At 50.2% G+C, this 71074-nt stretch overlaps 2 protein-coding genes across 7 annotated transcripts; one reads left to right on the forward strand and one right to left on the reverse strand.

The window, feature by feature from the left end:
* The first annotated feature begins 7961 nt into the window (after positions 1 to 7961).
* Positions 7962 to 20051, forward strand: LOC311530733 (uncharacterized protein). 6 transcript variants are annotated; one of them, XM_084647573.1, is made up of 7 exons: positions 7963 to 8310; positions 11268 to 11468; positions 11665 to 11755; positions 12319 to 12399; positions 12872 to 12973; positions 14742 to 14843; positions 17990 to 20051. In XM_084647573.1, the coding sequence occupies exons 4-7, from the start codon at positions 12348 to 12350 to the stop codon at positions 19531 to 19533; spliced, it is 1800 nt and encodes a 599-aa protein (XP_084503699.1). In that variant the 5' UTR covers positions 7963 to 8310; positions 11268 to 11468; positions 11665 to 11755; positions 12319 to 12347; the 3' UTR covers positions 19534 to 20051. The 6 variants fall into 6 exon arrangements, with proteins under 6 accessions (XP_084503702.1, XP_084503699.1, XP_084503698.1 ...); XM_084647572.1 differs by lacking the exon at positions 11268 to 11468; XM_084647574.1 differs by lacking the exons at positions 7963 to 8310; positions 11268 to 11468 and adding an exon at positions 10044 to 10594.
* A 35369-nt stretch (positions 20052 to 55420) lies between these two features.
* LOC311530790 (olfactory receptor 52N4-like) lies at positions 55421 to 56347 on the reverse strand (the record flags this gene model as incomplete). The annotated part of the gene is made up of 1 exon (XM_084647693.1): positions 55421 to 56347. One exon carries the CDS (start codon positions 56345 to 56347, stop codon positions 55421 to 55423), a length of 927 nt encoding a protein of 308 aa, XP_084503819.1.
* Between the last annotated feature and the right edge of the window lie 14727 nt (positions 56348 to 71074).

The following is a 71074-nucleotide window of genomic DNA, read 5'->3' on the forward strand; positions in this document are numbered from 1 at the left end:
GCCTCTCTGGCCTGCTGAAGCCCCATCTAGCATAGGAGTGGGGCAGCCACCCCACTACAGTCATATATACATTCATAAGCATATTCCCGTAAAGCATTATGGGGTGCAACATCACAATGGTGTTTGATCAGTACATTAACATCTGCAACTCCTTGAGATATGCAGCTGTATTAACGCATTCGGTAGTATGGAGAATAAAGCTGGCAGCTGTAATTAGAAGTCTCTATATAGTTCTCCCATTCATCTTGCTGCTTCAAAGACTGACGTACTGCGTTATCCATCACTCTTCCTGTGAGCACATGGGCATAAGCAGCCTGGCCAGTGCCAATATAAAAGTCAACATTGCGTATGGTTTAACAGTTGCCCTGTTGTCAACAGGGCTAGATGTCACCTTTATCGCTGTGTCTTATGCTCTGATCCTCAGGGCCGTCTTCCGGCTGCCATCCAAGGACACCTGGCTCATGGTTCTCAGCACCTGTGGCTCCCACATTTGTTTCATGCTATTATTCTACAACATCCTGCTGGCCAACCTCTGTGTAGTTGTTCCCCCCATGCTAAATACTTACAGGGGTGAAAAACAAGCCGATTCATAAAAGGGTAACAGACACGTTTGTTTGGAGTACTTTGGGGGTTGGGAACAGGGTACACTGCCTTTCACGGCTTGGTCAGGGTGTTTGGATCCAACTGCTGTCACTCTCGGATGGCTGTCTTGCGGCTCACGTGAAAACAAGTGGAGATCACAGTCCATACCACCAAACTGACCACTTCCCCGTCTCTATTTCCCAGGCTCTGAAGAGAGAACAAAGAGACTGGCCAGCCATGCAGACTCTCTGAGCACGGGACGGGGTCCGTCTCTCCAGGTCTGGGTTGTGGCACACTGACTGGTCAGTGTGATGGGAACTTGCATGGTTCCTGCCTGTGCTCTACCTCTGCGAATAACTACAGAATAGGAGCTGCACCAGGCCTCTTTGCCTGGCCAAGGAAACCTCCCAGGCAGTTCCCTGGAGCAGCGAGCTGCCCCTTGGCATGGGGATTCAGAGGCCAGAACTGCACAGCGACAGACGACTGGCCAGAGTCCCGCTGCTCACCAAGACAAAGCAGCAAACAGCCACCCTGCCATTGCCAGCACATTTCCCACTCCGGGTGCGTTTCAGGGGGAAGGAGCGGCCCGAGGGCTAGCACCACTCCTGTCCCATCCCCCACAGACCAGAAGTCTGTTTTTCATGTGGGCGCCCTGGTCACGTGTACTGAGCCTGCCCTTACGTTTGCTAGAGGCAGGCTTGGACAGCGGGAAGCTGGGCTTGCAGGCTGAGCCTGTCACAAGGAAAGGGATGGAGGGGATAGGCCTAGCTGGCTGCGGGGACGGCCAAACCCTTGTCGGGAACCACTTAGCAGGGGCCGGGGAATGTACAGGGGGAGTAGGGAGATAGCATTGTGTCTGTCTTTGGCAACAGTGAAACCATTACCGGATACCATGTCCAGTCCAACGAAGAGAGGGAAGAGCATCTTCGCAAGCAGGCTGGCTAACCTAGTGAGGAGGGCTTTAAACTAGGTTCACTGGGGGAAGGAGACCAAAGCCCTGAGGTAAGTGGGGAAGTGGGATACTTGGAGGAAGCACGAGCAGGAGCATGTGAGAGGGCAGGGCTCCTGCCTCATACTGAGAATGAGGAGCGATCAGCGGGTTATCTCAAATGCCTATATATAAATGCACAAAGCCTGGGAAACAAGCAGGGAGAACTGGAGGTCCTGGCAAAATCAGGGAATTAGGATGTGATTGGAATAACAGAGACTTGGTGGGATAACTCACATGACTGGAGTACTGTCATGGATGGATATAAACTGTTCAGGAAGGACAGGCAGAGCAGAAAAGGTGGGGGAGTTGCACTGTATGTAAGGAAGCAGTATGACTGCTCTGAGCTCCAGTATGAAACTGCAGAAAAACCTGAGAGTCTCTGGATAAAGTTTAGAAGTGTGAGCAACAAGGGCGATGTCGTGGTGGGAGTCCGCTATAGACCACCGGACCAGGGGGATGAGGTGGATGAGGCTTTCTTCCGGCAACTCGCAGAAGCTACTAGATTGCAGGCCCTGGTTCTCATGGGAGACTTCAATCACCCTGATGTCTGGTGGGAGAGCAATACAGCGATGCACAGACAATCCAGGAAGTTTTTGGAAACTGTAGGGGACAATTTCCTGGTGCAAGTGCTGGAGGAACCAACTAGGGGCAGAGCTCTTCTTGACCTGCTGCTTGCAAACCGGGAAGAATTAGTAGGGGAAGCAAAAGTGGATGGGAACCTGGGAGGCAGTGACCATGAGATGGTCAAGTTCGGGATCCTGACACAAGGAAGAAAGGAAAGCAGCAGAATACAGACCCTGGACTTCAGAAAAGCAGACTTTGACTCCCTCAGGGAACTGATGGGCAGGATCCTCTGGGAGAATAACATGAGGGGGAAAGGAGTCCAGGAGAGCTGGCTGTATTTTAAAGAATCCTTTTTGTGGTTACAGGGACAAACCATCCCAATGTGTAGAAAGAATTGTAAACATGACAGGTGACCAGCTTGGCTTAACAGTGAAATCCTTGCTGACCTTAAACACAAAAAAGAGGCTTACAAGAAGTAGAAGACTGGACAAATGACCAGGGATGAGTATAAAAATATTACTCGGGCATGTAGGAGTGAAATCAGGAAGGCTAAATCACACCTGGAGTTGCAGCTAGTGAGAGATGTTAAGAGGAACAAGAAGGGTTTCTTCAGGTATCTTGGCAACAAGAAGAAAGCCAAGGAAAGTGTGGGCCCCTTACTGAATGAGGGAGGCAACCTAGTGACAGAGGATGTGGAAAAAGCTAATGTACTCAATGCTTTTTTTGCCTCTGTCTTCACGAACAAGGTCAGCTCCCAGACTACTGCACTGGACAGCACAGCATGGGGAGGAGGTAACCAGCCCTCTGTGGAGAAAGAAGTGGTTCGGGACTGTTTAGAAAAGCTGGACGAGCACAAGTCCATGGGGCCGGATGTGTTGCATCCGAGAGTGCTAAAGGAGCTGGCGGATATGATTGCAGAGCCATTGGCCATTATCTTTGAAAACTCATGGCCATCGGGAGAGGTCCCTGACGACTAGAAAAAGGCTAATGTAGTGCCCATCTTTAAAAAAGGGAAGAAGGAGGATCCTGGGAACTACAGGCCAGTCAGCCTCACCTCAGTCCCCGGAAAAATCATGGAGCAGGTCCTCAAGGAATCAATTCTGAAGCACTTAGAGGAGAGGAAAGTGATCAGGAACAGTCAGCAAGGATTCACCAAGGGCAAGTCATGCTTGATTGATCTAATTGCCTTCTATGATGAGATAACTGCTTCTGTGGATGAAGGGAAAGCAGTGGACATGTTATTCCTTGACTATAGCAAAGCTTTTGACACGGTCTCCCACAGCATTCTTGTCAGCAAGTTAAAGAAATATGGGCTGAAGGAATGCACTACAAGGTGGGTAGAAAGTTGGCTAGATTGTCGGGCTCAACGGGTAGTGATCAATGGCTCCATGTCTAGTTGGCAGCCGGTATCTAGCGGAGTGTCCCAAGGGTCAGTCCTGGGGCCGGTTTTGTTCAATATCTTCATAAATGATCTGGAGGATGGTGTGGATTGCTCTCTCAGCAAGTTTGCGGATGACACTCAACTGGGAGGAGTGGTAGATACGCTGGAGGGTAGGGATAGGATACAGAGGGACCTAGAGAAATTGGAGGATTGGGCCAAAAGAAATCTGATCAGGTTCAACAAGGACAAGTGCAGAGTCCTGCACTTAGGATGGAAGAATCCCATGCACCGCTACAGACTAGGGACCGAATGGCTTGGCAGCAGTTCTGCAGAAAAGGACCTAGGGGTGACAGTGGACGAGAAGCTGGATATGAGTCAACAGTGTGTCCTTGTTGCCAAGAAGGCCAATGACATTTTGGGCTGTATAAGTAGGGGCATTGCCAGCAGATGGAGGGACATGATCCTTCCCCTCTATTTGACATTGGTGAGGCCTCATCTGGAGTACTGTGTCCAGTTTTGGGCCCCACACTACAAGATGGATGTGGATAAATTGGAGAGAGTCCAACGAAGGGCAACAAAAATGATTAGGGGTCTGGAACACATGAGTTATGAGGAGAGGATGAGGGAACTGGGATTGTTTAGTCTGCAGAAGAGAAGAATGAGGGGGGATTTGATAGCTGCTTTTAACTACCTGAAAGATGGATCCAAAGAGGATGGATCTAGACTATTCTCGGTGGTAGAAGAGGACAGGATAAGGAGTAATGGTCTCAAGTTGCAGTGGGGGAGGTTTAGGTTGGATATTAGGAAAAACTTTTTCACTAGGAGGGTGGTGAAACACTGGAATGCGTTACCTAGGGAGGTGGGGGAATCCCCTTCCTTAGAAGTTTTTAAGGTCAGGCTTGACAAAGCCCTGGCTGGGATGACTTAGTCGGAGATCGGTCCTGCTTTGAGCAGGGGGTTGGAGTAGATGACCTCCAGAGGTCCCTTCCAACCTGGATATTCTATGATTCTATGATTCAGTCTGGTGTCCACACTTCCAAAAATATGTTGAAAAATTTGAAACTGTTCAGAAAAGAGCTGCAAGAATGATTCAAGGTCTGAAAAACCTGCCAGATAGCAACAAACTTAAGAAGCTCAATCTACGGAGTTGAACCAGGAGAAGTTCATGAGGTGACTTGATCATGGTCTACGGGGAAGAGATTTCTGCCAGCAGAAGGCTCTTTAATCTAGCAGACACAGGCATAACTAGCCCAAATTTTAACAATGGGGGTAATTAACCATAGGAGCAATTTACCAAGGGAGCGTTGGATTTTCCCTCACCTCAGGTCTTTAAATCAAAACTGGATCCCTTTCTGAGAGATCAGCTCTGGCTCAGAAGTTACAGACTAGATGCAGAAATTACTGGGTGAAATTCTGTTTTATGCTATGCCAGAGGCCATGGTGGATCATCATAATGGTCCCTGGCCCTCATTACAATACAGCCTGAGCTTCTTACACTCAGGGACAGACTGTGTCCTCCGCCCCACTGGGAGGCAGGGAAGTAGATCACTAGAGAGGCTGCACAGCCTGAAAGGAAAAGGCCAGATACAGATTCCAAGTCAGGCTGTTGCTTCGGTTACAGATTTGGCAGACGATAAAGTGTATCGCTGCCTCCTGGGGGATGGGATAGGTCAGACCCGACCCCACATCTATGATCGAGCCAATCTCTGCAGTGTTGTTGTAGCCCTGTCTGTCCCAGGACATTACAGACAAGGTGGGGGATGGGATATTTTTTTGTTGGACAACTTCTGCTGATGGAAGACACAAGCTTTTGAGCTACTTGTTAGGGGGTTTATTCCTTCACCCACTTACTTCCCTGGTCCTTCTTGCATGAACAGAGAGCAACAATACCCAAAGTCCAAAGGTCCAAACAATTCAATGTTTATTGGGTTGAACTTCCAGCAAGCATGATTCCAGTTTCCTTCCTTGGTGTCCCCCTTCCCAGCTCTGACACCACAGAGCCTTACACCTATGTCCCTGTTCCCATTCCTGCCCTTAGCCAAACATGATTCCAATTTCCCCACCCCCATTCCCTGTTCCCATTTCCCACCCCCCCTTACTTCCTGATTGACTATACAGTAAAACTTGAGTTCTGCTTAGCTATATCTTAACCAATCATTTTCCTGAAATTTCACTAACCAATCCTAACATATTGTAACATGGTTATGTAACCAATTATATCCCACCACCTTAATTAGTTTACACCCAGCAAAATTAATTATACAGCAGACAGGAACAATCACAGAACCAGACAGAGATTATACAGACAAACAATAGCAAAGTGGGAACTATAATGACAAGACAATACAGAAGTGAGGATTTCACATCCCAGCTATTGATAAGTGAGTTCTTGCCAGACAGGATGCTATCAAACTAAGTTTCCTTTTACATTTTCTAGGCACTTCCCTTTCTCTGGAGGCGATAGGCACTATCAGGACAGGATTGTATCCTAACAGCCCCATAGCACCTTCTTTCAATGTGACTAGTTTGGGATGTGAGGAGGTGACCGGTCGCCTTCCAGTTTATGGATGCCTCTGTCGCCTAGCCAAAGGCCTTAGCCTAAGAACAGGGCCTCAGATGGTCACAGGGAGAGAAGGCCCTTACACCGGCAGACAGTGATTTTGATTCTTTCTTTTATACCTCTGGAACTAGCCAAGTGATAAGAATACACCTACATTCTTAGAGTCTAGGCCTTTACAGACAGGCCTGAATATCTATATCCTAACCCTACTCAGACCAGATTAAGAGTTCTGTGTAACCTTGAAAGCTTGTCTCTCTCACCTACAGCGGATGGTTCAGTAAAAGATATTACCTCCTTCACCTTGCATCTCTGCTGTCCGCTCTCCGGCATTTCGCAAGAGCATCCAGTGTCTGATCCTTAGGGGTGCTGAGCTTCTGCAGCTCCCCCGGAATTAGGCGGGAACTCAGGGTCTCTGGAAATCAGACTGCTCGTTGAGGAGCTGAAATACGAATGTCGGTGCCTAACTTTAGCCACTCAGCTTTGAATGCTTTGGGCTCGGTGAGTTGTTCAAAGCCTCAGGGCGAGTCAGTGTCAAAGGCTCTCCCCCCTGAGTGCTGCTCCCCAGAGCTGGCACCCAGAAGGCAGTACTGCCCAGTCTCAAGATACCGCACATCTCTTCTAACGCCCCCGCCCCACAAGTCAAGTGCTAACTAACACACAAATCTCAGCTTTCATTTTTTCTCGAGTAGATTTGGTGGCAGAGGGAATAACCTGTGAAGCGAGAACCTGAATGTGATTTGGGGAAGGGTCTCGTCTGACTCATGATTTTTGAACAGCTGTGGCTGGCGATGCTTAAGACCCAGCTCTGCATCCTCTGCTACCACAGCGGGGTTCAGTCTGAGGTTCTTTAATACCCCGTCTTCAGAAACCACCACACACAAAGCAGTGGGACGGGGTCCACACTCAGTACCTCATAGGAAACAGACACCTAAGGGAACAGAGTGAACAACTCCAGATTCTGAGCATGGGACCGAGAGCCAGGAACTCCTGCTGTGCTTGGGCGAGTCACTGTGCATAGTGAGGCTGTTCAGAAAATGCCCCTCACCCTAGCATCTGGGCAGATAAGTGGGGAGGTGCAGAGTTATGTAAAACACCTTGAAAATAATGCTTTGCCCTTCTCCACCCAAGGCTGTCAGCCTAGAATACAAACACTGGTGAATTAAGCCTCACCAACCCATCGCCATGTGGGCCTAAGCCCCATTTTACAGATGGGGAAACTGAGGCACAACACAGTTAGTCGTCGTCTTCAAAAGTCTTTGGCTCCTGGAGATCCTCAGCAACCTCTGAAAATTAAGTCACACAAGTCTCCAATTGGCCTCCCCCTCCCTACCCCCAAATCTCAGGGAACCAAAATTAGTGGGGAAGACTGGAAAAGGTGGCGTAACAGACCTGGTCATACAGCAAGGCTCTAGCAAAGATCAGAACAGAACCCAGGAGTCCAGGCTACCAGCCTCAACGCTCACCCCTAGACACCCCCCTCCCCTAGGGCAGAAACCAGGAGTCTGGGCTGTAACAGCCCTGCTCCCACCCAGCTAACCCCTAGACCCCGCCTCCCCTGCCAGAGCTAAGGGCAGAAGCCAGGAGTCAGACTCCGAGCCCCCCCCCCGGTAACCCACAGACCACCCCCTCTTTCCCCCCGCCCGGGACAGAACCCAGGAGTCCGGGATCCCAGACCCGCCCCCCTCTAATCCCTAAACCCCTCCCTTTCCTCCTCCCCCCCGCCAGGGAGAGAACCCAGGAGTCTGGGATCCCAGACCCCCTCCCCCCCCCAAACCCTAAACCCCTCCCTTTCCTCCTCCTCCCCGCCAGGGACAGAACCCAGGAGTCCGGGATCCCAGACCCGCCCCCCTCTAATCCCTAAACCCCTCCCTTTCCTCCTCCCCCCCCGCCCGGGACAGAACCCAGGAGTCCGGGATCCCAGACCCGCCCCCCCTCTAATCCCTAAACCCCTCCCTTTCCTCCTCCTCCCCCCCGCCAGGGAGAGAACCCAGGAGTCCGGGATCCCAGACCCCCTCCCCCCCCCAAACCCTAAACCCCTCCCTTTCCTCCTCCCCCCCGCCGGGGACAGAACCCAGGAGTCCGGGCCCGCGCTCTCCCCGGGCCAGCAGCGCCGGGCTGGGCGGAGGCAGCCGCCGCTTCTCTCCGGCACGGAGCCCTGCCTGGCCGAGCGCGGCCCGCCCCGGCCTCCTGCCCGGCCGCCGCGAGCCCGGGGCCCGCCGAGCCCGGCTGCAGGTAACGCGCCCGCCCCGGGGCCCCGCAGCCAGTCCGGGGGGAGCCACCCCGGCTCCGGGCTGCAGCGAGACCGGCCAGGGCCCCCCCCGCCAGCAGCTGGGCCGCCCCCCCCCGCCAGCAGCTGGGCCGCCCCCCCCCGCCAGCAGCTGGGCCGCCCCCCCCCCGCCGGGCAACCCCCCCCGCCAGCAGCTGGGCCGCCCCCCCCCGCCAGCAGCTGGGCCGCCCCCCCCCGCCAGCAGCTGGGCCGCCCCCCCACGGCCCCCGCTGGGCCGCCCCCCCACGGCCCCCGCTGGGCCGCCCCCCCCCCGCCAGCAGCTGGGCCGCCCCCCCCCCGCCAGCAGCTGGGCCGCCCCCCCCCCGCCGGGCAACCCCCCCCGCCAGCAGCTGGGCAGCCCCCCCCCCCCGCCGGGCAACCCCCCCCCGCCAGCAGCTGGGCAGCCCCCCCCCCCCCGCCGGGCAACCCCCCCCCCCGCCGGGCAGCCCCCCCCCGCCGGGCAACCCCCCCCGCCAGGCAGCCCCCCCCGCCAGCAGCTGGGTAGCCCCCCAGCAGCTGGGCAGCCCCCCCCGCCGGGCAGCCCCCCCCCGCCAGCAGCTGGGCGCTTTGCACCCAGGGAGGCGCTGCTCGCCCTGCCGCAGGGGGGGGCTTTGCCCTCGTGCCCGCAGGAGAGGGGAGTTGTGCAAGGCTGGGGAGCAGAGCCAGGGCTCGAGATAATTCTTAGCACTTGTCTACGGGGGGGGCGGGGGGGAGAGTTTATTGGGCCTGCTGGGCTGGCATCGCTGCTCGCGGGTGAAGGAACTAGGGGTGCTCCCGCACCCCCTGTTTTAAAGGGGTTTCCATCATCTGCAGGGTTTACAGTAACTGGCCGTCAGCACCCCCACCGTGCAAACTGTCGCAGCACCCCCGTGGGGAGCCCCGGCAGGGCCGCACTGGCGGGGGGAGCCCCGGCACCGCCCTGCGGGTAGTGCTGTATGTCGCTAGGTTGGTGTAACTCCCCCTGCGGACACCTGCCCCCCAGGAAGAATGGCTCTTTCTGATCTACGTGGTGTAGCTGTAGCCGTGTGGGTCTCAGGCTATGGGAGAGCCCAGGGGGTGAGGGGAGATCTGCTAGACCGGTGGTCTCCAAAGCAGGGTGCGCGCACAACCATCCCGGGGGTGCGCGGCCGGAGGAGCACCGCCATCACGGTGGCAGCAGCGCTCCTGGACCTTTGATTCGTCGGCAGCGGCTCGGCTCTCCCCCGGCTCGGCTCTCCCCGCTCCGTCTTTGGCAGCAGCTCGGCTCTCCCCCAGCTCGGCTCTCCCCGCTCCGTCTTTGGCAGCAGCTCGGCTCTCCCCCAGCTCGGCTCTCCCCGCTCCGTCTTCGGCGGCTCGGCTCTCCCCCGGCTCGGCTCTCCCCGCTCCGTCTTCGGCGGCAGCGGCTCGGCTCTCCCCCGGCTCGGCTCTCCCCGCTCCGTCTTCGGCGGCAGCGGCTCGGCTCTCCCCCAGCTCGGCTCTCCCCGCTCCGTCTTCAGCGGCAGCGGCTCGGCTCTCCCCTAGCTCGGCTCTCCCCGCTCCGTCTTCGGCGGCAGCGGCTCGGCTCTCCCCTAGCTCGGCTCTCCCCGCTCCGTCTTTGGCAGCAGCTCGGCTCTCCCCCAGCTCGGCTCTCCCCGCTCCGTCTTCGGCGGCAGCGGCTCGGCTCGGCTCTCCCCTAGCTCGGCTCTCCCCGCTCCGTCTTTGGCAGCAGCTCGGCTCTCCCCCAGCTCGGCTCTCCCCGCTCCGTCTTTGGCAGCAGCTCGGCTCTCCCCCAGCTCGGCTCTCCCCGCTCCGTCTTCGGCGGCTCGGCTCTCCCCCAGCTCGGCTCTCCCCGCTCCGTCTTCGGCGGCAGCGGCTCGGCTCTCCCCTAGCTCGGCTCTCCCCGCTCCGTCTTTGGCAGCAGCTCGGCTCTCCCCGCTCCGTCTTCGGCACTAGGCCGGTGGCAGCTCGGCTCTCCCCCGGCTCAGCTCTCCCCGCTCCGTCTTCGGCGCCAGGCCGGCGGCGGCTCGGCTCTCCCCGCTCCATCTTTGGAGACCCCTGTGCTAGACAAAAAGTCATGTCCTGAACATAGACACTGGATTTATGGCATATTACAACGATCTGTAACCCCCTCTTTTTGTCCTGTGACTGCTTGAATGGGCCTTCAACTTGAGTGGGCCCTTACAAGAACGTAAGAATGGCCATACTGGGTGAGACAAAAGGTCCATCCAGCCCAGTATCCTGTCTACCGACAGTGGCCAGTGCCAGGTGCCCCAGAGGGAGTGAACCTAACAGGTAATGATCAATGATTCCATCCTTCCCACCTTGCTAGGATGCTGGCAGCCCTGTGGATCCAGAGTTTGTCTCTGACCCCAGTGGAAGTTGGTCCAATAATTACCTCCCCCACCTTGTTTGTCTGATTTAGCTTCTGTTGCCTTCAAAGTGCCGGAAGCTAACAGGTGGAAGCCGTCTTATTCTGGGGTAAGAATGTCCATGCGGGGACTTATCACTGCAAAATGATGCCAGGAAACTTCCCCATGTAGACTAGTTCTTAGCCTCCTGGGCTACCCACTGGGCAGGAAAACATAGAGCAGCTTTATCCCTAGGACACATTTCAGAGAAGAACGCACCCCCACACACACACCGGGCTTAGCACTGTGAAAACAGTGCCGTCTGGTCCAGCACTTTGCTCCCTTCTCTGAAAGGTGTGAGGGCGCATGATTGCAGGTGGGGTGGACAAGGGGGCGTGTGGGTTTGTGTGAGACATATCCTGGCCTTGTTCATACAGACAACAGGGCTCAAAATGGAGGGCATCCCAAACAGGGAAACAAAAGCTCTCATTTGGCCTTTGACAGGGTCCAAATAAAAGCCCTCCCACTTTCTGGGCCCCAAGTAGCGGGGTCAGGCCTGGTCTCCCCACACACCCGGCCAGCTGCCCCTTTCGTATTTCTCCTTTTTATGCCTGCAGATTACCAAGCCCCCCACTGAACTGGCTCCCCAGCCTGGTAATCATTCCCGGTCTGATTTCCAGCCCCCCAACCTAGGGGGAGCAATGGGCCTTGAGCTACAAGGGGCTAAGACCAAATCAGCTGCCAAGAGATTTCTGTGGGACCAAGCTGATCCGCTCGTCTGACCCCCTGGGCAGCACAGGCCAGCGAACCCCCGCAAAGTAATTCCCAGAGCTGATTTATTTATTTTTTTTTTAGAAAAACAGTTACTCGGGCGCAGGGGTCGGTTGCTAGCCGAAAGCATGATCACACATGTGATTGTGTGTGTGTGTGTCACTTGGATCCAGGCCTCTCCTGCCCATGCAGGGATCGTTTGGAGTGCACGGTGCTGAGCTCATCACATGATTTGTCTTTCAGGTGCACGCCTTGCTCCCTGGTGTCCCCGCTGCTTGCCCCTCCAGGGAGGAGCTGGGAGAATGGCCGGTGCAGTCTGGGGTCGTGCCTAAGGGTGAGTTCAGGGAGGCTGATTTCTGCCGGGTGAGGGTCCCGTTTGGCTCTTTCAGTGGGCTCTGGATAGTCTGTGCAAGGCCCAGGCTGGCTTCAGCGCTCGGGAGTCCCCAAATGGTCCAGACTCCTAGTGGATTCATGGCCTTACAAAGAGAATGACAAGACCACTCACCTTCCTCATGGCGTGCTGGCTGGCTGTGGAGTCACGGCCCCTGGCTGCTGGGCCGCCTGCTGGATAGTGACTGGTCAGTGGGGTGTATGGAAAGAACTGGCAGGTCCCAGCGGCCCAGCATCTACATGACAACTCCCAGAGAATAGCCCCTACAGTTAGCTCTAACTACCCGCCTCATGGCAGCCTGAGAGGAGACACGGACTGGCCCTTGCACCAGGGACCCCCACTTGCTCCATTTCCTCTGCTCTCGCTGCCCTTGCCAAGCAGATGTCGCAGCGGTTGGAAACATGCATGGTTCTGCCGAGACGGGCGAAACCTTACGTTATAACGCGGCGCATCCCTCTGCCGTGCTCGGGCTTTGTGCCGCTTCTAATCCCTGCCTCTTTCCCCAGGGTGAAAGGGGACGGGTTGAGCAGGACTCATGGATTCTCAGGACGTGGAAGGGGAGGAAACTCCAGCCAGCGTCTGCTCCGGTGAGCAACGGGAATTCAGACTGGAATGGAAATTAAGTTGGTTTGGCTTGATTTGTTCTTGACAAATGGATGCCGACTGTTCCTTATAACCCTCCAGGTGCTTACAAATTGATTGTTTAATCATTTGCTTCAGTATCTTTCCAGGTACTAAAATTAGACTGACTGGTCTAAAATTCCTGTGACCTCTTGTTCCCCTTTTTAAAGATAGGTACTGTTGGCCCTTCTCCAGTCTTCTCAGACCTCTTCTGCCCTCCATGGGTTCTCAAAGATCATTGCGAACGGCTCCGAGACTGCTTCAGCTAGTTCCCCAAGTGCTCTAGAATGAATTTCAGCAGGCCCTGCTGACCGAATACATCCAACTTATCTAAATAATCTTTAACCTGCATTTTGAGAGTATGGAACTGCCAGCCTTTGAGAATTCAGGGAAAAGATGGATGTGATGGCAAAACTTTTTCTGCTCTCCCTTGCTCAGGGTATCCTCCTCCCCGACTGGACATCTCAATAAAGGTTGAAAGGGAGGATGAACCCCAGTTCCCAGATGCCCTGGACTTCACTACGGGAGTGGTCCCCCAGGGTGAGTGATCCCATTGTAAAGGGACTGGCCGCTTGCTGGAAAACATCCCTCGCTTGACGCATTGCACTGTTCATTAATCATCACCTGCAAATACTTACTGCTGCTTGGCAGAGGCAGCAACATTTTTGAAAATTTTCCTGGATGTTTTTGCGTTGAAATATTCCGACCGCTCTGTAAAACGGGTCAAAACACAATTTGCTGGCGGAGCGGGGGGAAATCCTCAAATATTTGCAAAACATTTTTCATCTAAAAATGTCAACCAGCTCTTCATACAGTCCAGACCAAACAGAGGACAAACCTGGACCAGTTGTTCCTTGGAATGGCTGGAACTGTTCTGACTGTGAAAATGCTCGGAGAAATGGGTGAAAGTGAATTGCGTTGAAAGAATTTCATGGAGCGCCAACCCGGTTTCCTTCTAGCTTCTGAACTCTCCTCTCTCAAAGAGGATGTTTGGGGGTGGAAGGGGGTTGCTTTTTAGGATGCACCCCAAGAAGTAGAAGAGTCTCAAAAAACTTGGATGTAATTTTAGGAGGAAGAGGTAGTCCAACTCCGGTCCCTTCCCCAACCCCAAACTTTTAGCCCCCAGCTCTCTCCCTCCCCCACTACAATATAACCCCTATTTTATGAACATTGAGCTTACGAGTGGCTGGTTATATGATCCATTTTTCTGCCGCCAACTGTGACTTCAGTCCTTCGGCCAGCGTTCCAACAGCTGGACAGCTTTGGAAAAAAACGAGTTTTGGAGGCAAAGGAGAAGTGCACGTCTCTCAGACAAAGAAAAAATGGGTGCACTGTACACAGTTACCGTTTGTTATGAACACTGTCATTGAATGATCAATCAATCAAGTTATGCACCAGACCCCTGTAACTGAGGTGTTCAGTGATTAACTCCTCAATCGCCAATTGGTTCATCCGATTGGGGTTCTGCTGTATTTGGCTGGGCGGGCAGGAGTCCACTGTGTTGGCAGCATCCAGCTGCTTGGGGTTGCTCTGTCCTCCTGCTGGACAAGCACACGGCTGCGGCCTGAAGCTGCTGCTCCCTCCCGGGGGCTACAGCTCCGAAATCCCAGACCCCCTGTTGCTGACTTGCCCAGGGAGCATCCTGAAGGCGGGTCTCTGCTGCTCTTCAGTCAGAGATCCCCGGAACCTGCTCCTGGTCCCCACCTCAGGCCTGTTATGGAGGGAGGCAGCAACTTCTGGGCGAATCTGAGCAGATGCATGTACCCCCTTTCTCTGCTTGAGCCCCGAGCAGCCCAGAGACTAGTCTGAACGCCCCAACCCACCCAGGAGCTGGAACCGGACCTCAAAAGCTACTTTCCGGGCCTCAGGCCCCACTCCCAAGCATGCTAGGTCTCTCGGGATGCCCTGCCACCGGGGGTGATGCCAGGGGAGGTCAGTGGTGGCTCACTGGGCAGGGCACCAGGCCCCATGTGCTCAGCCAGGTACCTGGGGCTTCAGACAGGGCGTGTGTGATGAGCGTCCCTCTAACCCCTTGTATGTTAATGGAGCTGCCACCCCGAGCTCCCTCTAGCCTGGAATCTGGAGCTGGCCTGCAGCTCGAGCTGCGTGCCCTCCGGAGCGCTGGCTGGCGCAGTCTGGGCTCCGGGCTGGGGGCTGTTAACCCACGAGCTGCTGGGTCAGCCCAACCCTGCAGGCTGATGGTCGGTATGGATATCCTGGCTTAAGCCTGGCTGTCCCACCTGTTGGTGAGCCCATGGGAGGCAGGGGGAAATTTTCACAGTGATGATTCTCTCTCTTCTGCTTGTAGGGTATCCTGGCACCAAACGTGATTTGGTAAAGATGGAAAGAAGTGAGCACATGGATGTCCTGGACTCTGCAAAGAGACAAAGTACCTGCAAGAACTCCACAGGTGAGGGAATAGTGTCCCATTTCCTGGGAGATGCCCATAGTGCATCACAAGCCCTGCAAACATAGATCACTCGCCCATTGTCTGAAATGCAACCGCTTCTGGGGTGGAACGCAGCCACCAGTGTGTAACAGTGATACTACACAGCTCTGCCTAGGAGGGCAGGAACATAGGACTGGAAGAGACCTCCTGGGTCATGGAATCCAGCCCCTGTCATCACAGGCAGCCCCTCATATCATCCCATTCACACAGCTCCACTTGGAAGCTCGTTCAGCTGTTTGCCCAGGTGGCCCATTCTGTCCCTGCGGTTCTGACTACACAGGTCAGGAAGCAAGATCATGTTGGGGCCCACACAAAGCCTAGTCATCCCTTAACTGGGAGATAAGTGGTGCACATAGACTCTGTGGGCCCCTCACACAGAGCTATTCTCATCCATCGGGAATACGTCGTCTCCCTTTTTATTTATTCACTCTGTCACCTCTTAGTCATAGGTGTCAATCATGGATTTTCCCTCACTCCCAATAGCCTGCCAGTGGGTGTCCCTCCTTTTGACTCTCCTGTCTCCTCTGGCATATAACTCTTCAGAAGTCTGGGTCAGATTCTACCCTGATTTACTCCTTTGCCACCCAGCTGAAGTTAATAGGATGTAAGTCAGACCTCTTGGGCCGAATCCATCACTGGTGTACGTCCATTGACTTCAGTGGGGTTACTGCAGAGACCAGCCTGGTCAGGCCTGGAAGTTTATTGGGTATCTTTCGGATAGTTGCCCAGATTGGTTAGACAAAATAAATCCAATGAATTGAGGTTTTGCTACGAGGAAGGCGGCATAGTCGAGCGGACAGGGTGCTGGTCTGGGGGCAGGAGCCCTGCTTTATTGTGAGAACACCGTATTGTGGGATCATCCTGTGACTTCCCGTTTCTGTTTGATTTTGAAAAAAAATCACTCCAAGGGAATTCAGTCAATTCAAACTCGGCTTTCTCTGTTCATCTCTGATCTGCACCAAATTCCAGGGGAGGGCTCAGCTGTGTATTTCATTTGTTGTGTGTGATTTAAAAAAATAAATCGAACCCTGAGGCGCAATTCTAGTCTGAAAACAACTGGATTTTTTTTCTGCCTTTGCCTCAATCCTTTTCTGCTGAAATCTCACTTTGCATTTTCTCCTCCAGAGCGGTGAAGAGCAAACAGGATTATTATTTTTTTTTGCTTGCTCACACAGCATTGTAAATTCCTTTGCCTAAGTACTAACATGGCACCAATTGCCCTGCTGTCTGAGCATCTCACAGGCTTTAATGCAGCTATCCTGGGCAACCAAAGCACAGAAAGTCTTTGTGGGAGATTTGGAAAGACACAAATGGCAGTTAGATGCTGTGGCAGGGAATTGAACCTGCAGTTTCTGGGTCCTAGGGAAGCAACCTAACTGTTGGACCATCCTTCCCTCTAGCATGAAACGGGCAAACGAGTCCCATTCAATTACATCACATGGAGGCAGACGACTAAATCCCCAGGGATCTGTACGAGGCCCAGTCCTATTCAACATGTTCAGAAATTATCTGGAAAAAGGGGAAAACAGGGAGGGGGCAAAATTTGCAGATGATACAAAATTATTCAGGATAGTTAAATCCAAAGCAGACTGGGAAGAGTTCCAAGAGGATCTCACAAAACTGGGTGACTGGGCAACACAATGGCAGGTGACGTTTAATGTAAATAAATGCAAAGTGATGCACCTGGGAAAATATAATCCTAACTATACAGACGAACTGATGGTGTCCAAATTAGCTGTTATCACTCAAAAAAGAGATCTTGGAGTCGTTGTGGAGAGTTCTTTGAAATCAATGTGCAGCAGCCATCACACAAGCTAACAGAATGTTAGGAACCGTTAAGAAAAGAATCGGTAAGACAGAAGATATGATAATATCGCAATATAAATCCATAGCACTCCCACACCGTGAATACTGTGTATAGTTCTGGTTGCCCCGTCTCAAAAAAGATGTACTGGAATTGGAAAAGGGACAGAGAAGGGTGACAGAAATGATGAGGGCATGGAACAGCTTCCGTATGAGGAACAGTTCAGCTTAGAAAAGTGATGACTAAGCAGGAATATGATTGAGGCCTATAAAATCATGAGTGCTGTGGAGAAAGTGAACAAGGGAGGATTATTTGTCTCTTCACATCGCAGAACCACCATGGGTCACCCAATGAAATTAACAGGCAGCAGGTTTAAAATAAACACGAGGAAGTAGTTCTTCACCCCACGCACACTCCACCTGTGGAACTCCGTGCCAGGGGATGTTGTGAAGGCCAAAAGGATAACTGGGTTCAAAAAAGGATTACATAAGTTCACGGAGGACACCTCCATCAATGGCTATTAGCTAAATAGTCAGGACACAACCCCATGCTCTGGGTGTCCCTAAAGCTCTGACTGCCAGAAGCTGGGACTGGAGGGCAGGGGATGGATCACTCCATAATTTCCCAGTTCTGTTCATTCCTTCAGAAGCACCTGGCACTAGCCCCTGTCGGAAGACAGGATACTGGGCTAGATGGTCCATTGCTCTGACCCAGGGTAGCGGTTCTCATGTTCTTGTGACTAGAAGGATTCTGCAGGCTTGTTTGCCCCAGGGGACCTTACTGATTTCAGAGGAGCTGCACAGATGCAAGTCGGGGTAGCAGCCGGGCCCACAAGTGGCACTTCGCTAGCATCCCTGTTGAAGATGCCCAAACCAGAAGAGAATCCCACTCTTCCCTCCGGCAGAGGGCCTGATTCTGACACCACTGTAGCTCCGTTAGCTTTCCTGGAGTCATTCCTGGTGCCAAGTGAGAATCGGCCCTGAACTGCCATGACCTTGCACTGTGCATGGTCACGCACACCTGTGCAAACTCACTCCGAATGGCAGCCGCTCCCATACCCTCTGCGGAGATGCCCTGGCTAGACAAGGGGCACGGCGGGGAGAACTGAGACCCGAGTCTCTGCACCACATAACGGGGGAAAGCGGTAAAAACGCACCCAAGCAGAGCAGTGTGAGGAGCTGTCTGTGTACACAGACCCTCTGGTAACTGCACTCTAGGGGGAAGTGGCATGGCCCTGGTGCTGTTCCCTGCCTTAGCAGCCTCTAACAGTGTCTCTGGCTTCTCTTTCCCCTGCTCTGCACAGGTGACTGGCCTGCGAAAGCCGTTAAGGAAGAAGGGCCACGAAAGGACCATACTGAGGAGCTGGAGGCCCCCTGCGTGCTGGCAGGGAAGCCCTATGAGAGCCCTCTGGCCCCTGGCCGCCAGCCAGGGAGCGGGCAGGACGCTCCTGCGGAGTGGACCAGGGCCCTTGGGAAGCGCAGCACCAGGGCCTCCCAGCCGAGGAGCCCCGTGGGGGAGCTGGCGTTGGCCTGCAGCGACTGCGGGTGGCGGTTTGGAGACGTGGCGTCCCTGGGCGAGCACGAGCAAAGCCACGCGGCGGAGCGCACCTTCATCTGCACCGACTGCGGCAAGAGCTTTGGGCGGCACGCCACCCTGGTGGAGCACCAGCTCGGCCACACGGCGGAGAGCGTCTTCGTCTGCTCCGACTGCGGCAAGAGCTTCACCCACAAGGCGGCGCTCACCGTGCACCAGCGCACCCACGTCCGCCAGCGCCCCTCCCGCTGCGCCCGGTGCGACGGGGCCTACGGCTCCCACGCCGAGCTGGTGACCCACCAGCAGGCCCCCGCCGGGCCGGCCGCGGCCCTGGAGGACGGTGCTGAGCCGGCTGCGCCCCTGCGGGCCCCTGAGGCGGAGAAGCCCTTCCCCTGCATCGACTGCGGCGACAGCTTCCGCTCGCACCCCGCCCTGCTGAGCCACCAGCGCATCCACGCCGAGGAGCGGCCCTACAAGTGCACCAAGTGCGGCAAGAGCTTCGGCTTCCACGCCGAGCTGGCATCGCACCTGCTGTGCCACCCCAAGGAGCGCTGGTTCCCGTGCGGCAGCTGCGAGCGGCGCTTCAGCTCCAAGACCGACCTGATCCTGCACGAGCGCACCCACCCCGAGTCCACGTGGTGCCTGTGCACAGACTGCGGCAAGGTCTTCGCCGGCCGGGCCGACCTCGGCCGGCACCAGGCCAGCCACGCCGCCAGCGTGCACGCCTGCCCCGAGTGCGGCAAGGCCTTCAGTTACCTGACCGACCTCATCGCGCACCAGCGCTCGCATGCCGAGCGGCTCGTCTCCTGCAACAAGTGCGGCAAGAGCTTCGGCTCCCGCGCCGAGCTCCTGGTTCACCAGCGCGTGCACGGCGAGAGCCAGTCCTTCACCTGCACCCAGTGCGGCAAGGCCTTCGGCTCCCGCACCGACCTCATCACGCACCAGCGCTCGCACGCCGAGCGGCTCGTCTACTGCAACAAGTGCGGCAAGAGCTTCGGCTCCCGCGCCGAGCTCCTGGTTCACCAGCGCGCGCACGGCGAGAGCCGCTCCTTCACCTGCACCCAGTGCGGCAAGGCCTTCGGCTCCCGCACCGACCTCATCATGCACCAGCGCACCCACCGCGACCGCCAGTCCTACTCGTGCGCCGAGTGCGGCCGCGTCTACAGCAACCAGTCCTACCTGGTGGCCCACCGCCGCGTCCACACCGGGGAGAAGCCGTACACGTGTGCCGAGTGCGGGCGTAGCTTCAGCCACAAGTACCACCTGGGCAGGCACCAGCGGACACATGCAGGGGCCACCCCGCCCGTGTACTGAGCCCCAGGGCCCATGCCACCTGCACCCGGGGGGCACGGGGAGGAGGAGGGAAGGGGAGTTGCGCAGCATTTCAAGAGAGGCTGGTCTCAAATCCACAAGAACGCTCGTTGCACCAGTGAAACGCCTGTGACACAGGGCTGGGTGGCACTAAGGGGGAGGGGCTTCTCAGACATGCCACTGCTGGCCACCCCCACGCCTCTCCCCCTGCAAGAACCCCAGTGTCACCTGAAATGTCCTTGCAGGGAGGGAAATCTCACCCCGGAATGACACCTGCTTCCTGACAGGTTATCACGAGCACGACAGAATCGGAGTAAGAGCTAGAGAGAACTGGACATGCTACAAAGCCATAGGAAATTGGGCAAACGCTGTTAAACTACGTGTGGTGGGGGTCAAGGGGCAAAAACTGACGGAGCTGGTTCTTGTTACCCTTCAGCAGCGAGATTTCTCTCCTGTGTCCCCTTTTCGCCTTCCCCTCTTTCCCCTGCCGATGAGGAATTAAACGAACATAAGAAAAGCCACCGCCATCACTAGTCTCACTAAATTCATGCACATGCTACGTGAAGGGGCTAGCTAATCCCATACCCAGAACTGTGAGACCATGCTAGGGTGAGGTCCTTTAGCTTGGCGGATCAGTTCTGCAAAACTGCTGCAAAGTCATCCCCTGCCCTAGCGTTTAGGGGACCAAAACAAGTACAAATGGCACTGAGCCAGCTGGTTTGAGCCCTTCGCACCCTGAAGGAACGAGCAGCCGAGTTAGCTACGGACAATGGGCTGTATCCTCAACTGTTGTTAATGGTACCGCTCGGCTGAAGCCAAGAGAGCTGGGCCAGCAGCCAGTAGCCAAGTGTCTGGCCCAAAGTTAAGGGGGATGTGATATATTCCAGTGTCTAAGGGAAAGCCTTCACAACAATATGCGGGTGCTGTCATAGAATCATAGAATATCAGGGTTGGAAGAGACCTCAGGAGGTCATCTAGTCCAACCCCCTGCTCAAAGCAGGACCAACTCCACCTAAATCATCCCAGCCAGGGCTTTGTCAAGCCAGGCCTTAAAAACCTCAAAGGAAGGAGATTCCACCACCGCCCTAGGGAACCCATTCCAGTGCTTCACCACCCTCCTTGTGAAAAAGTTTTCCTAATATCCAACCTAAACCTCCCCCACTGCAACTTGAGACCATTGCTCTTCTTTCTGTCATCTGCTACCACTGAGAACAGTGGAGCTCCAGCCTCTTTGGAGCCCCTCCTCAGGTAGTTGAAAGCAGCTATCAAATCCCCCCTCGCTCTTCTCTTCTGCAGACTAAACAATCCCAGTTCCCTCAGCCTCTCCTCGTAAGTCATGTGCCCCAGCCCCCTGATCATTTTTGTTGCCCTCTGCTGGACTCTCTCCAATTTGTCCACATCCCTTCTGTAGTAAGAGCCCCAGAACTGGATGCAATACTCCAGGTTTGGCCCCACCAGTGCCGAATGGAGGGGAATGATCACGTCCCTCAGTCTGCTGGCAATGCTCCTACTAATGCAGCCCGATATGCTGTTAGCCACCTTCTTTAAGGCCTCCCCCCGTTGTCTCAGCTGGGGCCTGTTTCAAATCCATGTCTGTGTCCTGGTTTCCGCACCACTGAGCCTGCCTGGAGGGGAAAGGAGAGGTGCCCCCTCCTTCCATAAGGCTGGGGGTAGCACGCAGGCTCTGGCCCTGGGGTGTTCCCTGTATGATAGACGCACGTGTCCAGGCAAGTGTGCAAAGCAGTGAAACCCGCCTCTAGGAACCAGCCAATGAAAGCAAAGCAAGAGCATCCCAGGAAGCCGGTCACCAGCCCATGGCATGGAGGCGATGCAGCTGCCCTCGTCTCTGACACACGTTTGATCCCTGGAGACAAGCAAGCCCAGCAGGCCCTTCTCTAGCTTGACGTGTGTACGAAGGCTAAACAGAGTGTTGCGTGCTGGGACCTCTCTCCATGGGCTGAACCCCTCCATAGGCATGATGAGGCTGGCTGAGGGCTGCACTGTAGAACTCTGCAGCTGGCTACTTGGCCGTGTTTTGGCCACCCCTTTCCACTGAAATCCAGTCGGCTGAACTGGGTGGAAATATGCCAAAATTTAGCACATTGGGAAGGAACCATAATGATACTTGATAAGAGGTGAGAGTGCTTCAGAGTTGCCACTTCCATGTAGGAGAGGGCCTGTCTGCAATGTGGGAGAGACTCTCTCTCTCTGTCTCCATGTGTCCTATGATATAGGCCTGGCTGTTTGTTTAATTCAAAGCATTAGAACATCACAGGCGACCAGTTCAATGAAGCTCAGAGCTCCCATCCTCTCCACGCTGTTGGATTTCCTTTGTTCACCTCAGTCTGCCAAGAGCTGGCATTTTCACTAGCTCCGGGCTGATGTGCACACTTTAAACCACATATTTCGGGGGGAAATTGCTCTGTAAATATGTGATCCTAGCGGAGAATGCCAGCTCTCCTCGGTCATTTCTGTGTCTGAAGCACTTTGGATTCTCCGTGGCGCCCAACAGACGTGGCACTTGCTCTTGCTTCGTTTCTAAATTTACTTCCTGTCCCAGGGGCTCCTCCTGCCTTAGGTCAGAGACCAGGTCAGCGCACTAGTTGTTCCTTGGCGGTGTGGAGCTTCCTTTGGAGGGTTTGGCCCTGGTAGGCAGAGGATGAAGACGGTTGAGAGGGGTTGTGTATTTATTCACAAGCATTTTAAAGAAACAAAATCTAAACTGTCGTAGTTCAGTAGTACATAGAAGTTCCATGTCCAGTACGTCCGGTAAGAATGATCTGTGTTCGTGTGCGTGAACGTATCACCTGGGGAGCATTGGGTCAAAATCCACTGCTTTGTGATTGTAGAGGGAATTCCCCAGAAAGCAGAACTTGGTGCCCAGTGACCCGGTTCAAAGCCACTCCTTGGTGTTCAAACTTCCACGCTCTGTTTCAACCCCATAGATCAGCTGGGGGGGGGAGGAGGAATCACAAAAGGCTTTGGTTCCTACCTGTGTGTTTCTCTCCCTTAAGACTTTTAATAAAGTTAGTTGGTTTAATCCCACGTTGTTCTTGTTGGTGTGCTCCGAGGCTCCAGCAGGCTGGCGGAGCTGCAGGGCCCAAATCCTCCTTCATGGGCCGCGTGTTTGAGCATTGCAATCGTCGCGAGCTCTCCGGGGCCGGCCACGCTAGGTGTTGTACAGAGCGCTGCCCTCGCTGGGGAACTCACAGCTCCCCCACGGTTTGCAGGTCCCTTCGTGCCGGTGAATGGTGCTGAGCTGGCAGCCTGCGAGAGGAGTGGAGGATTTCTCTGCGGAACCAGGGCAGTGGTGCTGCAAGATTTCTCTGCGCCTGGCCCCTTGTTCCCTAAGCTGCAGGGCCCCCGGGGTTCAGAGGCTGACGGCCAGAGGTGACGGGCTCAGGGCAGCGCCCGAGTGTCTGCTGCTGCTCTCGCAGCGGGGGCCTTTCAGACAGGGGAAGGGGAATGGAGGCTCTGGGAGTCGCCCCTCATTTACCCCTTCTTCCCCCCCGCCCCCAAGCTCCATTGACAGGGACTGGGCCGCACTCTGTGGAGCTGAATGTCCTGCTTCTCCGTGCGTGGGAGATTCGCGCAGTCATCGTGGCAGATGCTGAACTGCGGAGTTGCCTCCTTCAGACCCCAGCTGCCCTGGCCTCACCTCACACAAGCGTCCTGCATTGGGCTGGGGCAGTATTTCTAACTGTGTTTGTACAGTGCCTAGCGCAGTGGGCTCGGGATCCCTGGGAGGGGGCAGCATGGCTGAGATGTGTGGGCTCCCTGTGTCTGCCCAGAGGGTAGAAGGGGGAGGGGCCTTGTTTCGCTGAGCTGGGGGCATGGTGTGGGGCGCAGAGATTCCTGTGCGTCCCCAGGGTAGATGGCTGGGGTGTTTGGCTGAGTCAGGGCTCCCTGTGTCTGCCCTGCAAGTAGATGTGGGGGCTTGGGTCCAGCTGTGTCTGGGGCTGTATCTGGGGGGGGGGGGCAGGACATCCTATGTCTGCAAGATAGGTGCAGGGGGTACACCTTGGTTGGCCCCCCATGGAGGTGGGGAAGAGGCCAGAGGAGGTGGCTAGGAGTGGTATGTCCCCCAGGGTAGGTGGGGGATGTCGTGTCCGCCCCTTAGGGTAAGTGCGGGGTGCACCCTGCCTGCCCCTCAGGGTAGATTGGCTCTGAGACCAACTCACTCCTGGGCTTCCTGCCCGGCCCCCCAGTGACCTGGAGACAGGGGCTAGAGCAACCTCGGCAGGCACCAGTGAGCTTGGGGGATGCTGGAGCCTGGTGCATGGGAGTCGCCGAGCTCGGCGCAAGGGCGGGCTAGGAGACCCTCTGTGCAGTGCCCAGCAGAGCGCGACAGCCACAGGCCGGAGCCGGGGGTGGCTTGGCAGGCAGGCCCGGCCCTGGCGCTGCGGCAGGTTTCTGGAAGCACGGCACGCTGCCGGGGCCTGCCAGCCCCCCCGTGCAGGGACGGGCCCTGGGCCGCACCGAGCGCAGGGCTGGAGCATAACCACGAGCTACGGTGCCGCAGCAGGAAAGGGCTCGCCCCCTGGCGCGAGGTCCTGGCGCAACGCTGGCATGAGAGGCGAATTCGGCCCGAAGGCCCTGCCCTGAGATGCTGCAAACCAAGTTCTACCTAGTTCTCAAAATGTTTCCCCCCACCCCGAGCCAGAGCGGGTTCGTAGATGAAGAGATGGCACATGCCAGTAATCCCCAAACTTTTCAGACATGCTCCTCCTTACCCCTGTCCGCGCCCCTCCAGGAGCCAGGCCAGGGGTGGGGCCGTGGCTTGGAGGGGGGTCACGGACAGGGGTAAGGGTGCTGAGGCAGGACACAGAGTCACCCCCACCCCTCAGACATTCCTCTGTGCTCCCGAGGGAGGGATGGTGCCACACAATTTGGGGACCACTGGCATGTGGCAATGTAACAATGTAAAATAGGAGGCCATGGCTAGCAGCACCGTCGACTCCATGAAGGAGTGAATGAAAAACATCTGGACCAAGCAGGCACAGAAATGAATTTCCCCAGCTCTGAACCACAGTACACACAGCATTTTGGGCAAGGTGGAGCTGGACAGAACTAGACCAATCACAGCCAGCATGCGCAGGAAAATATCCAGAGGCTTGACTCTGTCTGTGTAGCAATTCGGATGGTGCAGTGCCCCCAGAGAGTCACAATGTACGTTGAGGATAGAGGGATGGGGAGCCAGGAACGTGCAGCTTCCAGGCCTGGGCCACCCAGCAGGATGAATGAGGAGGGGCTGACGTGACTGCTGTTAAATTCTGACATGGTTCATGGTCAGCAGCAGACAGGACTTCAGGAACTACCATCAGCAGCCAGGTTAGGACAGAAAAAGCGAATGCATCGAAGCTGCCTGGAAACCAAACTTGAATTGCTACAGAGCCTGGGTGCAGAAGGGCCCAAGATGCTTATCCTTGCTCAGCACTGTCAAAACCAGGTTATCAAAAATTACAAGTCAGCCGGCCCCTAAATCGCGAGATTTTAAAAAGGAATCCATTTGGAGCTCCGTCTCCTGGCTTTTGTACCTTTAAGGGTCATGTTGGAAGCTCATCTCTGTAATTATAAGGGCCCCTTTTTTAAAAAAATGAAAGCTGAGACTCTGGTGTATTCAGCTGGCTTCAGGGGCTGGGGCTTTAAGATAAACACTTCAAATCATACGATGTCACTCACCACTGGGATGCGGCTAACTCTGGTGCAGGACAGCTAGATGATGGGGCCAGGCATCAAGGAGATGTGATGAGAGACAAGTGGGGACTCTGAAGGCCAGGGAGGAGATGTTTACATGTGGCGGTGTGGAGAAAGGGGAGCCGGTAAAGATGCTCAAAGGTAAAGGATGGGGTCAGATTGACTGGACAGGAAGATAATTTGTGGCCACCTTTTGGATGGATTTTGCGTGGGTATTGAAGAGGCATTGTCTTTACCAATGCTGCGATATTAATGGCCACACGATGGTTCAGCACCCTCGTGAGAGGGCTCATTCCAAAACTAGCTCGACGGCATTACACTTTGTACAGGGGGGATTCAAAAAACAACCATGCTGGTCAACTCTGCTTTGAACTCGAGGTGAAACTAATGGAATTACATCTGTTTACATGAGTGGTAAGTGGCTCAACATTTACTCTGTGCTTTATCATTGGTTGTGCTGAATGAAGAGGCAAACAGTGCTATTAACACACCACGAATCCCCTGAAACTGCCCTGCTGCCGCGGCTGAAATTGCATCCTTGCATAAATACACACCAGTCGCTCTAGGTTCTGTTGGTTTGAAGATTAACTCTACACGTAAAATCAGGAAATGACTAATATCCACTGAGGTATGTACTGTTAATTTATTTTTCAATTTACAAAAGCAATTTAGTAGGGGCAGCAGAGGGGCTGTAACCCTCCACACAAGCCGCCCCAAAGCGGACAGCGGACCATCTCCTCCCCTGCCTGGAATCCTCCAACTCACTGGGCCCCACTGTATATGCTGAGGTGACTTCGAGACGCTGCTTTATGGCTTACACATAAAAAGCAATGCTCAGCAAACCAGCTTCTGATGGAAACACCAGAGGGAAGGTGTTCTTCTGGCTGCGCCAATAAACTCATTTCAATCCAAGCATGCTGTGACATCATCAAACCAGGTGCCAGCTCACGCCAAGGCCCCTAGGCCTCACTGAGCACTGGCAAACACAGCTGGAAACCCACCTGGCTCACCTGTGTGTTGGTATTGTTAAAATGGGCACTGGATTTATAAAAATGTGTTTAGTGTTCACAGTTTATGAAATGTAATAGTTAAGTGTTTGTTTGCTATGAAACTAGAAACCCCCATAGTCAGGGGAGATTTACCACGTGAGGACAAAATACTGTGTTAATTGCTCCCCCCCGCCACGTCCATGAAGAGGAGACGTGCATGTGGACTCATCCCATCAACTTGAATTCAGGGGAAAAGGACTAAAAATCCCTACCGAGAAGGGAACTGTCCCTCTTCGTGCTGCTCCGATTCTGAGGGGACAAAGATTTCTAAGCATAAGCGCGGACTCCCCAGCTGCTTAGCCTGGGTTAGCTTAATGGACACACAGAGCTTGCCTATTAGAGCAGCGTCTATCTCCTTTTGGAACCTAAGACTGTAACTCGCTGGTGTGTTACGAACATGCTCTAAATTTGTAAATAACCCATGTCTCTTTCTTGGTTAATAAATCTTTAATTTATTGTAGCGGTGTCTTTGGTGTGAGAGCTAAGGTGCATTTGGGGAAAGTGACTGGTCCTTTGGGACTGGGAGTAACCTGAATATTGTGATTTTTGGTGGAAGGGACCATTTATCACACAGGCAGGCTTACCTGGATGGCAAGACAGATCAGTGTACCCAGGTGATGGTCTGTGACTCCATGGTAAGGCTGCGGTCGTGCTTGAGGGGTTCACAGTGATAGCTGGTTGGCAAAATCCAAGTACAGAAGTCACAACCACTTTGGGACGTGTGCCCTGCTCCTTAGCCGTCTGCCCTGAGGTTGGGATGGACGCTCCTTAGCCACTCCAGCCAGCCCTACACATGCTGTTTGTGCTTCAGAACAACTTATTGCCACAGTTCACAAGCACACAGCCTACCCCGGCCCCAGCAGTCACCCTGCATGACCGTCAGCGATCTGATCTCAAGTCTCCCGATGTTCGATGTTTTCCTCCATATCCTGGCTCCTGGGATTGATAATCTCAGCTATAAAGGGCACCGCGATATCAGCGTGGTTACAGATGAAAGCTTGAAAACATGCCCCAGGTGGCCTGCAGAGCTCTTGCAGGAGCTGCCCTTCCTAGGCAGGGCTAGTTATTCCTGCAGACAGAGCCGGCGGGGGGTGGGGGGGTCTGCACCAGAGCCCCGCTGCACGAGCTCCGGGACACGTGCAATAGCTGCCTGTCGGCCTCTGCCTGCAGCCGGGCGGGAGAGTTTGCAGGGAGCACCAGGAAGACCCTGGGTCTGCACACACCTGGCTAGGACTGTTCAGCTGCAGGGAGGAGCCGCTCCATGCAGTTGCCCGAGCCTGGCTCTGGGTTAGACTAACAGGAATGGAGCCTTTGCAGGATCACCCAGCGCAGGGCTCACCGGACAGTGGCAAGGGGCTGCGAGGGAAAGTCTCTTTTTGAGACAGACCTGACCCGGGGGCTTGGACAGGGAAAGCCCTGCCAGCCTCGAGCTCTTAATGCTGCACTTCCCGATCTGGCAGCGGCCAGTCAGGGGGGCTTTATCAGCAGCTCTGCAAATGCCAAAGCGGGAGGATGGCTGCAGTAGTGTGACAGGGAGCTCTAGCCTCAGCTGCAAAGGGCTTTATTCCCTTACACACAGCTGCAGCAATTCTGCTGTTCTGAATGGAGCACCTAAGAGCAGTACAGAAGCTCACAAAGATAATCCATAAATGTCGCTTAGTGTTTAGAGCAGTTGCAGCCATTGCAATGCTTTTCAAAGCTTCTGATCTCTGTTCTTCACCGTCAGTCTAATTCTCTATCATTCTAAACAAAATCCAGTTCTACACGTTTCTCTAGTGTTAGATTTGAGCAAAATCTACTCCTCCGGAAACTAAATTTGTCAGAATATTTCTCTTTGCAACCCTGTGATTGTAGGGTTTTGCTGGAACAAACCCAGACTTCGTAAAAATGCGTCACTGTTACTTCTGCAATAGCTGTTCAAATTTAATGGCATCTCTACAAATCCTGTTATTGACTGACTAAGAAGGGTTGCAATGTCTGCAGATTCAAAGACTGTTTGCTGTGGACATCTTGCACGAAACTTAAAGCAAACCAATGTCTGCACACTAGGGCTGCCCTGATCATGGTGTAGCGCCCCACACTGAACAAGAACGAGGGGTGGATAGAAAGCTTGGATGTGTTGGTACCCAGGTTTTTAGGAGGATAAGCACTCCATAAATGCTGCAGTGCTGTGTATATCCGTTCAGAGCCACTGCTCCTGTTTGGCCCTTCAGCAATCCAGCCAGGGCACCGCTCTCCGGCTGTTCGCTGCCCAGCAGCTCTGTCTCTTGGATGTAGACCTGTGTCTCTCCTCACTGGGGTTTCTCCAGGCTGAACTGCTTGCACTGGTTCCCTGCACAGATGGTCTGCCTAACGAGGCCCATGTGCTTTCTACTCAGAGACTGATAACAGAGGGATTGCTTCCACTATGGCACCACACAGCGTTCTATAAGCACACCTGCTTTATTCTTAAGGTGAAAACATTACTGAGAAAACATTTAATGAGAGAACCTAGATGTATGTTCATCCCAACTCTAACACTCTGGTAGGATAAATCTTTCAACCTAGGGCAGCCCTTGTGCTTACAAATTAATCACAGCTTCCACTCAGAACAAGCACACACATGATAGGGCCAGTCCACCTTTTTACACAGATCAGGGGGTCTTTGATTCACCCATGAAAGCTCATGCTCCAGTACGTCTGTTAGTTTATAAGGTGCTACAGGACTCTCTGCCGCTTAGTATACAATGGGTGTCTCTCCCCAGGGCACGTCTTCCAAAAATTGGCTTCAGAGCAGGAGAACTTGCATTCCCTTCACTTCAAGGTATTTCCAAAGAAAATCCACTTCCCAGTTATAGTTCCAAAGATACTTTGGGGCTTCCTCATACCTTCCAAAGCTTGCATTAATCTTATCGTCTTGCCAAAGAAGTGCCATACACTCACAACAGTACAGAAACGTTTGCGTTTCTAATACTGAATTAAACTTCTGGGGGTACATTGTAAGGCTTATCTGAATTCAATAGAGTTCAGTCAGGCTATTGACCCTCTGCCATACTCGGGATCACTTCCTTACTACGAGAGCGCTCTGTCATAGACAGCTGTACCTGGAAAGAGCTGTTAGAGAAACCGGTCATGGACTGAAGTTGGTAAAGCTGTCACTACGAAGCCAAGTGCTTGGGAATAAAATATTCCTCTCTCTAAGGAGCTGCTTAGAGGTACAAAGTCTGTCCATGCTCCTCCTGAGATAGAACCCGCTGTGCTCTATTCCCAGCTGTCTAATCAGGTTCCGTTGATTGTTACCTCTGCAGATGCAGGGAGATGACTCACCAGCTGTGGGACAGGGAGCCTCTTATGCTGATAAAAATACACAGGATCTTTTCAGGGGACAAGGCAATATTCCACGTTTATTATGAGAACACAATTTGATTTATAACCAATAGCTAATACCTCCCACCTGCAAACACCCCCACCCACCCACCCCCAAATGTTCTGTAGCCACTGTATAGTTACCAGTCCTGGACATAGCTTGAGTTCGCAGCTCGAGTTCGCAGCTCGTGGGGGCTAGCTAGCCAGGAAAGCCAGGCACAAGGAGGAGCCGGGTCTCTGTCAGGCGCGTACCGATGCCTTTTGATATTGTCTGTAGAACGTTACCCAAAGTCTTCCATTTCACCCATCCTTCTTGTAGGCTTTAGTTTGAACAAGAGTCTATGGCTCTTGCTGTGTCAGGCTGCCTCTGGGTTCAGTGTGACTGATCACCCGTCCATTGCAGTCGTGACTTTCAGCCTCGGACCTGACTTTGATCTTGTTTCAGTTGCACCTTTGTTCTTTTAGGGTGGACTCTTCTCACTTTGTCAGGGCTGTTGTCGGTATCTTCAGCCCTTTGCACTTCACTTTATCAGGACAGGCTGGGGCTGGAAGTTGATTCCATCATCCATACAGACTTCCTTCACACATCTGAACTAAGTTAATAAGGGTACCGCAAGGTTTTGCAAAATGGAGTAAGCATTTCAAAATGGAGTTTTAGTTACAATATGGAGTCTTTTTAAAACAGGTGTAATGAACAATTTACAATGTTGGGAGGCAAACCGTAAACAGGAGTTACAATGTTAAAACGGTGACCCAGACAGCAAGGATCAGTGATCCAAGCAGCAATTAAACTGAAACTGCAAGAGCAGCCAGCCGAACAGCTACAGTTCTAACAAGCGGACAGTAATTGAACCAAACAGCTGCAGATTTTTTCAATACGCATGAGCTGTGGGGACTTAACGAGCGGCTTTATTGCCATTTAGCCGGTTATTGCAATAACCGATTTATGAATGAATGCTGTTTCATTCATATAACTTCACTCATGATGTTCTGTTTGTTCATTTATACAAAATACAGTCCTATTAATAAAATCTTAATAATAGTAATTAAATAAAATTCATTCTTCAGCTCTACAATAACTCCTCTCTGAGAACGGTTTTCCAGCCAGTTTTGCACCCACCTTATAGTAGCTCCATCTAGGTTATATATCCCTAGTTTGTTTATGAGCAGGTCATGCAAGACAGTAAAACATTTGATACTAAAGACAAGATATACCACATCTACCCCCCCCCACCATACACAAAGCTTGTTACCCTGTCAAAGAAACTCTGTGAATTTGACTATTTGTTCTTGACTAATGCATATTGACCGTTCCTTATCACTTATTTATCTTCTAGGTGTTTGCAAATTGATTGCTTGTTTATTTGCTCCATTATCTTTCCGGGTACTGAAGTTAAGCTGACTGGTCTGTAATTCCTTGGGTTGTCCTTATTTTCCTTTGTATAGATTGTCACTAGGATTTATCCTTCTCCAGTCCTCTGGAATCTCTCCCTTCTTGCATGATTTTTTTAAGAAAATCACTAATGGCTCAGATATCCCCTATGTAGCCCATAAGGCTAACTTGCCTTTATTATATTCACTGTCTTGCCTTCGTTATATTCTGTCTTTATTCTATTCAGCGGCAATGTAATACAAGGAACCTACAGGCCTGTATCCTGTAAGGCATTGGCTTCAGCAGTTAGCATAAGACTTGAGGCCTCTGAACTTTGGCACAGATAAATGACCTAACGGTCCTCCAGAAATCTGGCGAACTGAAAATAGAATGTGCAATTTTGATCATAATGACACCTACCAACCACAGGAATATGTGTGAACATCTGCAGATGACTAACCATAAGAGTGCTGTGGCATCAAAATGACGTACATGATAATAAGTTCGTATAGTAACCTATAGAAGCACACCCCAATGTTAGTAAGGTGAAGAAATACAAATAAGGAATAGGGGAGAAACCCCTACCAATTATGCATCAGACATAGTGGCATCCCAGCCTATGGGCAGTCGGAGAGAGAGATGTAGCCCTTGGGAGGTGATGGCTAACATTTCAGGTTGTTCTGCAAGGGATGGTATGAGTAGATCCAAGCTAGATTGTCGGGCTAAATGGGTAGTGATCAATGGCTCCATGTCTAGTTGGCAGCCGGTATCAAGTGGAGTACCCCCAGGGTCAGTCCTGGGGCCGCTCTTGTTCAATATCTTCATTAATGATCTGGAGGATGGTGTGGATTGCACCCTCCGCGAGTTTGCAAATGACACTAAACTGGGAGGAGAAGTAGATACGCTGGAAGGCAGGGATAGGACACAGAGGGACCTAGACAAATTAGAGGATTGGGCCAAAAGAAATCTGATGAGGTTCAACAAGGACAAGTGCAGAGTCCTGCACTTAGGACAGAAGAATCCCATGAATGGCTACAGACTAGGGACCAAATGGCTCGGCAGCAGTTCTGCAGAAAAGGACCTAGGGGTTACAGTGGACGAGAAGCTGGATATGAGTCAAGAATGTGCCCTTGTTGCCAAGAAGGCCAATGGCATTTTGGGATGTATAAGTAGGGGCATTGCCAGCAGATCGAGGGACGTGATCGTTCCCCTCTATTCGACATTGGTGAGGCCTCATCTGGAGTACTGTGTCCAGTTTTGGGCTGCACACTACAAGAAGGATGTGGGAAAATTGGAAAGAGTCCAGCGGAGGGCAACAAAAATGATTAGGGTCTGGAACACATGCGTTATGAGGAGAGGCTGAGGGAACTGGGATTGTTTAGTCTGCGGAAGAGAAGAATGAGGGGGGATTTGATAGCTGCTTTCAACTACCTGAAAGGTGGATCCAAAGAGGATGGATCTAGACTGTTCTCAGTGGTACCAGATGACAGAACAAAGAGTAATGGTCTCAAGTTGCAGTGGGGGAGGTTTAGGTTGGATATTAAGAAAAAAAAATCACTAGAAGGATGGTGAAGCACTGGAATGTGTTACCTAGGGAGGTGGTGGAATCTCCTTCCTTCCTTAGAGGTTTTTAAGGTCAGGCTTGACAAAGCACTGGCTGGGATGACTTAGTTGGGGATTGGTCCTGCTTTGAGCAGGGGGTTGGACTAGATGACCTCCTGAGGTCCCTTCCAACCCTGATATTCTATGATTCTATGAGTATACGGATGTTCAGATGTACATTCTGAAGTATCTCTATCTACCTTACTAAGTTGGAGTGTTTGTCACTGTGCTAAATGTATTAATAAACTATTTGTAAATATAGAAGTGTTCCTATTGTGTGTATGTTGCAGCAGTGCACATCGGGGTTCCCAACTATGTAATTTGAATATTACTGGGCCTGATCTTGGGACAAGAACCTGTCAACCCTCAAAGTGGTAACTGGGAATTCTTAAGTAATCAATATAATTAATACATAATCTATAGATCAGGCTACACATATCTCGTGGCGAACGGGGGAAGTCCCGGATGACTGGAAAAAGGCTAATGTAGTGCCAATCTTTAAAAAAGGGAAGAAGGAGGATCCTGGGAACTACAGGCCAGTAAGCCTCACCTCAGTCCCCGGAAAAATCATGGAGCAGGTCCTCAAAGAATCAATCCTGAAGCACTTACATGAGAGGAAAGTGATCAGGAACAGTCAGCATGGATTCACCAAGGGAAGGTCATGCCTGACTAATCTAATCGCCTTCTATGATGAGATTACTGGTTGTGTGGATGAAGGGAAAGCAGTGGATGTATTGTATCTTGACTTTAGCAAAGCTTTTGACACGGTCTCCCACAGTATCCTTGTCAGCAAGTTAAGGAAGTATGGGCTGGATGAATGCACTATAAGGTGGGTAGAAAGTTGGCTAGATTGTTGGGCTCAACGGGTAGTGATCAATGGCTCCATGTCTAGTTGGCAGCTGGTATCAAGTGGAGTACCCCAAGGGTCGGTCCTGGGGCCGGTTTTGTTCAATATCTTCATAAATGATCTGGAGGATGGTGTGGATTGCACTCTCAGCAAATTTGCGGATGATACTAAACTGGGAGGAGTGGTAGATACACTGGAGGGCAGGGATAGGATACAGAGGGACCTAGACAAATTGGAGGATTGGGCCAAAAGAAATCTGATGAGGTTCAATAAGGATAAGTGCAGAGTCCTGCACTTAGGATGGAAGAACCCAATGCACAGCTACAGACTAGGGACCGAATGGCTAGACAGCAGTTCTGCAGAAAAGGACCTAGGGGTGACAGTGGACGAGAAGCTGGATATGAGCCAGCAGTGTGCCCTTGTTGCCAAGAAGGCCAATGGCATTTTGGGATGTATAAGTAGAGGCATAGCGAGCAGATCGAGGGACGTGATCATCCCCCTCTATTCGACATTGGTGAGGCCTCATCTGGAGTACTGTGTCCAGTTTTGGGCCCCACTCTACAAGAAGGATGTGGATAAATTGGAGAGAGTCCAGCGAAGGGCAACAAAAATGATTAGGGGTCTGGAACACATGAGTTATGAGGAGAGGCTGAGGGAACTGGGATTGTTTAGTCTTCAGAAGAGAAGAATGAGGGGGGATTTGATAGCTGCTTTCAACTACCTGAGAGGATGGTTCTAGACTATTCTCAGTGGTGGAAGAGGACAGGACAAGGAGTAATGGTCTCAAGTTGCAGTGGGGGAGGTTTAGGTTGGATATTAGGAAAAACCTTTTCACTAGGAGGGTGGTGAAACACTGGAATGCGTTGCCTAGGGAGGCGGTGGAATCTCCTTCCTTAGAAGTTTTTAAGGTCAGGCTTGACAAAGCCCTGGCTGGGATGATTTAATTGGGGATGGGTCCTGCTTTTGAGCAGGGGGTTGGACTAGATGACCTTCTGAGGTCCCTTCCAACCCTGATATTCTATGATTCTATGATTGTATCTCCTCAGTCAGCTCCCCGAGTATTCTAGAACAGGGGTTCTCACTACAAAGTTTTTGGTGACCTCAGACTGTGTCCATCATCTCTTGCTGGTGACCACTTTGACAGTTTTACCTAAAATACTTAATTAACTGTAAGAAAACAAATAAAAATGCACATATACACATCCAAATACCTGTAATTTATGTAGGTCTTTTTTTCTTTGCCGACTCAGAAATAATGTCCAGTAGTCTCTATTCTTTAATGGATCCAAACACAATTGAAGCACAAAGAAGGTACTTTGCATGGTGTCTGTTTTGTTTCTTTTGCTTTTGTGTTAAAAGGTGGATGTCTGTACAACAATTCTGAACTACATTTAAAAATGCTTTCACATAATAAAAGTCCAAATAATGGGGAAAAAATCTGCAAATATGTCCAAAATTTCTTTCAGAGACAAAAAAATTAATCAATCCAATCCAGTAGTAATAATGACAATAGTAACAACACAAACCTGTTACATTGTACTTTACTAATACAGTGTGATAACGAAATTTAAATTTAACAAATCCATTATGTGGATCAGACTACTTACAGATGTTCAGGAATTCTTTGAATGGAAAGTTTGCAGGATCACGGGTCTCCTGTGAAACTAGAAGGGAAGCTTCCAGGTTAGCATCAGGGAAGCGGTTTTGGTACTTGTTCTTCAGAAAATGCAGGGCACTGAATGCAGACATCTGTAGCTGGACAGCTTCCTCAGCCTTGGACGTCTCCATATGAATACTGTCAATGAATTCCTCGTGGGCACGGATGCTCGTCAGCCGAGCCACCTTCTTCTGTAGCTCTCCCACCTGCTTCCTGAGAGATTCCACCTTTCACACTGGATGGTCTCCCCAGCCTGGCTTTCTGTGAGTGGGAAATGAAGGCCAGTCTCTGCAGATCCACACCAGGATCTGGGTGGAGGTCTCCATGGTTATGTTCTCTGTCTGGACGCAGGCACGGGTGGAGGAGACAGGAGCAGATTTGGTACTGGCGATGCGGCCCTTCCTCACCGTAGCGACTATATTACAACTCCCTCCTACCAACTCCGTCTCAAACTCCCCTCTTTGTGGCCCCCCGTTCACCAGCCCTTTTCCACCCTGTGGTACCCAAAGCTTTAATGACTGTGGGAAATAACAGACTCTCTTGGTTTCCAGGGAGCTCCAGGGGCTCTGGCTGCTGATGGGTGACATGGAAATGCTCCCAGAAGTTCTCCTGCTGTATAGTTACTTGCCCACACACACACTCCCCAGTCAGTTCTGGCTCTGGCCTTGTCATGAGCCATTGCACAGAGCCGGGGTCCATGTTGTCGCGCAGTGTGTGGTGCTGATTGGCTGTTGGCTTGGTGCCTTATGCAAGCGTCTATGCTCGGGATCAGCTGATTTCTCTGGCAGAGATCAGAGATGGTCAGGCTGCCAAACAGAAGAGGTGTGTCAGGAATCCCACTGTATAACACTTATTACTGTAAGCAGGGTCTGAATGAATGCTGCCCTGGCAGATAGCTGGGAGGGAGAGGGACTTCAGGTGTGTTTACGTAAATACAGTTTGCTCCTGCTCTGCTTAGATATCTCAGCAGATAGAGTGGTGTCAAAGAGATCAACTGTGGCTGGTGTTGGGTTACAAATCACCTTAGTACTGAATTCAGGGGTAGTGAAATATGGTTACCAATGTTGTAATTATTGTAGGAATACAGGGAAGCAGGACTGTACTTAACCTGTCCCAAAGAACTGGGTCACACTCCGTTGCAAGAACCTAGTTAAGCCAAAAAGAAAAGGAGTACTTGTGGCACCTTAGAGACTAACCAATTTATTTGAGCATGAGCTTTTGTGAGCTACAGCTCACTTCATCGGATGCATACTGTGGAAAGTGTAGAAGATCTTTTTATATACACACAAAGCATAAAAAATACCTCCTCCCACCCCACTCTCCTGCTGGTAATAGCTTATCTAAAGTGATCACTCTCCTTACAATGCGTATGATAATCAAGGTGGGCCATTTCCAGCAAAAATCCAGGGTTTAACAAGAACGTCTGTGTGTGTGTGGGGTGGGGGTTAAATTGCACGGGCTGAAATTGTGGAAAAGCAGTATCACTTGCCCCATAACCTCAGCCGTGCAGAACACAATGCCATCCACAGCCTCAGAAACAACTCTGACATCATAATCAAAAAGGCTGACAAAGGAGGTGCTGTCGTCATCATGAATAGGTCGGAATATGAACAAGAGACTGCTCGACAGCTCTCCAACACCACTTTCTACAATCCATTACCCTCTGATCCCACTGAGAGTTACCAAAAGAAACTACAGCATTTGCTCAAGAAACTCCCTGAAAAAGCACAAGATCAAATCCGCACAGGCACACCCCTGGAACCCCGACCTGGAATATTCTATCTACTACCCAAGATCCATAAACCTGGAAATCCTGGGCGTCCCATCGTCTCAGGCATTTGCACCCTGACAGCAGGATTGTCTGGCTATGTAGACTCCCTCCTCAGGCCCTACGCTACCAGCACTCCCAGCTACCTTTGAGACACCACTGACTTCCTGAGGAAACTACAATCCATCGGTGATCTTCCTGAAAACACCATCCTGGCCACTATGGATGTAGAAGCCCTCTACACCAACATTCCACACAAAGATGGACTACAAGCCGTCAAGAACACTATCCCTGATAATGTCACGGCTAACCTGGTGGCTGAACTTTGTGACTTTGTCCTTACCCATAACTATTTTACATTTGGAGACAATGTATACCTTCAGATCAGCGGCACTGCTATGGGTACCCGCATGGCCCCACAGTATGCCAACATTTTTATGTCTGACTTAGAACAACGCTTCCTCAGCTCTCGTCCCCTAACGCCGCTACTCTACTTGCGCTATATTGATGACATCTTCATCATCTGGACCCATGGAAAAGAATCCCTTGAGGAATTCCACCATGATTTCAACAATTTCCATCCCACAATCAACCTCAGCCTGGTCCAGTCCACACAAGAGATCCACTTCCTGGACTCTACAGTGCTAATAAGCGATGGTCACATAAACACCACCCTATACCGGAAACCTACTGACCGCTTTTCCTACCTACATGCCTCCAGCTTTCACCCTGACCACACCACACGATCCATCGTCTACAGCCAAGCTCTGCAATACAACCGCATTTGCTCCAACCCCTCAGACAGAGACAAACACCTACAAGATCTCTATCAAGCATTCTTACAACTACAATACCCACCTGCGGAAGTGAAGAAACAGATTGATAGAGCCAGAAGAGTTCCCAGAAGTCACCTACTACAGGACAGGCCTAACAAAGAAAATAACAGAACACCACTAGCCATCATCTTCAGCCCCCAACTAAAACCCTTCCAACGCATTATTAAAGATCTACAACCTATCCTGAAGGATGACCCAACACTCTCACAAATCTTGGGAGACAGGCCAGTCCTTGCCTACAGGCAGCCCCCCAACCTGAAACAAATACTCACCAGCAACCACATACTACACAACAGAACCACTAACCCAGGAGCCTATCCTTGCAACAAAGCCCGTTGCCAACTGTGCCCACATATCTATTCAGGGGACACCATCACAGGGCCTAATCACATCAGCCACACTATCAGAGGCTTGTTCACCTGCACATCCACTAATGTGATATATGCCATCATGTGCCAGCAATGCCCCTCTGCCATGTACATTGGTCAAACTGGACAGTCTCTACGTAAAAGAATAAATGGACACAAATCAGATGTCAAGAATTATAACATTCATAAACCAGTCGGAGAACACTTCAATCTCTCTGGTCACGCGATTACAGACATGAAAGTTGCTATATTACAACAAAAAAACTTAAAACCAGACTCCAGCAAGAAACTGTTGAATTGGAATTCATTTGCAAATTGGATACAATTAACTTAGGCTTGAATAGAGACTGGGAGTGGCTAAGTCATTATGCAAGGTAACCTATTTCCCCTTGTCTTTTCCAAACCCCCCCCCCCCAGGGTTTCTTGTTAAACCCTGGATTTGTGCTGGAAATGGCCCACCTTGATTATCATACACATTGTAAGGAGAGTGGTCACTTTAGATAAGCTATTACCAGCAGGAGAGTGGGGTGGGAGGAGGTATTTTTTTCATGCTTTGTGTGTATATAAAAAGATCTTCTGTACTTTCCACAGTATGCATCCGATGAAGTGAGCTTTAGCTCATGAAAGCTTATGCTCAAATAAACTGGTTAGTCTCTAAGGTGCCACAAGTACTCCTTTTCTTTTTGCGAATACAGACTAACACAGCTGTTACTCTGAAACCTAGTTAAGCCAGGGGCTCGAATGCCAGAGCCCTGTGAAAGGAGAGGGGTGGGGACAGATGCCTCAGTCAGGAGGTGTTTGGACTCTCCCTCGGTGTCCCCAGACTGGTTGGATCTGTTCCTCCCCACTGTTCAACGAAAGAGCTAAATAGGCTACATTCGTATCTTCTTTAGTTATTTTAAATGCTCCACCACGGAGAGCTGAAATCACTTGAGATGGGGCAGAGTCTCTGCCCAGCCTGCAGAGAGCTGAGAATCACGACATGACTGATGCGTGGAGCTCACAGCAGAGAGGCAGGTGAAGGTGACTGACACTCGGCTGGCGAATGAGCGGCTGGTGAAGTGGTGAGCAGAGTGGGTGGAGAGGCGCAGCGGGCGAGTGCCCAAGCAGTGGAGCCTCCTTACCTCCACCCAGGGTGTCAGGTGAACTCTGCAGATGCAGCTTTGAACTCTGGGTCTGCACTGACCAAGGACAGTAAGTCTGAGTGGGGTGCACAGAAGGGACAGGCATGCTAATGGGACTTTTAGGCTGCTGGGCTTAAGAACCTGAGGGTAAAAGGATACTGCCCAACTCACGTCGGGGTGGGTCTGTTGCTCATGGTTTAGGTTTATGAACCCTGTTTGAAGTGTTTTCCCAAATTAACGCTGAGATACTTTCCTCCTTTTATTAAAAGTTTCTTTTCTACACTCAGACTCTGTGCTTGTGAGTGGGGAAGTATTGCCTCTCAGATGCACCCACGGGTGGTCTGTAATTTTCCCAGGTTACTGGGTGGGGGCTCGAGCTGGTTCTGTGTTGTATCAATGGAAAGGAACACCTAGATATTGACCCCAGCCCTGGTTGCTGCTGGCTTTACCTGGCAGAAGGGCTGTCACTGCCTGGGGATAGGAAACCCACCCTCGGACAAGATTGTCCTCATGGGCAAGGGGCAACAGCCGTTCTGGCTGCTTCCCCAGATCAGTATGAATTCCTCCCTCCTTCCCACTCTCGCGATCTCTCCAGGGCTCTGGCAAGGTTATTTGATTCAGTTTGCTGAAGGGCTGGACAGTCCCAGCTGCATAGCCCTCCTGGAGACCTGCAACTACCAGATACAGCAGTGCTTTCCCTCCCAGCACAGGATCCACAGCTACTCCGATGAAGTGAGCTGTAGCTCATGAAAGCTTACGCTCAAATAAATTTGTAAGTCTCTAAGGTGCCACAAGTCCTCCTTTTCTTTTTGCGGATACAGACTAACACGGCTGCTACACTGAAAGCTACACCTCAAACTCCCCTGTCATAGTCTCCTGCTCTAGTTGTTAGAGAAACCACACGGGAGGGTAACCCTTGCTGTGCACTGAATGTGGGGAAATCTCCAGTCACAGGTCAGGCCTTTAATGGCCGTCAGACGGCATCTGGAGCAGAGTCCTGTTATGTGTCCGCCTTTGGGGCATTCAGGGTTTTGCCCTGTCCTGGCAGAGTGAACTGTTCATGAGGAGTGTGACGGGGTGCCACTCCACTCACGCGAGTACCTCCTGGCCGAGTGTGTGTTTGTACCTCTTAGTCTGTGGTGACCCGCCGGTGGTCTTTAAGGCCGGTTTCAATCTGCTTTTTTGGATTCATCCTGGATGGTGTTGTCTCAGTGGTTCTCTTTCTTGCCTTTTCTCTTCTATATGTAACCGTTTGCTGCTCTGTATTTTGGCTCATGGCATCCATGTGACTCCTCCTGGGGTTCAGGGTGACTTTCCATTAGAGTTAGTTTTGTGAGGGTTTTAACCCCGTCACTGTTCTCCCTTATGCCGTATTGCTGGTTTGATGAATCACCATGAGCCTAAACAGGATGCGTCCCCCCGCCCACATCTATATCTAATACAAGGTCCCCTAAGGTAGGAGGGAACTTCATTCAGCTCCTTCCTCTTTGAAGTTGTCGTTATTACACTTTGAAAGATCGGCACTCTGTGCCTTCCTAGACTCACTGCGGTGTTCTCTGGCTCTTCTCAAAATCTGCTCGCTTGGCTCAAAGAACCGTAATCCTCGTATCGTGTCTGTGTTGGTTTTGGGAGGGGGCATAAAATGCTCTGAGCTTTTTCAATAGCTGTGTCTGAGTCACCTCCATCTTTACGAAGGTACCGAAGGTCTGCTTTAGAAATGGAATGGGTTCATCTTCCTCTCTGCCTTAAAGGAGAGCCCTAATCCTTACATTAATTCTTCTTTCATGGCTTTCTCTCTCTCTCCTACCTTCTGTGCACCAAGCAGTTTAATTTTATACTGTAACAGTGTTCCCAGTTCCACGCTTTCCCCCATGCCTCTGGGAGGCTAAACCACTTCAAACCCTTCACAAAGATTCATTATTGGCCTGGATTATCTGACAGACTTGCCTAATAATGCTACACTTCACTTCTGACAGTGCCCAAGGATTAGAGGTCCCTTTGATAGGCCATGATCTCAGACACTTACGTGGGTGGTCTCTCAGTTCAGAGGGGCTGGGGAAATCCTCCACTTGAACATATTTTTAATACAGTCCCTGACCACTCTGATAGTAGACTGTCTCCTTTTTCTTTTTGCTACTAACAAGCAAAAACTGCATTTTTCCCCCTAATGCAGGTGGGATATTGAGGTTATGCAACTTTGTTCAAGATTAGGCTCTTTCACTGACACAGATATGACAGCCAGACTGTCTAGGAAGCTGGACTGCAGGTTCCTTGTGAGTTGAAGTGATTTCATTGTATTTCATTGCTAAGTAGCATGGCCCCCGTGTTCCAGGCACGCTCTCCTGGGAAACGTCAGTGGACTGTAGCCCTGGAAAACCACGGGATGATCTACTTATACCCCGGTTTCCTTCCCTCCTAACCACCCACAGGCAGTGGGGCATAAACCTCGAGACCTACCCCAGCCTCTGCTGCTTTCTGAGGTATGCCGTGTTTTAGCAACGTCAGCACGCACAAACACATGGGATCCCTGGCAGGCTGCGTGGGGCCCAGTCATGCCAAAATGCTTTGTAAAATGGCCACGATTTGTCTAAGAGAATGGCACTTGCTGCTGGAATTGCTGCCCGCCCCCGGGCGCCCAGCCGAAGGAAGAGATTTCCAGCTGCACTTTTCATTCACACCCCTTGCAGGTTGGGTGCCCTGTGTTTCCTGGCCCACCTGCTGAGGGGGAGGAGGTGATGGCACTTTGTGCTGTCTGGCTCCCTCTTATCATGACACCGATCCCACCCCAGGGACCGTGATCTTCCCAGTGGGTGGCTGGCGCAAGTTACTGGTGTCCATGTGACTGTCTGTCTCTCCCCTTTGAGACGATGGGCCTGGGGAGCAGACAGGACAGTGACTGACACCCCTCCCCCCCAGACCATGCCAGCTCATTGACTACAGACCTCACTGCTCCTCTTCCTGGGTAACTGGGGCTGCAGCCCCCTTCCTGTGGGGAGGCTGCCAGGCTGGAGAGGCCGTGGCTGGGCACTGTGCAGTGTGTGGTGTTGCAGAACCCCCCCCACAGGTATCTGTGCAGACAGGAGGGGGGATAAATCTGTGCCAGGCAGCCTTGCCCCTGCCCACCCAGCAGGGCATCCACAGCTGCTCCTCTGATGCCCCAGTCATCGTCTCCTGCTCTAGCCATCAGAGAATCCACACGGGAGAGTAACCCCAGCCGTGCACTGAACGTGGGAAAAGCTTCAGTCGGCCCTCACGCTTGTAATGGCCACCAGGGTCTGCATGTGGGACAGAATTCTCCGGGGAATTCTCTCCCTTTGGGGTATTCAGCGTTTTGCCCTGCCCCGGCAGATGGAAGTGTTCATCGGGGGAGAATTCTGGTAGAGACTGACCAGGGTGACAATAAGAAAAGGAGTACTTCTGCAACAGGGTGACAATGGTTGTGAGCTGGTCTAGTGTTGCTGGCACCTTTGCTTTGGTACTGGAGAATGGCTTTACTTTAAATACTACAGTCTTTCACCTCTGACGAACCCTAACAAGGACCCAGCACAGCCGTGATTTTTCTTTCATGTCCTCGCTGAAGTTACAAATATGGCCCACCCCAGCTTGGCCCCATTTAGTTATTAACACGGGCATGTTGTTTCTTTCCCTTCCTGCTTACACTTCACTTCCAATCTGCAAGACCCTTTCTGTGAACTTCAACGGGACATTTAAAGCTAAGAGAGCTGGACTGAGCTCTCTAAAAATTAAACGATCCAGGAACTGATTTAACAGGTTTCCTCATGACTGTTTACGCCTCCCTCCTCCAGTCACATTTGGAGGTGCACAATGAGACACACTTTGTGATATTTTTCTCCATGGTGGAGATAGCTCAACATTTCTTTATCAGTCTGTTCCTTTGTATTGATCCTGGGCATGAGCATCCTAGTGGATCTCTTTCTCTTCCTGTCCTAATTGCCTTTTTCTTCTATATGTAACCGCTTGCTGCTCTGTATTTTGGCTCATGGCATCCATGTAACTCCTCCTGGGGTTCAGGGCGACTTTCCATTAGATTTAGTTTTGTGAGGGTTCTAACCCCATCTCTGTTCTCCCTTATGCCGTATTGCTGGCTTTGATGACTCACCATGAGCCTAAACAGGATGCGTCCCCCCGCCCACATCTATATCTAATACAAGGTCCCCTAAGGTAGGAGGGAACTTCATTCAGCTCCTTCCTCTTTGAAGTTGTTGTTATTACACTCTGAAAGATCGGCACTTTGTGCCTTCCTAGACTCACTGCGGTGTTCTCTGGCTCTTCTCAAAATCTGCTCGCTTGGCTCAAAGAACCGTAATCCTCGTATCATGTCTATGTTGGTTTTGGGAGGGGGAATAAAATGCTCTGAGCTCTTTCAATAGCTGTGTCTGAGTCACCTCCATCTTTACGAAGGTACCAAAGGCAGACTTTAGAAACGGAATGGGTTCATTTTCCTCTCTGCCTTAAAGGAGAGCCCTAATCCTTACGTTAATTCTTCTTTCATGGATTTCTCTCTCTGTCTCTCTTTTACCTTCTCTGCATCAAGCAGTTTAATTTTATACTGTAACAATTCCACACTTTGCCCCATGCCTCTGGGAGGCTGAGCAACTTCAAACCCTTCGCAAAGATTCGTTATTGACCTGGATTATCTGACCGAGACAGACTTGCCTAATAATGTCACACTTTACAGATCACATCCAATAGTCCCCAAAGAGTACAACTGCTTTTGGTAGGCCAGGATCTTAGAAACTTATGTGAGCGATCTCTCTGTTTAGAGCACCTGGGGAAATCCTGCACTTGGTCTGTTGCCCGTCATCTCTGTGTCAGTAAGACTATGAAGCCGTCGTGTAGATGCATAGCCAAGGTGAAGTGATTCCATTGTATGGGCAGCTTCTGGCGCAGTAGCAGGGCCCCTCGGTGCCAGGCGCACTCTGCTGAGAACTACCAATGGACTGGTGCCCTAGAAAACTCCAGCATCATCCATTTCTGGCTTATCTTCGCCCTCCTTTCCTCGTATCCACCAGGCACAGAGAGTACGTCATGAGCCCCGATGCCTACCCCAGTCCCCGCTGTCTTTAGGGGGTGTGCCCTGTTTTAGCCACCTGAACATGGAACATCCCTGGGACAGGCAGTGTGTGGGCGTATGGCCTGGTTGTATCTGGAACATGCTGCTGCTTTAAGCCGTGGAGGACATCTCCTTTAGTAACTTCATGTCAGTGTGTTAGTGGCATCAAACGCTGTGTAAAATGGCCACGATTCGTCTAAGAGAATGGCACTCGCTGCTGGAATTGCTGCCTGAGCTCTGGCGCCCTGCTGAAGGAAGAGATTTCCAGCTGCACTTTTCACGCACACCCTCTGCATTCTCGGCCCCCTGTGTTTCCTGGCCCGCCTGCTGACGGGGAGGAGGCGGTGGTATCTCAGGCTGTCTGGCTGCATCTCTTCAGGACGCCGATCCCATCCCAGAGACCCTGCTCTGGCACTGGTTCCTGGTGCCTGGGTGAGTGTCTGTCTCTCCCAGTTGAGATGATATCAGGCTGCTGGGCTCAGGGAGCAGACAGAGCAGTGACTGACACCCCCCCCGGGCCTCCCCGCCCATGCCAGCTCCATCCCCACTGCCCCTCTTGTGGGTAACTGGAGCAGCAGCCCCCTGCCTGTGGGGAGTCTGCCAAGGCTGGGTTGGCCGGGACTGGACACTGTGCAGGGTGTGGTATTGCCGGGTCTCTCTCCCCAGTAGTTGTGTGGACTGAGGTGGGATAAACCTGGGTCAGGCAGCGTTTCCCCTGCCCGCCCAGCACGGGAGCCACAGCTGCTGCTCCGACTCCCCCGTTGTCATCTCCTGCGCTCGCCGTCAGAGACTCTACACGAGAGAGTGACCGCAGCAGCGCACTGAGCGTGGGAAGCTTCACTTGGCGCTCACACCTGTAATGGCCGCCAGGGGCTGCACCTACGGTGGGCAGAGCCACAGGGGCTGATGTTTGTTTTTGCCGATGGATACTTTCGGTTTGGGGGTCTCTGCCAGTTAGGAGGGAAGGTTATGTTCAGCTTATTCACACTCTTCAGACTCCAATCTTAAGTCAAGACCCCTTGTGGCAAGGTCAAAAACTTTGGTGAATGCTTTTTGATGCACACACATAGGTGTAGCTAGAGCATAGACACTGCTTCCTTCATCAGTTCACGTTGATTCCTTCCTTCCTTCCGCCAGGCGGGCGGGGCTCCTCAAGATCCAGCTGCTCAGCCTTTGCAGAAACTTCTTTCCACAGATGCTCAAAGCCATTGTTTCTCAATCAGCTGGATTTCGAGACATGAAATCGTTCTCTTTGCTTCCTGCAAATGCAGGCTGGTCTTTTGGAGACACGTGTCAACCAATTTTACTTGTTCAAGAATAAGTAGAACGAGTTGCAGGTTGAAAAATGTCTCAGACGAACAAAGTGTGAGTAACAAAGCTGGGTGTTCCAGTATCAGAGGAATTATTGCGGTCGACAGCAGCATACTGTAGATCGAAGCCACTCATCTCAGGGATGTAGCACGTGGACATCACCTCGTGGAACAGAAAGGGCAAAGACATTGAGCAGCAGGAGCTTCCGCTTCGTGTAAGGTCTCAGAGCTGGCCATCTTTTTGGGAGAGCGGATTAAAACGATCAACTCACGCGTTAGAGATAAGACGTTCCGAGCAGGCTGTATTTGTTGCGTCATTTCTTGCACAACCAGGTTTAATGCGTGCGCCATAAAGTGTACGTGCACAGCCTTGGGTTCTTCATGCTTGACCCTAGCTTGGATGCCAGGCAGTACACAGCTGACGTTCATGGCCCCATCGTAACACTGACCTCAGCATTTTCTAATGTCCAGACTGACCCGGAGCAGTGCCACCTTCACTATAATAAAGAGCATATTGGCATCAGTCAGAGGTGTCTTGTAAAATCCCCCCCCCCAAAAGCTCATCAACAGAAAAATCATTTTAAACAATCCTGAAACATAACTGACAACACAGCAAACAATTCTGTTAAAGAGCAAGTATCCATCTAAGTGCCTAGTAAAGACTTTCCTGTACAAACATGCATAGCTTTCACAGCACATCATTTGACATCAGGGGGAGCATTTCTTTGATGATTTCATGAGACATCCATTTATATGACGTTCGCTGCAGCCATCTCTTAAGCTTGGGTGCTTCCTCATCATGCATACGTAGCAATTGAACAAAATTTGAATTTTCATCTTTATGTCCATGAAAGGCCACTCCCGGTGCTGCTAAAAGCTGCAATGATGTTATAATTTTCAGCAATGAAATCCTTGCATGCTGCATATCACATTCTTTGCCGGCCGCCATAAAACTCCTGATATGTTCTCCTTTGTTCGATGCAGATACACCCTGAGCAGCAGCTCGGTGTACAGAAGACTTTTCATGGGATGAAAATGTTTCTAATGCTTTGTTCCATGATCAAGACCCGTTATTCACAAAAGCTACGAATGATTCCTTGTCTCTACTCGTAGATGGGAGAAGATATCCAGCCGCAGCTGCTTTGGAGCATACAGAGCAGAGAACACAATCCTTCGCACTACTAGAAGCTATCTATTTATACTGCACCCCTCAGCTCTCTTGAAAAGATCTCCCTTTGCCTTGTTTTTCGTGTTTTGTTTACTCTCGTTGGTATCACAACTACCGTTAGCCAATTCAGCACTCCGATTGCCCACTGTTGCCATAGATTCTGCCATATTTGCTGAAGCACTTTGGGTTCCTGAAGATTTCCCAGTGTTGATTTTGAACGCACATTTATCCATCTTTCACACGGCCCTACTCATGTCCATTACATGACTGTGAATCATGATATATTAGTCTAATAACTCCACTTTCTGGTTTCACTGTGCACCAGGTACATGCTCCTACTGGTGCCATTGTAAAAGGCAAAGTAACTTCCAACAGCTGCCAGTCAGGAGCTCCTTCTTGCTCCCCCAATCCCTGCCAGCAACTGCTCTGTCCCTGCGAACTTCAGCCAGCCAGGAGCACCATCCTTGCTCCTCTGCTTCCAAACAGCAAGTGACTCGTCTCAGGTACTGCAGTTCCTTTTAGCTGGGCCTGCCACGTTCTGATTGGCTGCTCCCTGCAGCCTCTCTCTGATTGGCAGTATTCCTCACAGCCACTTTGGCAGCCTGGAAGATTCACTTTTACTACTCTTTCTGGGGCAGGATGTGGTAGGACTGCGAGGCCTGCAGCAGCGGGCCTCGGGACCTGGTCCACCCAGTCACAAGGAGAGACTTCCAGCAGAACTTGACAAGGGTGACAATGATACTGAGCTGGGCTAGTGTTGCTGGCTCCTGTGTTTTGAAATTGTAGAATGGCTTTTCCTTAAATCCTACAGTAACTTATCTGTGACAAAACCTAAGTAGGATCCAGAGTAGCAGTGATTTTTCATGTCCTTCCTTAAGTCCCAATTATGCCCCACCCCCACTTTGCCCCATTTTAGTTATTAACAGAGGCATATTGTTTCTTTCCCTTCCTGCTTAGAATTCAGTTTCAATCTTTCTATGTACCTTCAGGGAACTTTTAAAGCTAGAGTAGCTGTACTTAGCTTTCTAAAAATTAAATGGCCCATGTTCTGATTTAACAGGCTTCCTCGTGACTGTTTACGCCTCCCTCCTCTGATAGCATTTGCCAGGGTACATTGAAAGGGACACGCTCCTTGATATTTTTCTCCATGGTGGAGATAGCTGAAAACGTAACTGTCCGCTCCTTTCAGATCATCCTGGGTATCATCATCTCAGTGGTTCTCTTTCTTGGCTTTTCTCTTCTATGTTTAACCGCTTACTGCTCCCACTAAAAGGGAACCTTCCCCGTGTCTTACCCTTTACATTTCTCAGGTAAAACTGCCCCAATTTCATACAAAAATTTAATTCAAGCCATGATAGTTCAAAACTGTTTTTAAAACATTTTAAAAATAAAAATAAATACATTTTATTTACAGCATTATTCATACTCATCTGACTTCTGGTAAGTAATTTGTACATTAGAGCAAATATTAATTTGAATTTCTTATGCAAACAATCCGCTGCGTGTAGCTAGGGTTCTAGTCACAGACATGACAAATGTCTTTGGATTTTTGGCATGCCTTTGCTGCCGCAAACGTTTCAATCAAACTGGAGAAGTCTACAGCCTTCACCGTCTCAGATTCGATGGGTAACCGAGTAAGACTGCTACATCTGAGTCATCTATCTGCCGCCCTGACCGGGAAAACCAAGAAGTCTGCTGCTTGCCAGGGGCTAAGATTCGCGATGTGACGGAGAAACTGCCGAGACTCATCAAGCCCTCGGATCGCTACCCCTTCCTGCTTCTCCACGTGGGCACCAATGATACTGCCAAGAATGACCTTGAGCGGATCACTGCGGACTATGTGGCTCTAGGAAGAAGGATAAAGGAGTTGGAGGCGCAAGTGGTGTTCTCGTCCATCCTCCCCCTGGAAGGAAAAGGCCTAGGTAGGGACCGTTGAATCGTGGAAGTCAACGAATGGCTACGCAGGTGGTGTCGGAGAGAAGGCTTTGGATTCTTTGACCATGGGATGGTGTTCCATGAAGGAGGAGTGCTGGGCAGAGACGGGCTCCATCTTACGAAGAGAGGGAAGAGCATGTTTGCCAGCAGGCTGGCTAACCTAGTGAGGAGGGCTTTAAACTAGGTTCACCGGGGGAAGGAGACCAAAGCCCTGAGGTAAGTGGGAAAGCGGGATACCGGGAGGAAGCACAGGCAGGAATGTCTGTGAGGGGAGGGCTCCTGCCTCATACTGGGAATGAGGGGCGATCAACAGGTTATCTCAAGTGCTTATATACAAATGCATAAAGCCTTGGAAACAAGCAGGGAGAACTGGAGGTCCTGGTGATGTCAAGGAACTATGACGTGATCGGAATAACAGAGACTTGGTGGGATAACTCGCATGACTGGAGTACTGTCATGGATGGTTATAAACTGTTCAGGAAGGACAGGCAGGGCAGAAAAGGTGGGGGAGTAGCACTGTATGTAAGGGAGCAGTATGACTGCTCAGAGCTCCGGTACGAAACTGCAGAAAAACCTGAGTGTCTCTGGATTAAGTTTAGAAGTGTGTGCAACAAGAGTGATGTAGTGGTGGGAGTCTGCTATAGACCACCAGACCAGGGGGATGAGGTAGATGAGGCTTTCTTCCGGCAGCTCACGGAAGCTAGTAGATCGCATGCCCTGATTCTCATGGGTGACTTTAATTTTCCTGATATCTGCTGGGAGAGCAATACAGCGGCGCATAGACAATCCAGGAAGTTTTTGGAAAGCGTAGGGGACAATTTCCTGGCGCAAGTGCTAGAGGAGCCAACTAGGGGGGGCGCTTTTCTTGACCTGCTGCTCACAAACCGGGTAGAATTAGTGGGGGAAGCAAAAGTGGATGGGAATCTGGGAGGCAGTGACCATGAGTTGGTTGAGTTCAGGATCCTGACGCGGGGAAGAAAGGTAAGCAGCAGGATACGGACCCTGGACTTCAGAAAAGCAGACTTCGACACCCTCAGGGAACGGATGGCCAGGATCCCCTGGGGGACTAACTTGAAGGGGAAAGGAGTCCAGGAGAGCTGGCTGTATTTCAAGGAATCCCTGTTGAGGTTACAGGAACAAACCATCCCGATGAGTCGAAAGAATAGTAAATATGGCAAGCGACCAGCTTGGCTTAATGGTGAAATCCTAGCGGATCTTAAACATAAAAAAGAAGCTTACAAGAAGTGGAAGGTTGGACATATGACCAGGGAAGAGTATAAAAATATTGCTTGGGCATGTAGGAATGATATCAGGAGGGCCAAATCGCACCTGGAGCTGCAGCTAGCCAGAGATGTTAAGAGTAACAAGAAGGGTTTCTTCAGGTATGTTAGCAACAAGAAGAAAGCCAAGGAAAGTGTGGGCCCCTTACTGAATGAGGGAGGCAACCTAGTGACAGAGGATGTGGAAAAAGCTAATGTACTCAATGCTTTTTTTGCCTCTGTTTTCACTAACAACGTCAGCTCCCAGACTGCTGCGCTGGGCATCACAAAATGGGGAAGAGATGGCCAGCCCTCTGTGGAGATAGGGGTGGTTAGGGACTATTTAGAAAAGCTGGACGTGCACAAGTCCATGGGGCCGGACGAGTTGCATCCGAGAGTGCTGAAGGAATTGGCGTCTGTGATTGCAGAGCCATTGGCCATTATCTTTGAAAACTCATGGCAAACGGGGGAAGTCCCAGATGACTGGAAAAAGGCTAATGTAGTGCCCATCTTTAAAAAAGGGAAGAAGGAGGATCCTGGGAACTACAGGCCAGTCAGCCTCACCTCAGTCCCTGGAAAAATCATGGAGCAGGTCCTCAAAGAATCAATCCTGAAGCACTTGCATGAGAGGAAAGTGATCAGGAACAGCCAGCATGGATTCACCAAGGGAAGGTCATGCCTGACTAATCTAATTGCCTTTTATGATGAGATTACTGGTTCTGTGGATGAAGGGAAAGCAGTGGATGTATTGTTTCTTGACTTTAGCAAAGCTTTTGACACGGTCTCCCACAGTATTCTTGTCAGCAAGTTAAGGAAGTATGGGCTGGATGAATGCACTATAAGGTGGGTAGAAAGCTGGCTAGATTGTCGGGCTCAACAGGTAGTGATCAATGGCTCCATGTCTAGTTGGCAGCCGGTATCAAGTGGAGTGCCCCAAGGGTCGGTCCTGGGGCCGGTTTTGTTCAATATCTTCATAAATGATCTGGAGGATGGTGTGGATTGCACTCTCAGCAAATTTGCGGATGATACTAAACTAGGAGGAGTGGTAGATACGCTGCAGGGGAGGGATAGGATACAGAAGGACCTAGACAAATTGGAGGATTGGGCCAAAAGAAATCTGATGAGGTTCAATAAGGATAAGTGCAGGGTCCTGCACTTAGGACGGAAGAACCCAATGCACCGCTACAGACTAGGGACCGAATTGCTAGGCAGCAGTTCTGCGGAAAAGGACCTAGGGGTGCCAGTGGACGAGAAGCTGGATATGAGTCAGCAGTGTGCTCTTGTTGCCAAGAAGGCCAATGGCATTTTGGGATGTATAAGTAGGGGCATAGCGAGCAGATCGAGGGACGTGATCGTTCCCCTCTATTCGACATTGGTGAGGCCTCATCTGGAGTACTGTGTCCAGTTTTGGGCCCCACACTACAAGAAGGAGGTGGATAAATTGGAGAGAGTCCAGCGAAGGGCAACAAAAATGATTAGGGGTCTAGAACACATGAGTTATGAGGAGAGGCTGAGGGAGCTGGGATTGTTTAGCCTGCAGAAGAGAAGAATGAGGGGGGATTTGATAGCTGCTTTCAACTACCTGAAAGGGGGTTCCAAAGAGGATGGCTCTAGACTGTTCTCAATGGTAGCAGATGACAGAACGAGGAGTAATGGTCTCAAGTTGCAGTGGGGGAGGTTTAGATTGGATATTAGAAAAAACTTTTTCACTAAGAGGGTGGTGAAACACTGGAATGCGTTACCTAGGAAGGTGGTAGAATCTCCTTCCTTAGAGGTTTTTAGGTCAGGCTTGACAAAGCCCTGGTTGGGATGATTTAACTGGGAATTGGTCCTGCTTCGAGCAGGGGGTTGGACTAGATGACCTTCTGGCATCCCTTCCAACCCTGATATTCTATGATTCTATGATTCTATCTTTCTTGAACCATTGTAGCACATAAAGCATTTTTGATCCTTTTGTCACGGATTCACAGGTCCAGTTCTCTGGGACCGCTCTGTATGAAGACAGCCAGGACTCTGGTGTAGTGTGACTTCCCTCAGGCTGTTCAGGGGCAAAAAGCCCCCTTGGCTATGGCCTTCCTGGTCTGACCTCGGAGTATTCAGCATCCCTGTTCACACCCTACACTTCCCCTTGGCGGGTCGGTGGGCCCACCTGGATTGGACCCCTGGGGAAGCCAGGGGGCCCTGCACCACTTTGCAGTCAGCCATGACTGAGCCAGCATTGTAAAACAGAAGGTTTATTAGTCAACAAGAACACAGCGTAAAAAAGAGCTTGTTAGCACAGAAATCAGTGACTTTTAGCAAAGTCCGTTTTGGGGGGGACCCTGGGCCAGATGCCCTGGACTCCTCTCTCCGAGTCCCATACAGGAGACTTCCCTGGAAGTGAGACAAAGACCAGGAGGAGCGGAAAGGGGTGTGTTGGAGGTCCGGTCGCTGGAAGCTGGGCAAAGTGTCACCTGGTCGCATCCTCCTCCTGGGTCTCGGGTTATGAAGGGCGTCGGCTATCACTTATGCACAGGCAGCTGGAGCCTCCTCATCTGCCCCAAAGGGTCTCAGCAAAAGTCTCACACTCTTATTCCCACTACCTTGGCAGCGGTGCAATACACAGGGAAACTGAGGCACAAACAGTATTCATGCAAAACAGTAAGGCTCACATACAACATAACAAGAGAAAACACCACTTTGTCACATCCCTCCCCCTTCAAGACCTAACTGAGTGGGGTCACTTTAGCCAGTGATATGGGGAAGATCAGCCTCCCCGCGCTCTGGGACAAAGCATCAGCTATAACATTTGTACTCCCCTTACCATGGACCACCTCCACATCATAATCCTGGTAGGTCAAACTCCACCTCAGGGGCTTGGCATTGGCCCCTTTCATCTGGTGCAGCCACAGCAGGAGTGAGTGGTCAGTGTACACAGTGAAATGCCACCCAATTAGATCCCATGGCCAGGCATTCCTTCTCTATGGCCATGTAGTTCTGCTCCTGGAGGAGCAGCTTCCTGCCTAGGCACACGATGGGATGTCTCCCCAGCTGTCTGAGGCATCAGTGAACACCGTATAGGGTTTGTGAGAATCTGGGTTTACCAGCAAATCAGCCTTGACGAGATCCTCCTTCAGCAAACAGAAAGCCCTCTGGCACTGCCTGGTCCAGACCACCTTGTCTGGCTTCCCCTTCTTGCATAGCTCAGTGATGGTGGCAGATATGGCACTAAAGTGGGGCACAAACCATCCCAATAAACACCTGGGCCTGTTTTAGTCTGGGGAGCGGGCCAATCTCTGATTGCCTCCACCTTGACCGGCTCTGGCTTCAGGTAGCCGCTCCCCATCTTGGGGCCCAGGTAGGGCACCTCTGCCACCCGCTTCTTGCACGTCCCAGCTTTTGCAATCAGCCCTGCATCCTGGAGGTGACTCAGCCCCCTCTTCACCTGGGACACATGGTCCTCCCAGGTCTGGCTAATGACACAGATGATATCGATATACGCTAGGGTAAAATTCCTCATCCCCATCAGTAACTGACTCCCCAGATGTAGGCTGGACCCAGCATGGTACAAGTATCCTCAATTACATACCCATCATCATTACTAGTAGTATGAGTATAATTAATGGGAGTCTCTACATTGTTATTAATAAAGCAACTGCTTAAATGGCTCAGTTTTGCATTCTGCTTTTCAACGTCTGCTTTACATCTCTGTTTTTGAGCACCACTTAAATGTTTTTTCATCATTATTTTCTTTGTCACTTGGACTTGTTCATTCATTCATAGAATATCAGGATTGGAAGAGACCTCAGGAGGTCATCTAGTCCAACCCCCTGCTCAAAGCAGGACCAATCCCCAATTTTTGCCCCAAATGCCTAAATGGCCCCCTCAAGGATTGAACTCACAACCCTGGCTTTAGCAGTCCAATGCTCAAACCACTGAGCTATCCCTCCCCCCTACAAATAAAGAGATCATCTAGTCCAACCTGCTTTGTCCCAGATCCCTAAATGGCCCCCTCAAGGATTGAACTGACAACCCTTAGTTTAGCAGACCAATGCTCAAACCACTGAGCTCTCTCCCCCCACTACTGATGATTCGCCGATGTTTATAGTCTCCCGCTCTGCGGCTCATCCGTGCCTGCGGTAGACTGCAGTGCGTACATACGCACCTGCACCACTGACCGTGTGACGCCATGCGCTTCACTGTCAGTGGCGGCAGGGCGGAAATAAAACCACGACAACCTGATTATATGGCACTTACAGGAAAAACAAGCTGTTTGAAAATGTTCGTATATATTTTATCAGGGCCTCCTGGCTCCTGTCTGTGTCCCAGTCTACAAACTACACAGAGACCCTTGTGCTCATCCAACACCTTGTGCAGTTAATATACAAATGGATTCCCACCTCCTTCGTGACATATACAGCTCCTGTAACAATCAGGAGAGCAATCTCTCTCTCCCCCTGCTGCCTGCTTCCCCTCCTTTTCACTTCCTCCCTGTGCCTATCTGTGGGCTCTGCCTAATGGCTTAATTAGCCTTTCTGCCCCAGCAATAAATTAAGCACAGATCCTCTTATTCAGCTCCATTCTGCCATGCTTGTTTGGAGCCTCTGTGAACAGGTGCTGACTCAGCCTTTCTTGCTGAGCTCTCTGTCACAAGCACCTCATTCTTCATACAGACACACGTTCTCTATGGAAATACATAGCGATTTGTACACTTATATGTAGTCGTTATGGTTTCCCGCCAAGTTTGGGCCCAGCATGATGGCACCATCGTAAACCTGGTATTGCGTGTGAAGGGGGGTCTCTGGGTACAGCTTGGAGAGGAACTGGCTGGATGGAGGCACCTAGTGAGGCTTGCAGGGCACCAGCCTGATTTGAGTTCTGGGGGGTTGCCGGTGTAACGGCAGAAAAAGCATCCATCCAATTTTGCTACCAGGAGCAGCTTTTGCAATGCAAACATGGCCTTTTGGCTGTTCTGCAGGAGCCCCAGCTCCCTGAGGGCTGACATCCAGAGTTCTTAAAAAAAAAAACAAAAAAAACCACACACAGCTTGCCCCTCCCTTTACACATTCCCACACCTCCCATGGTTTGAGAACCACTGCTCTAAACACATCTGAATTCTGGAAGTCATGGAAAGGCCAAGTGACAGGGTGTGTGGAGGTGGGTGCTGGTGGGTGACACTGAAAGAGATCAGGTGATGGTCAGAGAGAGGGAACTCAGCAATGAATCATAGAATACTCAGGAGGTCATCTAGTCCAACCCCCTGCTCAAAGCAGGACCGATCCCCAATTAAATCATCCCAGCCAGGGCTTTGTCAATGTAGAGAGTAGTTCTTGGTGATGGAGTGATAAGATGTTAGATGTGTGGAAGTTTTCATACTGTGAACTTCTGTAATGCTGAATTCAGCCAAACTGGGGCAGAGCACCCTTGATTAATGAAGAGATATCCTTTCCCCCTCTTGTCACGCAGGTTGAAAGTCAGTGGCCCCAGGAGATCACATTCTTCAAGTGTATTTGACCACTTTGTCACAAAGCTCTTTGGATTTGACCCCATAAATGATAGGGTTGAGCATGGGGGGGATGAGGAAGAAGAGGTTTGCGAAGATGATGTGAACATGGGGAGTGATGCCTTGACCGAACCGGTGTGCCAGAGTGGAGAAGAGGAAGAGAGGATAAGACGTCAACATCACACAGATGTGGGCTGTGCAGGTGTTGAGGGCTTTCTGGTGGGCTTTCTTGGAGGAGATTCTGAGGACAGCCCTGATGATCAGACCATAGGAGAGGGCAATGAGCGTCAGGTCTGACCAGGTGACTAATGCCATCATCAAGCCATACATTCTGTTGACTGCGATGTCCCCACACGACATCTTTGCCACAGCCATGTGCTCACAGTACGTGTGGGGGATAATGCGGTTGGCACAGAATGGCTGCCTGCTCAGGAGCAGGGGCAGGGGCAGAGTGAAGAGAACAGCTCTTACCAAAGCCACTAGCCCTAGCTTAGCTATTCGTGCGTTGGTGAGGATGGTGGCATATCTCAGAGGGTTACATATGGCAACATAGCGATCCAACGCCATTGTCATGAGGACAGCTGAGTGCATCATAGAACCTGCATGAAGAAAGAACATCTGGGTGAGGCAGCCACCCACAGTAATGCCTTTCAAATTGAACCAAAATATACACAGTGCCTTTGGCACGATGGAGGTAGATGTGCTGATTTCAGTGACGGCCAGCAGGGAGAGCAGCAGGTACATCGGCTTGTGCAGGGTCTGCTCTTTGAGTACAACAAACAAAACCATGAAATTTCCCAACAGTCCAATAATGTAGAACATAGACAAAGGGATGGAAATCAGGACATGGGCAGCTTCCAGGCCAGGGATGCCAATTAGGATGAATGTTGAAGGGTCAGAAGGGGTGAAGTTGAAAGCTGCCATGAGATGGTCAATGCGTCGATCAGGCTCAGAAATGTTCAAGGTGTCTGCGAAGGGAGAGAGGCACAGTGAGGGGAATTACACACTTTATAACAAATAGTACAGTAAATATTTTATATTTATTAACAATCTAGAAAGGTCATGAGCAATGAGGTGGCAACATTTACAGATGGCACCAGATTATTTACGTCACAGTCAAGTTCAGGGAAGTCCTTAGAGGGAACTAACCAACCAGGTGAATGAGCAACATGATGAGAGATGAACTTCCATGTCAATAACTGCAACATATAGTCCCATTGGAGGGAAAAGCATGAACTCCTCAAAAACCTAACAGGGGTCTAATATCACTGTATGAACTCAGGACAGGGTCCTGGGCATCATGGTACACAGCTCTGGGAAACCCTGCTTACAGTACAAGCACAGACAGAAACTAAGAAAACACTGGGATCCAGGAGGAGTGGGATGGGCAATCATACAGAAAATACAATGCCATGAGATCAGTCATAGAATATCAGGGTTAGAAGGGACCTCAGGAGGTCATCTATTCCAACCCCCTGCTCAAAGCAGGACCAATCCCCAATTTTTGCCCTAGATCCCTAAATGTCCCCCTCAAGGATTGAATTTACAACCCTGGGTTTAGCAGGCCAATGCTCAAACCACTGAGCTAACTCTCCCTCCCAGTCAGTCAATCAATCAATGCTTCACCCTCTTCTAGACTCCTCTGTGTAGTACTGGGCACCCTTCTCACACAGGATATTGCAGAACAAGAAGGGTTCTGGCAAGGGCAATGAGAATGAACAAGGACCTGGGGAAACTCTCACAAAGAGAAAAGTTGAAAAGACGGGGACTGTTACCTTACAAAGGAGATGAATAAGAGGTGATATGAGAAAAATCTACAAATTACTGGTAGCGAGTAGATGGAGAATGTGTTCTCGCTGTCTCATAAAACAAGATCAAGATGACATTCAAATAAACTGAAACATGGCAAATTCAAAACTGATAAAGAATGCTTTCCTCACTCAATGCTTAATTAGACTGAGGAACTCGTTGCCACAGGAGGTAGTTGAGGCCCTGAGCTAAGCAAGAATCTGCAAAGGTTTGGAGATATACATGGATAGTAAGGCTATCCAGTTACAATAGTTACAGCTAAATAAATATTTTGGAAAACCTATACACCCACTTGTTTTAGGGAACAAGCCCATCTAGCTGTTAGGCATAAGGGTGACACCCTCATGATGGTTAGGTCATCCCCCCATCCACATACTGCTGGGTTTCTTACACCTTCTTCTGCAGCACCTGGGGCTGTCACTGTCAGAGAGAGGAAACTGGAGTAGATTGACCATAGGTCTGACTCACGATGCAATTCCTATGTTGGAAAGGAGGCAAAATTCCCCCATGGAAACAGACATTATGATGCTGCGGTATGACTTTGTGCTCAACAGAATGGACACGAATGGCACAAGGGTCTTAACATTTAGGGCTACTGGCCTGCACCTCTGTTACTTCCCTTGTTTCTTTTGGTGAGACACTTTCTTTCAGGCAGGCAGCTTTGTCTGAGGCATCAGTTCCAGGTGTTAACTGACAAGTGTAAGCAGAGACACATGTCAGCAACTTAGCTGCTAGTCCTTCTCATGCCTGAACATTGATGAAGTTCACAAATTACACAAAAATTGGAGGATTTTAAATAATGAAGAGAACAGGTCACTGATTCAGAGCAATCTGGATTGATTGGTTAACTGGGTCAAAGCAAACAATGTGTTCTAATATGACTATGTAGATATCTACGTCTAGGAACAAAGAATGTAGGCAATGCTTACACGTTGGGGGACTCTCGTGGGAAGTGCAATGACTCTAAAGAAGATTTGGTGACATGAAGGAATAATTAGCTAACATGAGCTCCCAGTGTGACCATGGGGCCAAAAGACCCAATGTGATCTGTGGATGATAAGGAGGGGAATATCAAGGAGAGAAAAATCCACCTATAAGGTGGATAGAAAGCTGGATTAACTGGTAGTGATCAATGGTGCAATATCTAGTTGGCAGCCGGTATCGAGCCAAGTGCCCTGGGGTCGGTCCTGTGTCTGGTTTTGTTCAACATCTTTATTAATGATCTGGGTGATGGGATGGATTGCCCCCTCAGCAAGTTCTCAGATGACACTAAGCTGGGGGGAGAGGTAGATATAACTGGTGGTTAGGATAGGCTCCAGAGTGACCTAGACAAATTGGAGGATTGGGCCAAAGAAATCTGATGAGGTTCAACAAGGACAATTGCAGAGTTCTGCACTTAGGAAGGAAGAATCCCAGGCACTGCTACTGGCTGGAGACTGACTAGCTAAGCAGCAGCTGTGCAGAAAAGGACCTGGGGATTACTGTGGATGAGAAACTGGATATGAGTCAGCAATGTGCCCTTGTTGCCAAGACAGCCAATGTCATATTGAGGTGTATTAGTAGGAGCATTGCCAGCAGATCGAGGGAAATGATTATTCCCCTCTATTCGGTACTGGTGAGGCCACATCTGGAGTATTGCGTCCAGTATTGGTCCCCCCACTACAGAAACGATGTGGACAAATTGGAGAGAGTCCAGCAGAGGGCAACAAAAATGATTTGGGGGATCGGGCACATGACTTACGAGGAGAGGCTGAGGGAATTGTGGGTTATGTAGTCTTCAGAAGAGAAGAGTGAGGGGGGATTTGATAGCAGCCTTCAACTACCTGAAAGGGTGTTCCAAAGAGGATGGAGCTCGGCTGTTCTCAGTGGTGGCAGATGACAGAACAAGGAGTAATGGTCTGAAGTTGCAGTGGGGGAGGTCTAGTTTGGATATTAAGAAACACCATTTCACTAGGAGGGTGGTGAAACACTGGAATGGGTTACCTAGGGAGGTGGGGGAATCTCCATCCTTAGAGGTTTTTAAGGCCTGTCTTGACAAAGCCCTGGCTGGGATGATTTAATTAGGATTGGTCCTGCTTTGAGCAGGGGATTGGACTAGATGACGTCCTGAGGTCCCTTCCAACCCTGATATTCTATGATTCTATGAGAAGTAGAGAAGTTATTTTATTTCTGTATTTGGCACTGGTGAGACTGCTGCTGGAATCCTGTCCAGTTCTGGTGTCCACAATTAACGAAGGATGTTGATACACTGAAGAGGGTTCAGAGAAGAATCACAAGAGTTAGTAAAGGTTTAGAAAATTGCCTTATAATGACAGACTCAAAGATTTCAGTCTATTTAGTTTAACAAAGATGGTTAAGTGGTGACTTGATAACAGTCTGTAAGTACTGTGACAGACTCAGACCGGTTGGGTGCAGGAGTCTGGTAGAAGGAAAACACATTGGACTCTGGATAAATAGTTTTCTGTTTCCTGAGTGATCAGGGCAAGTGCCAGAGCAGTCAGGAAGGTGCTAGAAGCAATTAAGTCAACCAGACTCCTTAAGACACCTGGAACCAAATAAGAACTGATTAGAAGCAATCAAGGGAAACAGGCTAATCAGATCACCTGAAGCCTGTTTAGAACCAGCTGGGACTAGTTTAAAAGGAAGCCTCTTCAGAGAGACCGGCTGGTAGGAGCTGGGAGTAAGAAGGTGTGTTGTGGAAAGACTGGAAGAAAGAAGGTGAGCAGTAAAAGACCTGGGAGAACAAGCGTGGCCAGGTACCAAGGAGGATGCTAGGAGGGGCCGTTTGGAGAAGTAGCCCAGGGAAGGACTATAGTTCTGGTAGTATAGGAAAACTGCCAATTAGGGTCCCCAGGCTGGGACCTGGAGAAGAGGGTGGGCCCGGGTTCCTCCCCAATCCCCTCCCCCCACCACATTTCTACACAAATGCTCCCTGAGAAGGAAGACAGAGACTAAAGAGGGTTCTCACATCGAACCCGTTGACTAGCCGATGACAAAGGTGGCTCAGTAAACTGTAACCCTCGCCTCTAGGAGGGGATAGAGGCTACACTGAGGGTCACAACAAACCTCTAAGGCAAACCCTAACTGCCTAAAAGTGCAGGACACCTCGAAGGCAAAGCCAGTGCTCTGCCACAGTACCGTCATGGTGAAACAATATTTAATAATAGGCTTTTCAGCCTGGCATACCAAGGTGCAACACAATCCAACAGCTGGAAGTTGAAGTTAAAGGAATTCTAATTGGAAATAAGGTGTACATCTCTTAAATGGTGAGATTAATTAACCATTGGAACAATTTATCAAGATTCCATCACTGAGAATTTTTAAATCACGGTTGGATATTTCTCTAAAAGATCTGCTCTAGGAATAGTTTTGGGGAAATTCTCAGGCCTGTGTTATACAGACCAGATGATCACAATGGTCCCTTCTGGCCTTGGAATCTTTTAACATGTTCCCAGGAGTCAGCTGGAAGCATTTTCCCTGAAAGCTTGCACCTGAGCTTACGGAAGGCAATTTTTCTATTCATGACTGTGTTGAATTTAGCCCGGTGGGAAGAAATTCTCTTGTGACTGCGACGCCTTGGAAATGTTACACTAGGTGTGTATTTCACGAGACTGAGGGATCCCATGAGGCTCTGCATGGACGAATGTTTTAGGTGAGAAAAATAATGACTTCACCCCCTAAAATCTATGCACTGAGGAATGAGTATATGACCCTCACCATTAATGACTAACAGAGCTGGCTAGCAAATGGTCCCAGAGGATCCTGGGTTTAACGTCTGTGTCCCAGTGGCCCACTGTTTCAGGCAGCTGCCAGTGGCTCCTGCACATGGCAGCTGTATTGATCTAGGCCCTCACATGTCCCAGAGCTGCCCGCTCTCATTATACAATGTGCAAACTTCTCAGCTTGCGAGTTGTTCCTGGGTAGCAGCCCCCAAAGCACCAAGAGTAGCTGCATAGGTGCCTTGGCATTTGCCACTCGTGTGTGAGATTTCTCATGGATGAGACGCAGTCACTGATTACCTCCTGGCCAAGGGAGGAGGTGTGATGGGAGACACCTCACCCCCTGCAGAAAATGATGTGTGGGGAGCATGGGGTGGCTCGGAGGTGGTGGGAGCCAGGGATGACTTGGGAACATGGAGAAGACACAGGTGACCAGGGTGCTGTTGGAATTGGAGCAGTCTGGGATGGGGAAGGAGAGTACAAACGGGGTCAGAGTAAGATGGGAGATCAAACCAGCTGAGGAGCAAAGATCAATGGTTCTTTTCATGGGTGAAATGCCAACAATCACAAAGAAAAATTGAATTTCAGCAGCTCTTCCCACCTGTTTATTTACACCCCTGTCCCTGCCCCCACAATCCCCAGCACTGCTCGCTTTTCTGTGTACAGCCCCTGCCTGCTCCCCTATCTCCAGCACTGCCCACTTTTCTGTGTAGACTGCCTTGCCTGCCCCCCACAACCTCTAGTGATGATGATGATGATGGGACGATCACTCGTTACTGAGTATGATAATCTTCCATGGGAATTATGGACTTATGAATTAAGACTTCCATTGTCCATCCACGTTACGGTACCCTTCTTTCAGTTGAGAGAACAGGACCTGTTTTAGGAGGCAGTGGTCTGGCATCCGGACAACATGACCAGTCCGGTGGAATTGCTGACGGATGATCATTGCCTCGATACTGGTGGTCTTTGCCTCTTCCAGAACACTAATATTGGTGTGCCTGTCTTCCCATTTGATCTTCAGAATCTTATGAAGGCAGCGCTGATGCTCAAGGACTTTCAAGTGGTGTCTAGGTTGTCTAAGTTTCGGACCAATACAACAGTGTTGGGAGAATAACGGCTTGATAAACAAGAAGCTTGGTGTCTGTTCAAATGTTGTGATCTTCAAAGACCCTGTGCCATAAACAAGAAAAAACTACACTGGCACAGCTCAGGCAGTGTTGTATTTTTGCATCAATATCTGCCTTGGATGAGAGAGGACTTCAAAGGTAGAGGAAATGGTCGACATTCTCCAGTGCCACGCCATTAATTTTGATAGATGGGGCATGGAATACCTCATTTGGAGAGGGCTGATAGAGCACATTAGTCGTCTTGATATTAAGAGTGAAACTAAGGCATGCGTAAGCATCGGCACACACATTCAAGATAGTTTGAAGATCTTTCTCAGAGTGGGCAACGATTGTGTTGTCATCAGCATACTGGAGTTCCACAATAGATGTTGTCTAAAAAAAGAAAAGTGTCGGGAGAAAAACTGACCACGGTACATAGCTTTTATTGATCTAACTAAGGCCTTTGACTCAGTGAATCGCCCTGCCCTCTGGACTGTACTCTCTAAGTCTGGATGCCTGACAAATACATTAATGTCCGAAAATTGCTTCATGATAACGTGAAAGCGACTGCTCTGAGCAGCACTAGTTCCCAGGGTGAACCTTTCAAAGTACAAACAGGAGTCAGATCGGGCTGTAACATCGCTCCAACCGTGTTTGCAGTTTTTATTGCCGTCACTCTTTACCCAAAAAGAAAAGGAGTACTTGTGGCACCTTAGAGACTAAACAATTTATTTGAGCATAAGCTTTCGCTTATTTGAGCTCCGATGAAGTGAGCTGTAGCTCACAAAAGCTTATGCTCTAATAAATTGGTTAGTCTCTAAGGTGCCACAAGAACTCCTTTTCTTTTTGCGAATACAGACTAACACAGCTGCTACTCTGAACTACTTACCCAATTGCTGGGAAGTTTATAGCTGGCGTTGAAATCACTTATAGCATGGATGGAAAGCTGCTCAGGCTTAGCAGGCTGAAAGCCAAGAGTAAGATTTCCACAACTTCAAGTACTGCCTGCTTCTGTGTGTACACCCCCTGCCTACCCCCACAACTTCCACTGTTCTCTGCTTTTCCAGATATACCCCCTGCCTGCCCCCATAACCTCCAGTGCTGCTCGCCTGTCCACGTATGTCCCTGGCTCGCACAACCCCCAGCCCTGCCACACAATGACACCCTCACCCAGGACCAAAACCAGGTGCCAGACCCCACAGCCACAGCTCACAGAAATATCTCCTCAGATTAAGTTAAACTCAGTGTCTTCTTGCACTGAGAAAAAGTACAAGATCAGCCTGAATGTCCTTTCTGGGAAGGGAACCCCAGCAACAGCTCAGACTGTGCAGGCAAGAAGAGAGGGACAGGCCCAGCCAAAGGAGAGGGGACATGGAAATTAAAAGGAGCCAGCGTACGGAACTCCTCCTCAAAACAAAACAAAGATTTACCATATTGCAGACCATTAGAAACCCAGACACTCCTTCCTGAGGCTGCTTTTCCAGGTTGGCAATTGCTGACATTGCCACAAGGCTGTAGTGGAATTATTTACGGGAAGAGGGATAGTCCAGATTGCAGAAGGTGTCAGAGATAGTCTGCTACAGTGTGATCCAAGTTACATTACTGTCTGAGACACCCTCTGCCCCAGGAGGCCTCGTTACACCTCTTTGGTCTGTGCAGTAGACTGGATGCGCATTCCCTATTTCACCCAGTTTCAGGACTCTGCACCACTGTGATCTGGATACTGCATGTCCCCCCCACTCTCCCCCAACACACACTGAGAGTTCCTGGACCTCCCCCAATGAGATTTTCAGCACCACCTGCTTTCCTCTAACCCAGAAGCATGCTTTTATTTTTACTGCCTTTTGGTGCTTCTCATCCTCTCCAGAAGCAGAGATGCTGGGGCTCAAGAGAGAGCAGACCCCTCCCTCTCCCTGAATTTTTTTTTATCCTGATTGTTTTGAACCTTTAAGCCTGTGAGTTTGAGATTTCAGTAACTCTCCTGTCAGCTCTTCTTTGGTCCAAACGAGCTCACCCGTCCTTAACGGCTACGGGAATTGAAGTCACTGGACAATGAAGTCACTAGACCATGAGATCATGGTTGGTGTAAATCAGGCCATTTATTTAAGTCCCTACATGTGGATTTAGGGTGATATCAATGGGGCCAAGGTTTGACCCTTACAGTTTAACTTTTGGCCCAACCTGCGAAAATCACAGTTCCGGGTCCTGCTACAGAGAGCGCTACTCTGTAAAGCACTGAAAGAGTCTGAAGGAAACCTCTAATTTATGTGGCGTTCTGAGACCAGGCATGAGAGATGGGGATTCCAAAACACGTTGGCCCTGACTTTGCTCTCAGGGAAGCCAATGTCAATCTAGAGTGACCCACTGAAGGCAGAATGTGAGAGCAGAATCTGGCCAGTGTGTTGTCAAGGTTCCTTCCCCTCTCTGAACTCTAGGGTACAGATGTGGGGACCTGCATGAAAACCTCCTAAGCTTATTTTTACCAGCTTAGGTTTAAAACTTCCCCAAGGTACAAACTATTTTCCTTTTTCCCTTGGACTTTATTGCTGCCACCACCAAGCGTCTAACAGATATATAACTGGGAAAGAGCCTGCCTGGAAACTTCTTTCCCCCAAAAATCCTCTCCAAACCCTGCACCCCCTTTCCTGAGGAAGGCTTGATAAAAATCCTCACCAATTTACATAGGTGAACACAGACCCAAACCCTTGGATCTTAAGAACAATGAAAAAGCAATCAGTTTCTTAAACGAAGAATTTTAATAGAAGAAAAAGTAAAAGAATCACCTCTGTAAAATCAGGATGGTAAATACCTTACAGGGTAATCAGATTCGAAACGTAGAGAATCCCTCTAGGCAAAACCTTAAGTTACAAAAAGACACAAAAACAGGAATATCCAGTCCATTCAACACAGCTTATTTTCTCAGCCATTTAAAGAAATCAGAATCTAACGCAGATCTAGCTAGATTACTTACTAAGTTCTAAGACTCCATTCCTGTTCTGTCCCAGGCAAAAGCATCACACAGACAGAGAGAGACTTTGTTTCTCCCTCCCCCCAGCTTTTGAAAGTATCTTGTCTCCTCATTGGTCATTTTGGTCAGGTGCCAGCGAGATTATCCTAGCTTCTTAACCCTTTGCAGGTGAAAGGGTTTTTCCTCTGGCCAGGAGGGATTTTAAAGGTGTTTACTCTTCCCTTTATATTTGTGACATGTGTGACCCATTCTTATTGTGAACCCTCTGGTAACAGACACCCACTGCAGAGGCTTTGGCTGCGCTTCCTAACATGGCAGTGAAGTTGCTGAATTGGAAAACATGAGCGAAATAGAGGAATAACCACACCGCCCCCAAAAAGGAAGCTATTGTGACAGATGAAAGGACACACAGTAATACACAAGGAACTGATCACAATAAAAAATATTTGTCTAAACTATTTAGACTATTGTAGTTCCAATTTTACCAGGAAAATCCCTTGGTGTTTCTGACAGTAATAAACAAGTGAGGTCACTGTCCTGGTGAATTCTGGCCCAGATGGTTCTTGACATGAACCCTGAGCACTAACTTTAATGTAAAAACAGGCAACTCACCAAAATCCCGCTCAGCAGACAGAGGAAATCTCTTTACTGCAACTGGAAGGCAGAGCTCTGAGAATCAGTGTATAAATCTGACATGTCTGACTTTCAGTGTGCTGGACAGTGACTTTTATGGTTCCCCTATACAGTCTCTACAGACTCGCAGGTTGGCAGGACTCCCAGACAATTCCCTTGGCTCCATGAGCAGTGGGAAAAGCAGAAAATTGACCCTGGAGAACTTCAGCATTAGTGCCTCCCCTGGGAGTGAAGAAATGATTTGCCGACACCAGGGGCTCAGATTGTCAGAGCAAACTGAGTCTTCAGAACTGTTCAGCCTAGCAATTGATGATGGCTTTCTTTTCTGTGTGTTGCGTACTGCCATCTGCACTACGTGTAGGAATGTTGCCACAAGATATGGGACCAGAAACCATTTTCAATTGATCGTAGCAGCATACCATTGCATGCTTCCCATGCAGTTGTAATATCCAGTCCATTAGCCTTTAAAATTCACTGCCACCCTGTGGAGGCCAAATGACTTGATGCTGAATTGATGCAAGCTGAAGGGCATGGAAAAGGCTTTCTTCTTGTAGGATTCTGGCATCAAAGGTATTTGCCAGTATCCCTTTGTGAGGTCTAAAGTGAGTATATATCTGGCAGCTCAAACTGTTCTAAAAGTTCATCTACTCTCTGCATCAAATTTCAACACTGTGTTGATCTTTCAGAAATTGATGCAGAATCAGGTTGTGTTATCCTGCATCAGAACTAGGCTGTTCTACACTGTTCTACACTAGGCTGTAACTACAGTGTGTGATTCCTTCACCACTCCCAGGGCCAAAATCACCTGGAGTTCATCTCACATTGTATCCTACATTTTACCAGGGAATAGCTACGGAGTTTCCCTGATCTGTTGCCCTGAGGCCATTTCAGTGTGGTGGTATTTTAGGTAGGCGTGCCCTGCTGGGGTGAGAACACAGTGGAAAAGGAATCAAACAACGGCTACATCTGGATCTTTTGTTTGGGCTTCATTCCATCCCCTATGCTTGTGTCACAGGTTGGGGCATGAGTGTGATGGGTTGTCATCCCTAGGGTGCAGTCTGGGAGTCGTGGGAACTGCTGCACCCCTCTAACCACCCTGCTGGGCTGGCCCTCTTTCACAATACTGTGCTCGTGATTCAACCTCTCCAGGTCCTGTTATCACCCAACATGACAGCAGATGGTTCCATACACCCAACTGAGCTACAGAGGGCTTTCCTAAGCCACCCAGGTACAAACAGCAGACAGCAGCCAATTTCCCAGCCCCCCAGGCTCACACACCCAACTGGAGTATAAACCCAAAATTATACTGTCTTGCACTGCACAAGGATCTGTACAATGTAAGCTCATTAATAGAGTTCACCCTCCTCTCGATGTGGGAAGGATATGCAACAAGCCTGTGTGAACCAAGCTGAGATTTTCCCCAGACACTTCACTCAAAGGCACACTGCTTTAGATAAAGAAAAAAAACAAGTTTAAGTAGAAAAAGAGAGATTTTAAGCAATTATAAGTGATAGCAAACAGATCAAAGCAGATTACCAAGAAAATAAATAAAACTGTAAACTAAGCCTAACATATTAGATAGATTGGATACTAATGAGCAATTTCTCACCCTGGCTGGTAATACAAGCCATCCACCAGGTTTCCATACACAGGCTAGAAATCCTTTTAGCCTGAGACCAGCACTTCCCCCAGTTCGGTCTTTGTTCCAGAGGCATAAGGAAAACCTCTGACAAAGAAACCCCTACAAATTGAGCTTTATAAGAACGTCCTTTCTGGGTCAGGCCAATGGTCCATTTAGCCCAGTATCCTGTCCTCGGACGGTGGCCAATGCCAGGTGCTTCAGTGGGAATAAACAGAACAGGTTCAAGCTGCAGTGCTGGCGAATTCCTGCCCAGATGGTTTTTGACTTGTACCCTTGAACTCTTCCTGAACCCTCAGGTGAGTTGCAGAAACAAGCAACTCACAGAAATCCTGCTCAGCAGAGAGATGAAATCTCCTTACGGCAACAGGAAGGCAGAGCCATGGGAATCAGTGCATGAATCTCACATGTCTGACGCTCGCCATGCTGGACAGCAACCGTTATGATTCCCCTGAACAGTCCCTATGGCCTCGACTCCTGGTTAATTCCCTCAGCTCCATGAGCAGTGGGAAGAGCAGAAAATAGACACTGCAGAACTTCAGCCTGAGACCCTCCCCCGGGATTAAAGAAATTATTTGCTGATAACCAGGGCTCAGATTTTCAGGGCAAACCGAGTCGTGCAGACTTGACAGAGTGGTCCGTCACTACAGAAACCCCGGAGACAAAAGGAAGAGACAAGGTTTAGAGGTACTCATTTATGTATCAGCATTTCTATGCTGCTGCCCATCACCATAGAATCTGAGCATCTTCTCCTCCCCTCCCAGCTGACGAGCCCTGTGCTGAATCCCTGAGAACGTGATGTGCAATGGAAAGGCTCTCACACATCCTTGTTTCAAACACAGAGTAATAGCCCCTCCCGTCTGATAGCCTCTGTCTGACCGAGGGCAGCACAGATTGCCCCTGCTTAGTCATAAACCCCCATAGGGCAATATTGTGCCATGGGCAGGAGCAGCTTCCTGGGCCCCTTCAATGTTCAGCATGTGTTCTGAAGCTTGTGGACTTCTAGAGTCACTGCACAGGCTCTAATTAGGATAGGGAGGGTGGAGGGAGATGTTCAGAGGTACAGATGTGAGTTAGGTGCTCAGTGTCCATCTGCATTCAGTGGGATCCTTGCCAGAGGATGTTGTGAAGGCCAAGACTACAATAGATTGTCAAAGGCACAAGAGCAGTAGGCACCAGAGTTCCACAGGATAGGTCCAAAGAGTTCCTGGAGGACAGGTCCATCAAAGGCTATTAGCCAGGATGGGCAGGGATGGTGTCCCTGGCCTCTGTTTGCCAGACCCCGGGAATGGGCAAGAGGGAATAGAACTTTTTTGTTCATTCCCTCTGAAACACCTGGGACTGGCCACTGTCGGAAGACAGGATACTGAGGTAGACGGACCTTTGGTCTGACCCAGTTTGGCCATTCTTCTCACTAAGAGGGGATATGATATAGATCTATAGAACTGGGACTGTTACCCCACCCATGAGTGTGCACTCCTCTGAATCTGTGTTAGTGGGCGCGTGTGGAGATCTTGAAGCCCAGGACAGCACTCTGTCAGGTCAGTAAAACAGTCCAGCCCAGGCAACAAAGGGCATAACTATTCTAACTTTGGGTTCATTTCAAGCTGGACAGTCCCTCTGAAGACCGGAATCATTATAACCCTGGATTCTGGTTAGATGGTAAGACCACTGCAATTTCCCAAACAACAAAGGTTTTGGTTACACACACTGGTTTGACTGCAGGCCAACATCCGTGAGTTCTGCGCTCAGCAACAGTCTCTGCCATGTCTGCAATGAAGCCCAGCAACAGCCTCTGCGGCTCCCTGCTCGGGCAAAGCCCCAGCAGGCTCTCAGCAGCAGTTTCTGGCTTGGACAGAGCTCCACAAAGCAATCTCCATTCCCCTGGCTGGGATCTCAACTCCCTTCCAAGGTGTAGCCCAAAACATGCCTCCCTGCATCCCCTGGAAGGCATCATGGGAGATGTAGTCTCCAAGGCTGGATTGCGGCACTCAGGATCTTCGCAAATGGAACACCCCCAACTCAGTTCAGAGGCCTCTCCAGTAGAAGGTGCCTACATAAGCACATCATAAGGTGGCTAGCTTGTCAGGCTCAATGGACAGTGATCAATGGCTTAATGTCTAGTTGGCAGCTGGTATCAAGCGGAGTCGGTCCTGGGGCCGGTTTTGTTCAACATCTTTGTTAATGATCGAGATGATGATGGAATGGATTTCACCTCAACAAGTTCGCAGATGACACTAAGCTGGGAGGAGAGGTAGATATGCTGGAGGGTAGGGAAAGGGCCCAGAGTGACCTAGACAAATTGGAGGATTGGACCAAAAGGTATCTGATGCGACAAGGACAAGTGCAGAGTCCTGCACGTAGCACGGAAGAATCCCATGCACCGTACAGGCTGGGGACCAAGTGGCTAAGCAGCAGTTGTGCAGAAAAGGACCTCGGGATTACAGTGGATGAGAAGCTGGAGATGAGTCAGCAGTGTGCCCTTGTTGACAAGAAGGCTAACAGCATATTGGGCTGCATTAGTAGGAGCATTGCCAGCAGCTTGAGGGAAGTGATTATTCCCCTCTATTCAGCACTGGTGAGGCCAGATCTGCAATATTGCTTCCAGTTTTGGTCCCCCCACTACAGAAAGGATGTGGACAAATTGGAGAGAGTCCAGCAGAGGTCAATGAAAATGATCAGGGGGCTGGGGCACATGACTTATGAGGAGAGACTGAGAGAACTGGGCTTGTTTAGTCTGCAGAAGAGAAGAGTGAGGGGGGATTCGATAGCAGCCTTCAACTACCTGAAGGGGTGTTCCAAAGAGGATGGAGCTCGGCTGTTCTCAGTGGTGGCAGATGACAGAACAAGGAGTAATGGTCTGAAGTTGCAGTGGGGGAGGTCTAGTTTGGATATTAGGAAACACTCTTTCACAAGGAGGGTGGCGAAGCACTGGAATGAGTTACCTAGGGAGGTGGTAGAATCTCCTTCCTTAGAGGTTTTTAAGGTCAGGCTTGACAAAGCCCTGGCTGGGATGATTTAATTAGGATTGGTCCTGCTTTGAGCAGGGGGTTGGACTAGATGACCTCCTGAGGTCTCTTCCAACCCTAATCTTATATGATTCTATGATCATCCTGACTCTGGAGATGGTCATGCAGGACTGCAGTCTCTGTTCTGGGAGCAGTCCCCAACACCGAGTCAAATAAATTAGAGTGACTAGATCTAAAATATCAGGACACATGGGGAGGGTGATATACTGTATCATACATAAACATAAATATGGTATTAATAGTAATGTTATATGCATGACCTCAACAATTACAATATAGCATCGCTAACACAATATACTGTAGACATAAATTGATAATTAACACATTGTATTAATTAAAAAGCAGTTTAAGCCTATTATCTTTATTATCTCATTTTCATTTGATAACTCACCAAGGCATAATTACATATTAAAATGCCACTAAAAAGGTAATTAATGCTAAGTAGTTATAATCCATATTTAAACATAGACATTTGTTTGTACACTAACCAAATAACACGGGTAAAGGGTGCAGTCTCTGTATGCATATGTGTTATTATGCACCCACTGTCATTTGTACAATACTACGCACTGTGGTTCAGAACTGTAATGTAAACTACTTTACCCTACTGTGAATTGTGTTAAACTGGAAAACTACCTGAAAAACCAAAATTCCCATCAGGTAACATAGAGCACAATTGGGTTAACAAATAGGACATCCCAAATCAATTAATTTTCTATGTCACTAAAAAGTTTTAAATTTTATC

This window comes from Lepidochelys olivacea (genome assembly GCF_965140295.1).
Source record: "Lepidochelys olivacea isolate rLepOli2 genome assembly, chromosome: 1".
Taxonomy (NCBI): domain Eukaryota; kingdom Metazoa; phylum Chordata; order Testudines; family Cheloniidae; genus Lepidochelys; species Lepidochelys olivacea.

Bases quoted from the DNA above. Each gene is read 5' to 3' on its own strand.
- LOC311530733 (XM_084647573.1), top strand. From the start codon at position 12,348: ATGGATTCTCAGGACGTGGAAGGGGAGGAAACTCCAGCCAGCGTCTGC. The intron at 12,974-14,741 runs GTGAGTGATCCC...TTCTGCTTGTAG, and splicing joins TACGGGAGTGGTCCCCCAGG to GGTATCCTGGCACCAAACGT. The intron at 14,844-17,989 runs GTGAGGGAATAG...TGCTCTGCACAG, and splicing joins TACCTGCAAGAACTCCACAG to GTGACTGGCCTGCGAAAGCC.